The sequence below is a fragment of the Carcharhinus amblyrhynchos genome, chromosome 14 (genome assembly GCF_965287045.1).
Source record: "Carcharhinus amblyrhynchos chromosome 14, sCarAmb.v2.hapA, whole genome shotgun sequence".
NCBI classification, from domain to species: domain Eukaryota; kingdom Metazoa; phylum Chordata; class Chondrichthyes; order Carcharhiniformes; family Carcharhinidae; genus Carcharhinus; species Carcharhinus amblyrhynchos.
This window is the reverse complement of record NC_137337.1, coordinates 47049412-47121500: the sequence shown is the minus strand read 5'-3', so window position 1 is coordinate 47121500 and position 72089 is coordinate 47049412. Positions and strand designations below refer to the sequence as shown.

General features: G+C 40.8%; 2 protein-coding genes across 2 annotated transcripts; one reads left to right on the top strand and one right to left on the bottom strand.

The window, feature by feature from the left end:
* Positions 1–6309: 6309 nt before the first annotated feature.
* Positions 6310–33855, bottom strand: pnn (pinin, desmosome associated protein). Its single transcript, XM_080202805.1, has 9 exons — positions 33715–33855; positions 29433–29504; positions 29052–29120; positions 19192–19264; positions 18756–18850; positions 17069–17144; positions 15386–15541; positions 15167–15305; positions 6310–7941 (listed from the first exon to the last, which is right to left on the bottom strand). Exons 1-9 carry the CDS (start codon positions 33825–33827, stop codon positions 6812–6814), a joined length of 1923 nt encoding a protein of 640 aa, XP_080058931.1. The 5' UTR covers positions 33828–33855; the 3' UTR covers positions 6310–6811.
* Positions 33856–38238: 4383 nt separating this feature from the next.
* On the top strand, positions 38239–69743 carry trappc6b (trafficking protein particle complex subunit 6B). Its single transcript, XM_080202803.1, has 6 exons — positions 38239–38401; positions 49454–49521; positions 51644–51761; positions 54479–54562; positions 65415–65508; positions 67362–69743. Exons 1-6 carry the CDS (start codon positions 38306–38308, stop codon positions 67391–67393), a joined length of 492 nt encoding a protein of 163 aa, XP_080058929.1. The 5' UTR covers positions 38239–38305; the 3' UTR covers positions 67394–69743.
* Positions 69744–72089: the final 2346 nt, after the last annotated feature.

The following is a 72089-nucleotide window of genomic DNA, read 5'->3' as shown; positions in this document are numbered from 1 at the left end:
TCACTCTACGTGATATCAAGAAATGGCTGAGGTATTGAATACTGCAATGGGCCGACCATATTCCAGCGATAGTACTGTGCTCCAGAATTTGCTGCATCCCTAGCCAAGCTTTTACAGTACAGCTATAACTCTGGCATCTACGCATAAACATGATAATGGAGCTAAGCTTGCAGGAGAGACTGTTTTAAAACAGTCAGTTACTGTCTAGTATGCAGCCAGAGCTGTGTTTCTGGAGGCTGCTGACAAAAGACAGGTGTCTCTGCCTCTCTTTCTAGGGGTGTTCAAAAAGCTCCAGGATTGTTAAGTTTAAGCATGTAAACCTGGGTTTTTGCCAACTGATTTTGAAAAGGAGCTCAAGTCTATTATAGAAATATTGCTTGAATTGGAACTCAGGGATAGATAGGTTAGCAGTTAAGTATTGTATCATGTCATATGTAGTGTTGTTCAAATGCTAAAAATTAAGTTCACTCATTTGTACGTTATTTTTCCACTTTCCCTCTGAATGTTCTTTAGTAAGCCTGGATTTCACTTCTATTATCACCCCAGAGACAGCATGGTGGCATAGTGGTTAGCATTGCTGTCTCAAAGCAGTAGGAAACTGGGTTCGGTTCCTGGCTTGGGTAACTGTCTGTGCAGAGGCTGCATGTTCCCCCGTTATTGTGTAGGTTCCCTCCCACAGTCCAAAAGATATGATAGTTAGATGCATTGGCTACGCTAAATTCTCCCTCAATATACCCGAACAGGTGCAGAGTGTCTCGAAAAGGGGATTACATAGTAACTTTATTGCAGTATTAACGTAAGCCTACTTGTGACACATAAACTGGAACAAACCATTACTGTTTCAGCTTGCCCTCTATCTTCTTCAACATCTAAGGAGCGCTGGTTTTGTTCTACTTAGTCCCTTTATAGAAATGTAATCCTACTGTACCAGAACCACCTTCTCTTAGTCATTGTTGCTTTGATTCTAATTTACCTAATAGCTGTTGGTCCAAGATGTACAACTGATGTGCCCACAAGGGCCAGGAATGCATAAGCACTATTGGCCAGTGAGCTTATCAGTAGCACAACCGTTAGGGATGCTGGGTCTCAGATTTTTTTTTCACATGGAAGACTATACGTCAGTTCACAAAGAATTGTGGGCTTGCTTGTGGGTGTAGTTTAAAATTGGACAAGGGAAACTATTACATAGCGCGTGTTCAAATCGTACAATTTTGATTTCTATGGTTCTAGATCTGGAATTCTTAGAGAAGTTTTCATAATCCATAGAACCATACAATCCCTACAACGCAGAAAAACCAGTCAGCCCATCAAGTCTGCACCAACTTTGACAGGGCACCTTAGACATCTTTGACACCAAGGAACAATTTAGCATGGCCAATCCACCTATCCTGCACATCTTTGGACTGTGGAGGAAACTGGACTAACCAGAGCAAACCCACGCAGACATGGAAAGAATGTGCAAACTACCCATAGACGGTGATCCAAGGCTGCATTCTGGTGCTGTGAGGTAGTGCTAACTACTGTGCTACTGTAATCCCAGTCATTTATGTAAAAAGTTCAAGCCCTGACCTTGTGGAACTCTGTTCAACAAATACCTATTGGTATTGTGTCATCACCATTTAAAAAAATTGTATCCAATTCCACATTCTATCGTGAAGGCCAACAGCACCAAACTTAATTACAAGTCTTTCCTACAGGACCTCATCATAAGCATGCAGAAAGTCCAAATAAACTATATCAGAAGGGAACTCTATTGCCTATTTTATATGGAACATCCTTAGGAAGAAATAAAGGCTCATTTGACATGTGGGCTATAATATTATGTAGTGGGAAGCTAAACAGCCATTATTTACACTGTCCATGCAGTTTAATCACACTGATACTTTGTGCTAGAAATTGTGACAAGTGCAAGGTCATTAATTCACAGCAAATGAAGGAGGGCATTGGTGTTTGAGTGAACAGTGCAAGCAACTCCATATTCCCTTAACTAATCAGACTGGAGGATTGTGAAACAATGCAAGGAATGAGAGAAAAAAGCTAATTAGGGTAAGTGAATTCAAGTTCAAATCAGTTACAGAAAGAAATGAAGAGGAAAATAAGTATTGGACTGAGAGAAAAAGCAAAACAAAATTACACAATATCACCAACAATAATTAAAACCTTAAGGAATGAGACAATGCCAGAGGTTGTTTGGTAAGAATTAACATTCATATTATTAGGAGGTACAAAAATTGAACTGGACAACTTTTCGTGGCAAGTTTAGATTATATCTATTGCACAGTGCATTTCAATGACGGATCAGATAGGAAGATGGCATCTTCACAAAGCTAACGACAGAAGTGGTGCATCAAACAGCAACTTTTGGATTTTTGCTTTTAACTATGCATCTGGCCTTGCCTAAAGTTACTGTAGTACTTGTACATTAATTATAGCAAACACCAGTCAGCAGCTACACCATTATACTGACAGCAATTTATCCCTATCTGATATCATCTAGAGTTATTGCATAAACTATTTCTTCACAGGCAGTGCTCTAATTTTTTTTTTAAGAAGGGCTTCCATTATATTGAGCTACAGAAGTTGGCTACTAGGGAGTTGCCTGGATTGTTTTTTTGTTTCTTTCGTAGTGTTGTTATGCCTGCTAGAAATCTAAGTTTACAGCAATGCCCAGTAACTCTTTCACAGGTCAATATACCACACCTATCGCCTAGTCGGGCCTCTAAACGTTAATGCAATCAGTCCGAAAGGGTTTACTTTGCCCAGTATCGTTGCCACAGTCAAATCCACTAAATTTAGACACTCTCCCAATTTTAATCTTAACTAAATTATCCATCTTTGAAATTGCCTCATTTGTTTCATTTTCATAAACTTATAACAATTTTGAACATGTCCCAATGTTCTATAACCCAGGCATCTTTCATCAGTCCTTTCCAAATAAATTATTTTCATTCCTCTGAATTGCTTTTAAAAGCCATATTTTATCTGGTTTCATATTCATATCAATCAAGATCTTCTAAACCAAACCTAGTTTTCAAAGGTTCCATTGCCAAATATTAAATGTCAACAAATTAACTCATTTTATAATTTTTTTAGAATTAATCTAAATACACTGCCTCAAAATGATCCATGCACACTACCTTTGATAAAAGTAAAATACTGCAGATGCTAGACTCAGAAACAAACACAGAAAATGCTAGAAAATCTCAGCAGGTCTGGCAACATCTGAGGAGAAAGAACAGAGCCAATATTAGGTCTGGATAACCCTTCTTCAGAACTTTGATGTTGAAGCGATCGACGAAGGAACCTTCCATAAAAGCCACACTCATCATTGGCAAAGTTTACATAAATGCAGATGAATTCCTACTGCACAGGTATTTAGAATGCCTTCTCCATTTCCCTCCTTCTAACAAGGCTACACCATGGCTATGGGTTATATGGAAATATCAATTGGAAACAAACTACCATAATCACTTTTCACAGATGGAGAACAGGAAGTCAATTTAAAATTTAGGACCGTCAGTAGGAAGGGATGGAATCTACTGCCAGCTATGGCATATGTGCCCTGTTTGTGAACAGAACTCCCATTTCCTGATAAAAGGACAGCACTCCAAAAGCTAGTGGCTTGTGCTACCAAATAAACCTGTTGGACTTTTAACCTGGTGTAGCGAGACTGTGTTTACCCCAGTCCAACACAGGCATCTCCACATCATGGAATTGTTTCTCAGGCTACTGTAGTATTAGAAGTAGCACTAGTTACATTAGATCAAATATTGGACCAGTGCTGAATGTAATGCTCCAAATATTTGGCTAGAAGTAGAAACAGATAGGAAATTAAATAGTTGGATGAGTATATAGCATCCTATGAAGCAATGGAAAGTCGTAATCAGAGTACAGGTCACCTCAGAAAGAGGCACTAGTTGCTTTCAAAAAATATAGTGGTTGTGTACCGGGATGACGTTGGGTAGTCAGCTATCCTGAGGTCTGTCTTTTGATAAGACATTAAACTGAGGTCTCATCTTCAGGTGGATGTAAAAGATCCCATTGCATTATTTTGAAGAACAGCAGGGAAGTTCTCTCGTGTTCCAGTCAATATCCATCCCTCAATCAACATCACAATTATCTGGTCGTTATTAAATTGTTCATAAAGGTTGGTGGAATAAAAATATTTGTCTATGATGCCAACACAACCAAAGCAGGCAAAACTGCCCTGTACAGATAGAGTTGCTGCTACAACATGATGTAGCACTGAAATGTGAACAGCAAGATAAACATGGGCATCATACTGAACAAGAGCAACTGGGTACAACCACATTAAATCAGGCATATTACAGTTTTGAATTCTCCCATTAACGTACTGGGGATTTTAAAATCTGTTCAAGTACAAATTTCAATAGTAGAAAAACAGAACCACATTCCCAATTATTTGACTTATTGAATGCACCCTGGTCTGGTCTACTTTGACAAAACATTGTCTTAATGTATAGAAAATTGAAGAATCTATTCCCTATTCATTTCCAGCTTAGTTCTTCATGGAAGATTTTAAAATGTCCTACCTAATGCATAATAAAGACTGGTTGGATAATATCAGCAGAGTATTTCTGCTGCAGCTTTTCATCTTGCACTCATCCAGTCAGATGTAAGAATGACAAAATTCACAGGGAGCAACATAATTGCACAAAAAAGGGTACTGACATGTTGCCAAGGGAACGCTGATCAAGATGTTGCAACGCACCAAGGAACCATTATTTAATTCAGAACAAGGCACAACGCCTGGACATTGACTTGCTTGCAGGGGATATGTCCTGCAATGCATCAGAGTTGACTTACCAACCAATCAGCACCCTTTTCTTATGCAGTATAAATTGTTGCTCCCTTTCTTGCACCTGTCCTGATCAGTGCAACATGAAAAGTTTCAAAGACCCCCCTTGCTTTTCAGCAATACTCAATTTTGTATGACCAAGTGAATACAAGAGATGCACCATTTTAGCAAGTGTAGTGTAGTGTGAAAATTGCAGCTACTTTCAACATGTGGAATAGCACATTGAAAAGTAATCTGATTAAGCTCAATATTTTAGGTGAAGCTATACACAAAATTTCACAAGCTAACTATAGCTGTAGGCCACAGCTTAGGTACCATAACTTGAGGGTATTGGTGACCATGGACCTTTATGTGTTGACCCATGGTTACTTTTGGCAAGATGATTTGCAATTGCCTTCTGCAAATTCTGGCTGACATGGAGACTCAATTGCTCTTACTGCCTGCATAGATAAATTTGAAGGGTTTGCAGGTTGATAGCTGTTTTGCCATGTTGTGTTCTGTGGCTATCTAGTCCCAGAGCGCAACTATGACCCAGAGCTTTGGCTCGGAGGTGGGAATGCGAGCTAGCACTGTGCCTCAACACACCCTTTCACCGCCAACAAGTGTTTTAACTTTAAAGAAACTGGTGATTCCAATGTGAATGCTTAGCCTTTAACCATAGCTGCACCCTGAAACAATGAAGCCCTTTCCAGCATAATTGGTTTTCACTTCACTGTCCCATCTTCGTCCACTGCAGTTGACTGGTGAATCAATAGCTTTGCTGTCTTGCTGTTCATCAGTTGGAAATCAATCGTGGCTGTGCTTGCTCTTTTGTGCTCAAATATTCTCTTTCCATCTTTGAGCAGGTAAACGGTTTCTATTGCCCATCTCAGTTACCATAATATACAGTAAATACAACAAATCACTTAAAAGGGTTAGATAAATAATCATCGAGAAGTGATTAGATTTCCTCAGTACATTTTATTTTGGACAGTTCAGCATGAGCCTTGAACAAAAGTTTGTCTTCCAGTAAATTCCCCCTTGTAGGATTAATTACAGGACTAAAGCTGCACAGATATGAAAATAAATGGGATCCATAACTCTCTTTACAGAACACACACAGAGTTTTTCCATCAAGCTCCCCTCTCTGCTGCATTCACCAAGTTATGTTGGGTAGTTTCCCCTCTGTCTGATAGAGAATGTCAACAAAACAAAGCTGTATCCTCAAGATATGTAAGTATAAAAACTGTTATGGAGGGATGTTTAGGAGAGCAACACCAACTGATTTTTCCCATCTCCAACCCTAGAACACAGGCTATTATACTCCAACCAGGATTAGCCAAAGCAGAGACCAGATGAAACCTGGGATTTTCTTGGCCTGTGTGGAATTACCCATTCAACCACTGAAGCTGATCTACTGAAATCTTATTAAAATTGCAAGTTTGCTGCTTTAGAAGTGAGCTTTTGTTTCATGAATCAAGGATTGTATATATCAAATTCTGTAGAAAACATTTAAAAGACAAACATTTTTTAATCTTTTTAAAATGTACATTTAATTCTACATAAAGGAACTGTATAGTACATATTCAAAGACAACCACCTTTACGCTAAGAATTAACAATGTTCAGATGACATTTCTTCCCCTTAGAATTGCAACTGTACAGAAGAGGCATCATCATTGGTCGAATACAACAGACTTAAAAACACTGAAAAGGGAGGAAGGCTAATCCTTCTGATAAGCTTAGTACAATATTTTCCATACAACGCCATTTTGAGAAATACACTTTAATTGTAATTGGGAGAAACATGTGCATACAAAACATTGTAAAAGTACAGGGACTAATAGGGAATTTTAAGTCTCATGGTTTTCAAATGAAAGTACTATACAGCAAGCAAGACTTAAGGCGGCTTTATCCTCCAGCTGAAAGAAAACATCCCTCCATCTATCAGGTACATGGTACAAATCAAGCTGTACATAGCCTTCCTAAAAGTCAATTTTCAGTCTTCTGTGAATTAGTGTTTTTTATCTTTTCTGTCCAATTTATGATCTCTTTCAGTCCGTGAAGACCTTTTGCCTGAATGACTGTCTGCTATAGACCTCTTCCTGTCTAACCGAGACCCTTTTTCCCTTGATCCTTTTAAATCTTTGCTACTGGGTTTTGATGACTTACGGTCTTTATCTGTATTTGAAATAACTCTACGTTTTCGATCCGAGCTCCTCCTACGCTTTCTGTCCCTGCTGTGACCCCGACTCCGGCTTCTACTTCGACTCTCACTACTACTGCTGGTGCTAGTACTGCTGTCTCTGCTACTACTGCCACTGCTACTGCTAGAACTGGAGCTGCTTCTACTACTGCTACCACTGCTTGAGCTACTACCACTGCTGCTGGTGCTTGAACTACTACTAGAGCTCGTGCTACTACTGCTCCGGCTCCTACTTTTACTCTTTGTTTTCTCACGACCTCTACTTTTACTCCTGCTACTACTCTTACTTCTGCTTGTACTTTTCCTTGGTGACACCCTAAGTGGTTCCACTTGTAAATCCACAGGCTGAACGTTCACAGGACTCTCTTGTTCTGGCTCATGCCCAACCGAACATTCAAGCTCGGGTTCAGGCTTGGGCTCAGATTCTAGTTTGTGCTTAGACTCGGGTACTGGCTTGGGTTCAGGTTCTGGTTCCAGCTCGGGTTCAGGCCCAGGCTCTGGCTCCTTACAAACCTCTTCTACTCTCTCCTCCTCCTCCTTCCCTTCATCTACCTCATCCACCATATCCTGATCATTTTCCTGATTTTGGCTAGTTTCCTTATCATCAACAGGCATGCTCTCTGGCTGGCTGTTGCTTTCCCCTTCCTCTATCTCCTCCTCCTCCTCCTCTTCCTGCTGTTTCTCTTGCTGTTTCCCTGCATCACTCTTAACTGCACCCACTTCCACTTCTTCTGCTGCCTCCATTTCTACATCATTGTTCTGGTTACCCAATTCCTCCACCTGCTGATGGTGAGCCACCTTACCCTCCTGTTCCTCGTTCTGTTGCTCTTCATTCTGCACCTCTCGCTGTTCTTTTTCCTTCAGTGACTGACGTCTAGGTCTAACTTCCATTCTGTTAATTTGATCTGCAAACTCCAGGCGCCTGTGTTCAAAAATACCTAAAAAAATTCAAAAATAAACACACTTGCATATTCTTGCATAATAACAAAAACAAATCGCAATGGTGACACAGGGAGGTATAGAAAGACAAAGTAATCATTTTTCAGTAAATTACTTTTCATATATCTCTAGCTTTATAACAAGGTGCGCTCTCTGCAGAGATCAGCCATTGAGTTTTTTTCTCACTCTTTCACAATAAGATATTACAAGAGTTACTTAGTTGAAAACAGAATTACAGCATGAGGTCTTGGTAAGTTGGGGGTTTTGGGGGGGTGGTGGGAAAGAGAGGCAAGACTTATTACTTGCCTCTGAGGAAAGAAACCAAAGCCTTTTATGTAAATATATTTTGAAGTGCACTCAGTTATTAGTCAGACATGTGCAGAGAATATTCAAGGAACCAAATTTCCAGCATTTCAGTTATAGTTTATCAATCCAAGATCAATGTTTTCTCATAATATCAGAATATCAAGTAGATTAAATTAATTTAAATAAAACAGAAAAGTGATAATATTTTCAATTCAAATGAATAATCTGAATGAAGTAATTCAGAATTAGGAGTAGGTACACATCTTAACCATCTCATTCAAAGTACAACATGCCCCTAACACCGGAAGAACTTAAAATCCAGAAGGTTATATTTCAAAAATAATATGCTAAAGATGGATATTGTATCTTATATATCCATTGTATCTTAAGTATTTCATTTACATAAACACCTCAAGTAACCCAGCCACTGCAGTAGAGTGAGAGTTATTATGAATCATATTAGTTAACAGCTAGCTATTTAACACTCTCAAAACCTGTAATAATGCATAAAACCAGTTAAAATTTAGTTCAGTTTCAAAACGGCCAAACTGCTGTCTTACAAAGATTATCCTCCCACTTTGGTAGGAATAATGGTAGGAAGGACTATTACTTAAGTGGCGAAAAACTGCAGCAGGCGGCGATGCAGAGGGACCTCGGGGTCCTTGTGCATGAGTCGCAAAAACCCAGCCTGCAGGTGCAGCAGGTGGTCAGGAAGGCGAATGGGATGCTGGCCTTCATAGCGAGGGGGACTGAATATAAAAGTAGGGAGGTCTTGCTGCGGCTGTATAGGGCATTGGTGAGGCCGCAGCTGGAGTACTGTGTGCAGTTTTGGGCGCCGTACTTACGCAAGGATATTTTGGCCTTGGGAGTGCAGAGGAGGTTTACTAGGCTGATGCCGGAGTTGAGGGGGTTGAGCTATGAGGAGAGGCTGAATAAATTAGGCTTGTACTCGTTAGAGTTTAGAAGAATGAGGGGAGATCTCATTGAGACGTATATGATGATGAATGGGATGGATAGGATAGAGGTGGAGAGACTCTTCCCGCTCAGAAAGGATAGTAGGACTAGGGGGCACAGCCTCAAGATAAAGGGGGGCGCGGTTTAGAACGGAGTTGAGGAGGAACTTCTTCACTCAAAGGGTGGTGAATCTCTGGAATTCTCTGCCCGTTGAAGTGGTGGAGGCTACCTCGCTAAATATTTTTAAGACGCGGGTTGATGGGTTTTTGATAAGAGAGGGGATTAAGGGTTATGGGGAGAGGGCGGGAATGTGGAACTGAGCCACGACAGATCAGCCATGATCTTATTGAATGGCGGGGCAGGCTTGAAGGGCTAGATGGCCTACTCCTGCTCCTTTTTCTTATGTTCTTATACTTTAGCAAAATGTATACATTTGCTTGATGGATTAAGAATAAGATGCTTAAAAAGATTACATTAGGATTTCAGTCTTCAACAGAAGCTCTAAATTTTATTTTCAATATTCACTACCTCCTTCTAATAGTTCCTGTAGATTAGTTTGTTTTGTAATGAGATGGGTATGGTTAAGATATGTCCCAAACAGCATGGAACGAAATCTTTACAATCACTGCGGGCTCAGAAAATTTGTTCAGCAACTATTGCAAATATTTGCCACAAGGGTCATAGAAATAAATTCTATCATCCTGGGTGTTAAATACACAGCCTTCAAATTAATAGCTTTGTTGTGGTGCATTTGTTTAATAAAGTGTGCAGTAACAATTTTAGTTGAACAACACATGATATATTTTACCCAGTTACTGTAATTATATGCAAGGATATGTTAACCTTGTAAATACGTATTGTATTTTTACCACCTTAAGTTTGAGTTTAAATTCCAGGGCAATTTGTGAAATTGAATTCAATAAAATAATTTTGTGGATTCTGACATCAAAAAAAAGTTCTCTGTTGTTGTTGTTCAGGGAATATATATTGACCTATAGGAAAGGACAACATCTACACGGTTAAATGCAACATCAGTCATGACATACATCTAAGCCCAGTCTGATGCTTGTGGGTTTCGTATAAAAGCTATTAGGGGGTAAGTAATACTTCTGCCATGCATGTCCCACCCATATCCCATGAACAAAAACATCACAACTATTGAATTAGCACCATATTTGTAGAGAAAGTAAGTTTTGTGACAGTGGCAGTGGGGACTTAGTGCTGTGATTCAGTGCTTATATCTTGGAATGAGGTAAATAAAGGAATAGGTAGTGAAGGAATGTGGAGCTGCGAGAATAGTGCTGTTCTGGCAAGTGGTCCAAAGTGGCGGGACAAGTTGAAACCTGGAGGCATTAGGTAATTGGTGAGTTTTTGTTCCCTCTGAAGTGGAGCAGTAGGTATTGGAACCAAAGATAGCAGTAGAAGAGCCTCAAATTTTGCAAGTATTTAATAGGTTTGATTCTATTGCAGCACGTATAGATGAAAGCAGGGACTGCAAGGAAGACTAGTAAACTAACCACAGAACTGATGCAGGGGCCATTCAAGAAGGGCTGGGAAAAATGAATGTAGTTGTAGTAGGGGACAGCACAAGTAATAGTCAGCTCTCTGCAGCAGACAGATTCCCAAAGGCTGTGTTGTCTATCCAGTGCCAGAGTTGAGGACATCTTCTTAAGGCTTTTGAGCACTTAGGAATGGGAGAGGACAGCTCCAGTTGTTGTGGTCCATGTGGGTACAAATGACAAAATTAGGACCAAGAAAAAGGCTCTTCTGAAGGAATTTGAGCAGCTCCAGTGGGGACAAAATTAAAAAGTAGTACTACAAAAGTAATATCTCTGGATTATTCCTGAAGCCATGAGCAAACTGGCGCAGGGTAAATAAGACCAGATAATTGTCAAAGATTAGTGTGGGAGAAACGGATTTTGCTTCATGGGCGCAGGCATCAGTAGTGGGCAAAAAAGAGCTATACCAATGCAATAGCCTTCACTTGAACTGTGCTGGGACCAGTGTCCTGACAAATCTAAAAACAGGACTATAGAGGGGGCTCTAAATAGTCAGGGCTCGGTTTATGCAAGGGGAGATTTGGAAAGTTAATGAGAAAGGACAAGGCAATAGTATGAGAGCGCGACGTGGGTAGTAACAACCAGAACATGGCAGGAGAGGATACAGCATACAATTATGAGTGCACCAGCAAATAATGTCAGAATAGGGGAAATAGTAAAAGGAAAATTAAAAGCTCTTTGTCTAAATGCAAACAGCATTAACACCAAGATGGATAAATAGATAGCACAAATAGAACAAAAGTGAGTACATGACAGCAAGTAGATATGGTTGCAAAATGATCATGGCTAGGATCTGAATATTCAAGTTTGTACGACATTTCGGATGAAAGGAAAAGGTGACGTAGTGTTGTAAATAAAGGGACGGTCAGTACAGTAGTGAAAAATGATCTCGGTTTAAATGATCAAAATGTAAAACAGTTTGGGTGGATATAAGAATTGGCAATGGAAAAACCTGTGAGAACAGTTTATAGGCTTCTTGACAGTAATTGCACTGTAGGAACAGAGTACAAATCAAGAAATAATGGGGGCTTGCAAGAAATACAGAAATAATCGCAGGAGATTTTAATTCTCACAGATTGGACAAATTGAATTGGCAAAGGTTGTCTGGCAGATGAATTCATGAGTGTATTCAGGACAGTTTCTCGAACCAATCACAGAACAAGCTATTTTAGATCTGGTAATGTGTAATGAAACGGGATTAAATATTGACTTCATAAGAAAGGATGCTCTAGGTAAAAGTGATTGTAACATAATAGAATTTTACATTTGAGATAGTAAGACAGTAGAGGAGAATGCAAGATGGTGCAGAATAAAATAGTTCATAAATTGCAACAATATCCATTGAAAAAGAAAGACTATATGGAGGATGCATCATCATTGGCTAAAGAAGTTAAGGATATCAAATTGTAAGAAAAGATGTACAATGCTGCAAAAGCAAGTGGAGGCACAGATGATTGTAGAAATTAGCATAGGATGACTAAAAAAAATGAGAAATTAGAACATGAAAGAAAACAGACAATAAAAGCTTCTACAGCTATATAGAAAAAAGGAAAAGAGTAACGAAAGTGAGCATTGGTCCTGTAGAGAGCAGGACAAAAGGGAATTAATTATAGGAAACAAGGAATGGCAGAGACTTTGAACAAGTATGTTGTATCTGCACAGCAGAAGACACCAAGAGCAGCAAAGCACGGAACTCAAAACTACTACGATCACTAGGAACGTACTAGGGAAACAAATGGGACCAAGTGGCCCCGAGACCTAATGGCCTGCACCCAAGGATACTAGCTGCAATCCTCCAATTCCCTAGACACTGGAAAGGTTCCAGTGGATTGGAAAATTTCAAATGTAACACCACTATTCCAGAAAGAAAAGATACAACAGGAATCTGTAGGTATAACCCACTATCAAGGGGGGGGGAATAGCTGGACATTTAAAAAAGTCATAATTTCAGGCAGAGTCAACATTTTTCACAGAAATGAAATTGTGTTTGACAAATTTATGAGTGCTTTGAGGATGTAACAAGCAGGGTGGATAAAGGAGATCTAGTAGATGTAAGACTTCCAAGAGTATTCAATACAGTGCTCATGGTATTGGGGTGATATTAACAGGAACAGAAGATTGACTAACAAAAAAAAAGTATGGATAATGGATCATTTTCAGGTCAAAGTATAATTAATTGACTGCCAGAGATCAATGTTAATGACTTGGTTGAATTCACCATTGTACTGAAACCAAATTTGCTGATGATACTAGAATACATCGAGAAGCAAGTTGGGCAAGGGATTTCACTAGGTTAAGTTGGTGGGCAAAAAAAAATGGCAGATGGAAAATGTGGAAAACTATAAGGTTGTCCACTTTGGAAGGAAGAATAGAAAAGAGAAATATTACTTAAATGGAGAGAAGCTACAGAATGCTGAAGTAGAGGGATCTGTGTGTTCATGTGCATGAATCACAAAATGTTAGCACACAGGTACAGCAATTAATTAAGGTGGCAATTGGAATGGTGATGTTTATTACAATGGAGATGAAGTATACAAATAGGAAAGTGTTGCTATAATTGTATAAGGCAGGAATCCTGCAAAGAGTAACACACCTCCTGACTCCCCATCGCGCCTCCACCATTCTACAAGATACAAGTCAGGAATGCCTTGGAATACGCTCCACTTGCCTGGATGAATACAGCTCCAACGAAACTCAAGTTCAGCACCATCCAGGCCAATACAGCCTGCTTAATTGGTACCCTATTCAAAAACATTCATTGCTGTCACTGTGTTGATGGTGAAAGGAGTGTGCATCATCAAGATGCACTGCAGCAACTCACTATGGCTCCTTCGACAGCACCTTCCAAACACATGACATCTATCACCTTGGTGGTCAAAGGCAGCAGAAGCCTGGGAACACCATGCAGGTTCTCAATCTATTTCTGCACTCTGTACTGAGTATATTAACAATTCATTGCTAAAACTATTCAAAGAGATCAGAACAAAAAGTTAATCATATTTCTTTATTAAAAAAACTCAACTGCCAGCTGTTGAGGTTTCTAAACCCACTACTTAAAATTGAATTCACTTTTAAAAGTAGTGCATTCAAATAGGAGCACAGGCCAATCAGTCCCTCAAGCCTGTTCCATCAACAGATTTTCAAGTCTGAAATAGTTAGATTTTTCATCTTGGAATGGAGAGATATGGGAAGTGGGCATGAAAGTATAGTTCCATCTACAAGATGCACTGCAGCAACGTTTTAGTGTTTCAATCAGATCAGCTCTTATTATTCCAAACTCCAGCATGCATGCCCAATCTACTCAAACTATCATAGGTTAGTCCTCTCGTTCCACCCTCACGGTACTGCCTAAAGGGCAAATATACCCTTCTTTAGATATGCCTTGCATTTGTCTTCCTAAAAGCTTGCAGTTCCTGCATGCCAGCTTGGTTCCTTGTACTAGGTCAAGTTTCCAAATTTTTCAGACCATCAAGATTTTACAAAGTTTCATGCCTTTAAAAAAATATTCTAATTTTGTACTCTAATAATCAGTGTTCCACGTTGTACTTCACCTGCCATCTTGTTGCCCAGTCATTTAGCCTATTTCCCTTGCACCTTATCCCATTCTTGTTTGAATAAGCTACATCACTTTAGCAAGTTGTTTTCCATTAACAACACCTAGTTCAAACTGCAAATCAACCATACAACTACAAAAAAAAATCAATTTCACTAGCACTTAATACAAAACAACTGTTGAATTACCAAAAGTTCAAGTTCAGGCTTCCTGAAGGACAAGATAAGTATCTTCAAATTGAGGTTTTGCACAGTCCATTAGCCCCTCCCCTCCACACTGAGTAATATAATCCTACAAAGCCCATGTCTGCCTAGACTTAAAATATCTGGGAAGTTCTACCTGCACAGGCTCTTGGATAGTATAAAAGATATTTCATCTCAATACACAATTCCTTTCACCTCTAACCACCAAAACAAAAATTCTCCCTGCAACACACAATTCTCCAATTATTAATGAACCAGTCATCCTCTTATTTATTCTACACTCCAAATGCATTACCCTACATTTTTCATTCCTCTCCTCTACCCACCCCCCCAACATTAGCAGTGTTGAAATCATACACCATCTCCCACATTAAAACACTTTAAAAAGATGCTTGTCCTTTGGTCACACTTGACCTTGATAACTCGATTTTTAAAAACACCCAATAATCTATAACTAGACAGTGGTGCACTCTGCAAATGCTGTTCTTATAAAGGAACCAGAGATCATTTCGGCGACTTACTGAATATAAGACCGCCACTGCTCAATTTAACTCTATTCAGCAAGCTACATTTCTTAAATTGCATAATTTGATCAGAGGTCTGAAACATGACAGCCATTATCCTGTAATTCGACTAGTAAAATACTTACCATTCATCTTCCTTTGGGATTCATCCAAAAGCTTTTGAGTAGCTGGACAATGTTTGCCAGGTATATAGAATAGGTGAGGTTTTGTCTTGGTTCTGATGTATTTGATTATTTTTAAATTATGTTCATTCCATACATCTTGCTGTTTGAGAAAGGAAGAAATATTAAAGAAGATCAAGCTACCAGAAAATTAAATTTCTTATTCAGACAACAATTTCCTACCAACTGAGCCAGTTCCACTTTTTGTTCTAGAAGTCTCAGTTCAGTTTGTTTAGCACGACGTTCCTCAAATAATTCTCTCCTCTCATTTTCTACCTGCTTACGTTCTTCTTCAGCTTGTACTTCAAGCTTCTGTTCTATTTCCTGACGTCTTTTTTGCTGTTGGAACAGAAATTGCATCAAAACTTAGAAAAGATAAAATTCTCAAGCTGACTCTTCAATAATACCAAATGTTTAAAAAAGTTCCATCCACAACATATCTTATGCCAACAGCACTTTGTCATCAGGACATCATCACAAACCTTTTCTCTCAATGTTCTCTTTTTGATGTTACCACGGAAACAACTTTGCAGCATTTAACAGATATCTAACATCTATCAACTTAATAACATTATAAATTTTACTGCACTGTACAAACTACTTTACGGGTAATTATCATAGCAATAACTAAGTCATGCTCGACTAAGAAAGACACTAAATTGAAAGAGCATAACTACAGGCAGCCATACACCTTTTAGTTGCATCAGTCCATATGTGCGCTGATAACTTGCTCAACACATCGTTATATGTATACATATTTCACAGCTAGACATGTCTGAAAAAGTCTTTAGGCTCAGCACTATGATGGTGCACAACATGAACTGAATTTAAAATATAGTGAAGTCCTACACTGTATAATGATACAAAAGGTTGGAATCAATATGACTCAAGGAATCAACCAGAATCTGCGGAGATAACCAATAGAATGAAGTTATGGATTATACAGCTATACAGAATAATTAAGTAAACTTACATGTCGTCTTGGACAATGAGCTGAAAACTAAGAAACAATACACTAATTGAGGTGCTTAAAGTGAACCCATGGGTTACCAGTGGACAAAGGAACAACGTTGGCATGACAGTTATTCAGCACAGTATTAAATATTTAGTTTTATTTGAATCGTTGAGAAACACCCGTCAAAGTATTAGCACAGTTCATACACAAATCAAATATCTTTTACTGATGATGGGTCTGAGAGACTGGGCAACACTCTTTCACCTATGGGATGTGCGCTGAAATTCATCATTAGCTGTATAGGCAAGGGAGAACATTTTACATGAGTATTTAGGCTCCGAATCGTTATTTGTTTCCCTGTAAGGGAGCACTTACTGACTGAATAGCAAAAACCAAGTAACTACTCAAATGGCATAATTTTAAAGCCTCTTTGAGGCACAGTTAAACATCATTGATTACTCCACATTTTGTACTTCTATAAAATTGCTGGCCTGCACTCCAGTTGTTAAAATGGCAGCAAAGGTTACTATAGAAATAAATGCTTTGCATTAATTTTGCATTTAAACAAATATAATATGCAACCATGAACAGGCCAGATGTACATTTCATGGCAAGTAAACAACTCACGGCAAACAAAATATTCGTTTGGAGTTCTAAAGCTTTCTTTTCTGTTTCCCTGGGGAATGGTACATGGCATTGAAACAAGATGCAGGTGGCACTTTCAAGTCAACTAGTATTTAGGAGTTTGAAACAACGTGTGCATACTGTTTGGTAGAACAGGATTTCATTACGACATCTGTTCCACAAATGTAAAATTTTTAATAGCACCATTGTCACATTGCAATAATCATGACTCAAACTCTTGTTCTAAGATCCAGACATTGAAGAGCAAAAATAAAGGGAAAAAATACCCTCTCAGTTGCAACATTAGATTCCTGTTTGAATTTCTGCAGAGTACCCATCAACAGGCCAAACATCCGCCGATTCCTATTAAGCAAAAGACAGCAATTAGTTGTTGTAATTCACTGGCTTGGGACTTGGCCAGAGCATACTGCAAGATAAACCCATCTTAAACATGCTAAGATTACCACTTACTGCTAGGGATACATAGACTTTACAATTAAACTGTTTCAAGGACAATAGTACATCTGATTAATAACACTGATGATTAACAGTAAATAGCCATTCTTCTGAAACATAATGTGTTGCAATTCAATAGTACAAATTGAATTTCACTTATGAATTCAGTTCCTCAAAATAAAATTGCGTTGATTATACACCAATTAGTTTTTGTTGCACATCAGTCCTGATCTGTAAATAAAAGCAACCCCATCTTCTAAAAATTACTTTGGCCTAAGCCTGTAGTGTAATGAAACATGCTCGCATCAATTATAAACAGAAGTCAAATCCAAGCATCATCTAGTAAATTTTCCAAAGTCTCTTTGATAACACAGGCAGCAGTCCTTGGACATGGCACAATCAGTTCCTGAAAACCTTGTCATAAGTTAAAACGTTACAAGTGGGAATGGATTTTCTCACAGGGACAATGTTATAAATTGTTCCTGACCAAAGGGGTGATACCCTATTTTAGTGCACTTGCCCATGATAGAACTGGCGTTGTTCAGACGATTGTCTCCTCTCCATCACCTGTGACTGTGACACTGAACTGAGGTATAAAATCATCACTTTTGTTGTTTTGTAAATTTGCTTCACTCCCAAAGGTTTCTCAGATGCACTGTATTTATTAACAGTTGAGGAAAAACTACTTCTCCCAAAGGGTTATGAATCTGTGGAATTTGCTACCCAAAAGTGCAGTGGATGGTGGAACAGTGAGTAAATTTGAGGAGTAAGGCGGATTTTTAATTTGTGATGGTTGAAAGGTTACAGGGAGAAGGCAGGAAAATGGGGATGAGGAGCATATCAGTCGTGATCAAATGGCAGAAGGGAGTTGATGGGCCGATTGGCCTAATTCTGCTCCTATATCTTAGGAACTTGAGGACTTGAGTAGTAAGTAAGCATGAACTTTTCAAAAACATGCATCCAACCCACCAGTTTCCGCTGAGTCAATTAATTTTGAACTGGGACTTATCACTAAAGTTTGAGAGATCTTGCTTGAACAGAAATAACATTTTCCATGATTTAATAGTGATTGCACTTTCAAAGACACGCTTATATCTGAGAAGCAATAGGCCCCAAGATGGAACATAAGAGAACAACACAGTTGATAAAGAACAACTGTTCACTGGTGCGGTGTTGTAGTCAAAATTGGCACTGTAAAGTCGAAACAGGGCAGAACTTTCTGGCTACTCGTGCCAGTGGGATCTTCCGGTCCCACTGACGGCATGGGTTTCATGGCTATGAGAGGTGCAGTCAACAGGAAATTCTGCCGACAACAGAACCAGGAGATCCCACTGCTGATCAAGGGAAGACTGCTTCCTGCTGCTGTGAAACACTTGGTGGGTTGTGCAGTAAATCCCACCCACGGTGTCAATTCATAAATGTTGGACATGCCGCTCGTTGTAACTCGAGCATTGTGAAGTTGAGGACTATCTGCAAGTTTCAAGAGTTAAATGTTTAGGTACCACAAGCAGAAGATACCTTTCTTTGCCCTTTTCGTCCATTGTTTGATCCTGAATAAGGTCTCGGCGTGTCCTTTCTTTGGAGGTAGCAACAACAGAAGACTGCAACGCTGGCTGTAAAAAATAGTGAAAGTATTAATTTCACTTCAGCACAAATTTGTGGCTACCTTCCACTGATAGATGCCAATATACATTGGAGACAGCACCACCTCAGTGATTGCCCTTGGGTTATTCAATAATGGAGGCATTCAGTAGAATCTAATCCCGTTCTTACCCAACGTCTAAAATATATATCCTATTAGGAAAAACTGTAGTGTCTAGATTTCCATCACTGCAGTGAACAGTTAATTCAGTAAAAGTCTGGGAACATTTTGGGCTGTGATGTTGCAGTTTCATATATGGCAGTGCATTTAGCAACTAAAATCAGAAGAGAACATAACGTTTTATAACAATACCTTTTTTGTATCTTCATCATCCTCTGCGTCGCTGTCTTGACGTGACTCTCTCCTAGACCGACGATCTCCCAGCCTATTAAAAATTAGACCAATCAGACTTTCACATCAGTAAATCCTGACAGTCAAATCCCAGAGGGTCTGCCCACAAATTTGTTAGAAGCAGAGCTTCATGATAGCTGAGGCAGCTGCATTTTCACATGAATGAATCTCAGTGCAACCCAATATGCCCACAAGTGTGATTTCCTTCAAAAACAAATGTTTTCATACGGCATTTGACTCCCAGTAAATGTGAAAACTTGTTTATTCAATTTATTCCCACCTTAGTGGCCTGACCTTGTTAATGGCTCAGGCTTAGTATTCAAAAGTATTAAGAGACATAGAAAATAGGAGTAGACCATTTGACCCTTCAAGCCTGTGACCCAGTGAACTGTTCTTGCTTTCCCTTATATCATAACTAGGAGCAGAAATAGGCCATTTGGCCCCTCAAACCTGCTCCGCCATTCAATAAGATCACGGTTGATCTTTTCATGGACTCAGCTCCACTTACCTGCCCATTCACCATAACTCCTTTACTGTTTAAAAAATTATCTGTCCTTGCCTTAAAAACATGCAATAAGGTAGCCTCAAAGGCTTCACTGGGCAGGGAATTCCAGATTCACAATCCCTTCTGTGAAGAAGTTCCTTCTCAACTTAGTCCTAAATCTGCTCCCCCTTATTTTGAGGCTATGCCCCCTAGTTCTAGTTTCACCCACCAGTAGAAACAAATTCCCTGCTTTTATCTTATCTATTCCCCTCATAATCTTATGTTTCTATAAGATCTCCCCTCATTCTTCTGAATTCCAATGAGTATAGCCCCAATCTACTCAATCTCTCCTCATAAGCCGAGCCTCTCAACTCTGGAATCAACCTAATGAATTTCCTCTGCACCCCCTCCAGTGCCAGTATATCCTCTCTCAAGTAAGGAGACCAAAACTGTACACCTTATACAAAACTGCACCTTATACAGCAGAAAATATAATCTTGCTTTTTTAAACTCCATCTTTCTAGCAATGAAGGACAAAATTCCATTTGCCTTAATTATCTGCTGCATCTGCAAACCAACTCCTTGTGATTCTTGCAAAGACACCCAGGTCCCACTGTGCTGCAGCATGCTGCAATATTTTACCATTTAAATAACAGTTAATTTTGCTGTTATTCCTAACAAAATTTATGACCTCACATTTACCAACACTACTACATCTGCCAGACACTTGCCTGCTCACTTAAACGATCTATATCTCAGACTTTCAACGTCCTCTGCACTTTGCTCTGCCACTTACCTTAGTGTCATCTGTGAATTTTGATACACTATACTTGGTGTTCAACTCCAAATCGTCTATGTAAATCGTAAACAATTGCGGTCCGAACACTGATCCCCGAGACACACCATTAGTCATTGATCGCCAACCAGAAAAACCATTCACCCCCACTCTTTGCTTTCTGTTAATCAATGCTCTATCCATGCTATTACCCGTAACACCGTGCATCTTTATTTTATGTAGCAGTCTTTGGTGCAGCACTTTGTCAAATGCCTTCTGAAAATCCAGGTACGCCACATCCACAGTTTCCCCACTGTCCACTGCATATGTAATGTTCTCAAAGAATTTCACCAAATTAATCAAACATGACCTGGTCTTCATGAACCCATGCTGCATCTTACCAATGGGACTATTTATATCCAGATGTCTCGCTATTTCTTCCTCGATGATAGATTCAAGCATTTTCCCTATTATAAAAGTTAAGCTATTCGGTCTATAGTTAATGAGATATTAAAGAATTAATGCCCACTGTAGAGGGCAAGGTGAACTATTAGGATTGCAAGAATGGCAGAGGAACAGCTCCCAGGAGCAAACTGAAAACAAGATATCCACAGGCTCCAGCTTGCTGGGCACAGCTGGGGTGCAAATTTAGCTAAGTACATGACAATGCTCTCTTTTGCACTAACAGATATCGTGTCTTAAAGACCTTATGTTTATGTTCTGACGCATAGAGGTTGTTACTAGTAAATGCATATTTGAATAGATTGTTTTTCTTATGCAGCAATTCCTGTAATTACTCATTTTTGATTGAATCGGGTGATGTATGCTAAGCTCTGGATGCTTTTAATTGAATCAGGTGATGTGTGCTTAAATCTCATTTGAAATCACATCTACCTGATGCAATAGTAAAACTGCATAAAAGGGGTCAGCTTTGTTACTCCACATGCTTTTTGCTAACTGACTTCCAGCACTGAGTGGAAGTTAAGTAGCAAAGGTTAGCCAGCCTACATACGTACGACAAATAAAGAATTTTGATTCTGACAACAGTTGGTGTTTGTCTTTGTGTCAAGGACAGAAGAGTCTCGTAAAAAATGAACGTAACATTATTTGCCTTTTGTCTATGTCCTTTTTAAAACAGTGGTGTCACATTTGCTGTTTTCCAATCTGTGGGAACCACCCCAGAGTCTAGCGAATTTTGGTAAACTACTATTAGTGCATTTACTTTTTTCCCACCATCTCTTTTAGTACCCTGACATGCACTCCATCAGGGCCAGGAGACTTATCTACCTTTAGCCCCCATTGGCTTGCCCAATACTACCTCTTTCATGATAGTGATAGTTTCTAGGTCTTCATCTGCCATAGACTTCCTGTCATCAATTTTTGGCATGTTATTTGTGTCTTCCACCATGAAGATCAACAAAATTTCTATTCAATACCTCAGCCATTTTCTCATTTCCAGTTATTACATCCCCCTTGTCATTCTCTAAAGGACCAATGTTTGCTTTAGCCACTCTTTTTCGTTTTATATATTTGTAGAAACTTTTGCCATCTGTTTTTATATTCTGAGCTAGTTTACTCTCATAATTCATCTTACTTTTCTTTATTGCTTTTCTCATGGCTTTCCTTTCATCCCTTTAGCCCCAAAGGAGCTATATGCAACTCCTTGAAAACATGGAATGTTTGGCCTCAGCTGCTTGCTGTGGTAGCAAATTCCACTGGTTCACTTGAAATTTGTCCTTTAGTTTCGTGATCTAAATCATCAACATATATTGTGAATAGCTGGCATCCTAGCACTGATTCCTGCAGTACCAACTGCTGGCCATTTAGAAAAAAAACTTGTTTATTCCTTTAGTTTCTTGACAACCAGTTTGCTATCCACCTGAATACATTACTCCCAATCCCATGCTCTATTTTACACACTACTCCCTGATGTGGAACTTTGTCAAAAGCCTTTTGAAAGTCCAATAACCACATCCACTGGCATCCCCTTGTCAACTTGAAGAATTTCAGTAAATTTGTCAAGCACATTTCTCTTTCATAAATCCATGTTGACTCTGTCCAATCCTGCCACTGTTTTCCAAGTGTTCGGCTGTTGAATCTTTTATAATGAACACTAGCATTTTTCCTACCACCAATGTCATTCCGTTTTCTCTCTACCTCCCTTTTTAAGTAGTGGGGCTACATTAGCTACCCTCCAATTTGTAGGATCTTCATCCAGTCCATCTTGACCAACCTCATACCATTGTAGCTTTCTTTATTTAGATTCAGGACTATAATGCAACCTCACCGGTCTTTTCTTTGTCTGTCCTTCCGAAATACCGAATACTCCTGAATGTTCAGCTCCCACCCCTGGTCACCCTGCAGCCATGTAGCCGTAATCCAACTATATCATACCTGTTTACATCCATTTGTGCAATTAATTAATCCACTTTATTGCAAATGCTCCATTCACTAATGCATATAGCTTGAAGGTTTGTCTTTTTAACATTCCTTGTCCCATTCCCATTGTTTTTATTGCGGCCCTTGATTTCTCTGCCTATCACTCTACTTATTCCCCTTTGTCTTTTGTTCATATCTTTTTGTTTATTGTTCTTATCCTTGTTTCTTTCTATTCTGACGCCTTTTATAGCTTCCATTCAGCAGCCATTTTTGTTTAATCCCTCCCCAAACACTCTAGCAAATAGTCCTCCTATGACATCAGTCCTGGTCCTGCCCAGGTGTTACCAATCCAGTTTGTACTGGTCTCACCTCCCCCACAAACACTTGCAGCGTCCCACGAATCTGAAACCCTCTCCCATCTCTTCAGCCACATATTCATCTGATATATCCTGCTACATCTGCTCTGACTAGCACGTAATAATCCTGAGATCTCTCCAGCTTTTGAGGTCCCACTTTTCAACTTATTTCCTAACTCTCTAGATTCTGCTTTTAGGACCTCATCCTTTTTTTAAAACTTATGTCACATGGACCAACTTTTGTTACATGACCACAGTTCATCCTCCCCTGCCAGAATGCGCTGTAACATCCTTGACCCTATCACCAGGGAGGCAACATACCATCCTAGAGTCTCGTTTGTAGATGCAGAAATGCCCATTTATTCCTTTATAACTATTACATTCCACACTTTTCGCTCCTCCCCTGTGCAATAAAGCCAACCATGATGTAACAAATTTGGCTGTTGCTACTTTCTCAAGGCCATTCCTCTCAACAGTATCCAAAATGGTATAACTGTTTTGCAGGTGAGTGGCCATAGGAGACTCCTGCACTGCTAGCCTAGTTCTTACTTTGCCTGGTGGTCACCCACTCCGCTCCCGTCTGTGGAATCCTAGCCTATGATGTGGCCACCACTATGTATGTGCTAGCCACAATTTCTGCCTCACGGATGCTCCAGTATCCAGAACCACTACTCCAGCTCCAAAATCCAGGCTTCCAGGAGCTGCAGTTGGAGATGCTTCCTGCGCACATGCTGGCCCTGAGTACTGAAAATGCTCCCAGCTTCTTACACAGAGCAGGAGGCTCTCCAGTTAGAGAAGAGTTAGCTCTGGAAAAGCAGTGTGCTGTTTTTGGATGTGGACATACAATCCATCAGGTCATCAACGCAGTCAAACATATTTACTTTGCTGCAGTTTCAAATCCCAGAACATTTTACTCTCTTTGCAGCATTGGCCAGGGAAACAAGCCATGTTTCACTTTAAACATGAAAGAGTGGTCTGACAAAATATGATGAAACAATCTGGTTTCATCTGCACTAAAAATGTCTTGTAGTGCATACTCATTCAAAAATAGACCAAACTATTTTAGAGCCAATCATTTGTTATTGCTGTCACAACCATTGCACTCAAGAAAAGGGCCCATCTCCTGTCAACACGCTTCCAAATTTCTAGTGAACATTTAGTGGAACCTAGGCACAAACTACTTGAATTTGGTCTGATCAGAAGTGTGATGTCAACATGGTGGGCCTGAATTTGCAAGATCAGATGCAGGACTGTGTATGCCTATTGCACAGTGAGAAATTTAGTAGACTATACAAGTTAGAAACCAGCTGAGTTAAAAATACAGAATTTAGTATTAATGTCTTCAACTGTCTTCAGTTATGCCTTCAACTGTCTTCAGCATGCTAATTATGATGGCAGTGTGGAACAGATACGTCATGCAGGACTCTTGTACAAACATTCTGGAGACTATGAATGTAGGGCAACTTAAGCAGTCTCCAGATATACTTGTTCAAAAGGGGAAGTTATTCCATTTAAGGAAGTATTGAACATATTGCTGGAGTACAGATTTGGGCATCAAGAAATGTTGGAATTAATACTGAAAACTCTGATCAATACACAATACAGAATTACAAGAACTCCAGGGTACTGCGGAACAACTGTTCACCTGGGACAAGCTGGACAAAGAGAAACCATCAAGTGTAATAATATTGAATTTGGAGGTGCAAAATTGAGGAATATGCAGACACTTCAGAAATCGTAAATTGGGTGCTACTTTCCAGGTGCCACACAGCAAGAGCCAAAAGAGATCAGGAATAGAAGCTCAAGGAGAAATATAAGCTGTACGTCTTGGTTCATTTGGGTACTACAGTGGTTAGCGCTGCTGCTTCACCTGTGCAGTGCAGATTGTGATCTGCCACCAACTTTGATTTTTCGTAGAAATCATAGAAATGAGGCGGCACGGTAGCACAGTGATTAGCACTGCTGCTTCACAGCTCCAGGGACCTGGGTTCGATTCCCAGCTTGGGTCACGGTCTGTGTGGAGTTTGCACATTCTCCTCGCGCCTGTGTGGATTTCCACCAGGTGCTCCGGTTTCCCCCCCGTAGTCCAAAGATACGTGGGTTAGGTTGATTGGCCATGCTAAAAATTGTCCTTAGTGCCCTGAGATGCGTAGGTTAGAGGGATTAATATGTAGGGATATGGGTGGAATTGTGGTCGGTGTAGACTCATTGGGCCGAATGGTCTCTTTCTGTACTGTGGGGTTTCTATCATTTCCATAGCAACAAAAATAGTTTCAACTGAATCAGAATTGACAAGAGGAGGTTAACATGTTCCAAGTGCAGACATTCAATAGCAATCAGACTGCAGGAAATGCCTTCTAGCAATTGGCATCCAAGCCCAATAGATTCCTCATCAAGTTACATAACGGACATCCATATTCAGCACATACCCACATGTAGGATGAGGCCCTGTGCAGTGCAGATTGTGATATGCCACCAACTTTGATTTTTATTCAAATCAGATGTTGTGTATCACAAGCCACTTAGAATCATAGAATCCTACAGTGCAGAAAGAGGCCATTCGACCCATCGAGTCTGTACCAACCACAATCCCACGCAGGCCCCACCCCCATATCCTTACATATTTACCCGCTAATCCCTCTAACCTATGCATCCAGGGACACTAAGGGGCAATTTTGAATGGCTAAGCAACCAAGTCTGCACATCTTTGGACTGTGGGAGGAAACCAGAGCACCCAGAGGAAACCCATACAGACACAGGGAGAATGTGCAAACTCCATACAGATAATGACCCGAGCCAGGATCTGAACCCAGGTCCCTGGAACTCTGAGCAGCAGTGCTAATCGCTGTGCTACCATGCTGCCTGTTGATCTGGATAGTTATAAAAGGGGGGTTTGAAAAACGGTATGTTTATTATGATTCCCTTATTCTAGAAGCGCAAGTGCAGCTGCAACACCTTTCTCGTTTGCTACAAATTAAACTCTGTCAAGTTTGCAAGTGGACTTACAAGAATCTTGTTCCATGCCTCAAAGTGCCAACTACTAAATGGATTTTTGGGATGTGTTTCGTAACAAAATTAGAAACTTGATTTTATAAGGGAATTAGTTGAGGTAGTCCTACAAGAGGGGTTTATAAAGTTGATGTAGGTCACATGGAAATATAATTTAGTATATCTGAAGGAACATCATTTCTTCATTGTCATCTAGACAATGACTTTAATAGCCATTATATTAAGGAATGATTTGCAAGGGCAAACTAAATAAGGGAATACATAATAAATGAAAAGGTAGTACATAGAATAACAGAGGAGCCTTGGAGTGCATGTCTGAAATCAGCAGTACAGGTATGTAATATAATTAAGGTGAATATAAGAGTAAGGAGATTACAATGGAATTTGGTTAGCCCACAGCTCTGTTCATCTCATTATAGGAAAAATTTAAACAAGTTGCGGTGGGAAATTTATGGAGGATGTTGCCAGGACTGGAGAACTTTAGCAATGATGAAAGATTGGATAGACTAGAATTGCTTTCTTCAATTGATATCAAGTATAGATTGGATGGAAGGACACCGGTTTCTGTCGTGAATCAATTGGTAGCATTCTCACCCGAGTCAAAAGGTCACTAGTCCCAATTGGGCACAAAACTAGAGCCTGAAAATGCAGTGCAGTAATAAGGGAGTGTTGCACTGTTTGAGGCATCTTACAGGTAGAGACAATTCACCAAGGACCTGCCTGCCCATGGAACCATCCAAAGAGCATTCAAGAGAGTAGGAATGGTATTCCTACTGTCCTGACACACACTTGGAATACTGTGTACAGTTCTGGGCACCTTATTATAGAAAGGATATAATTAAACTAAAAACAATGCAAAAGAGATTTACTAGGATGCTACCAAGACTTGATAGTTTGAGTTATAAGGACAGGCTGGATAGGCTGGGACTTTTTTTCCCTCGAGTGTGGGATACTTACAAATGATCTTATAAAGATCTATAAAATAACAAGGGGCATAGATCAGCTAGATAGTCAACATCTTTTCCCAAAGATAGGTGAGTCTAAAACTAGAGGGCATAGATTTAAGGTGAGGGGGGATACAAAAGGGTCCAGAGAGGCAATTTTCTTTCACACAGAGGGTACAGTGTATCTGGAACAAGCTGTCAGAGGTAGTAGAAGAGGCGGGTACAATTTTGTCTTTTAAAAAGCATTCAGACAGTTAAATGGATAAGATGGATATAGAGGTAAATGGGCCAAACGCGGGTAATTTAGACTAACTTAGTGGTTAAAACAAAAAGGGTGGCACGGGCACGTTGGGCCGAAGGGCTCATTTCCATGCCGTAAACCTCTGACTCTATGACTAACATTTATCCATCAAACAACATCACAAAAACTGATTATCTGGTCATTATCACATTGTGGCTTGTGAAAGTTCGCTGGGTGCAATTTAACTGCCATGTTTCCTATATTATGCCAGTGACTGCAATTCAGTAAATACTTAATTAGCTGTAAAAACTTTGGAAAGTTGATGGTCATAAAAAGGTACTATATGTATATTGTGAGCAGCACAGTGGTTAGCACTGCTGCCTCGATGACAGGGACCCTAATTTGATTCCACCTTGGATGACTGTGTGAAGTTTGCATTTCTCCCCATATCTGTATGGGTTTGCGCCAGGTGTTCTGGTTTCCTCGCAGTCCAAAGATGTGCAGGTTAGGTGGACTGGTCTTGCCAAATTGCCCGTTTCCCAAAATGCGAACATGGGGGGGGTTAGCCATGGTAAATACGCAGGGTTACAGGGAGAGAGTGGGGTAAGATGCCCTGGAGAGTTGGTGCAAACTCATTTGGTTGAATGGTCTCCTTCTGCACTTACCCCCCCGCCTCCCATTTCCCTCAATAGAGAGGTCAATGACGAGAGGCCAATAACGAGGGGCCATAGTTTTCAAGTGACTAGTGGAAGGATGAGGGGGGAGTTCATAGAAATCATAGCAACCCTACAGTACAGAGAGGCCATTCGGCCCATTGAGTCGGCACCAACCACAATCCCACCCAGGCCCTACCTCCATATCCCTACATATTTTACCCACTAATTCCTCTAACCGACACATCTCAGGACACTAAGGGGCAATTTTAGCATGACCAATCGACCTAACCCGCACATCTTTGGATTATGGGAGGAAACAGAAGCACCTGGAGGAAACCCACGCAGACATGAGGAGAATGTGCAAACTCCACACAGACAGTGATGCAAGCCAGGAATCAAACCCAGGTCCCTGGAGTTGTGAAGCAGCAGTGCTAACCATTCTGCTACCATACCAGAATTGAGAAATCTTTTCATGTAGGATGGTGGGGCTCTGGAACTTGCTGCCTGAAATGGTGATATTATCTTTGAAAGTCACTTGAATATGCATTACAGGTGCTGTAATCTACAGCTATGGACCAAGAGTGGGATTAGGCTGGATTGCGTGATGTCTTCCTTCTGTGCTGTAAATTACTACAATGGTGTGAATATTACAATGCAAACTGGAAAGCAAACTGCTAAAATGTCATAAAAATGACATACATTTCTCAGGAATAACTGAAAATTGTGCTAATAACATCTGATTGATTTAGTCAGTTTTTGCATATGTTTTAGTTTGGTAAAGTTTGCTGTATTTTGCAAAGATGCCACCAGATTTGTTTCTGTGGGAAATTCAATCGAAGTTTAGGTTACTTTTCTTTTAAAGCTAAGATATTGTACAAACAAAAACATTCTTTGCCTGAATTTATGTTATAGCTTATCTGAACATTTCTACTACAATTCGTCCAAATACATTACACTTTAACCTAAAGGTAACATACCTGCTGAGTGCCCCGTCCAAATCCCTTTGTTTAGCTGGGGGACCTCCTCCACCATCAGAGAGTCCACGTCTAAAAAAAGTCAAAGTTAGCTGAAGCAACTCATTTTTCAAATCTTGTTTGAGAAAATTCATCACAAACAAAAATTGTCAGGCCTCTCAGCATGCATTAAATGACATCTAACATTATAAAATGCATCACAAAATCTAACAGCATCATAATCCAAAGTTAGAATTTTTCGCTTTCATTTTTACACAGAAATTAAAAACACATGTTTTAAATGCGGGGATGCAAAATATAGCAAAAAATTGCAACCTATTGGTAACCCAACTTTGATAAGCCTGAAAGATAGATATGGAAATGTGTAAAGAATTTCAATCTTACCGAAGTAATCCAATCCCACGCCCCCTACCTCCACCTGGACCTGCGATGGATAACCGCCTAGCCTGGCCAGGCCTGTATTTAAAAATAAAATTCAGTTAACACATAAACAAATCAATTTGTCCAAAAATAACATGGTGCAGCATTAAGGACAATAAACAAATATTCCAGAAACGTGAATGTCCTTTGAAACTTGTTAATATCTATAATCAGTGATCTATGGAGGGGGATCTGATAGCCAGAGAATCACCACTCTGCTTTTCACTAGGAAACAAAAATTTAATGAGATGCACATTATATCTAACCCTCACCCCCAAAGAGTTCAATTCTACCAGCATTCCACTGCAAAACAGTTCAGAGTTCAAGAGGCTGGTACTATATACAAGGCAATGCCATATAACTGCCCCTTCGTTCATAGTTGCATCCTTGCTTGTCATATACCACACAGCATGAGGCATGTGCAAAGCACAGGTTCACTGGAGGCTACTGCTGTGAGGATGTGGATGTGCCGGCATTGGACTGGGGTAAACACAGTAAAAAGTCTGACAACACCAGGTTTTAGTCCAGCCGATTTATTTGATAGTATACGCACAACCTCGAAAGCTTATGCGTTTACTATCAAATAAATCGGTTGGACTAAAACCTGGTGTTGTCAGACTTTTTACTATTGCTGTGAGGCCAGACTTGATTGAACAAGATGTGGAGATGCCGGCATTGGACTGTGGTAAACACAGGAAGAAGTCTCACAACACCAGGTTAAAGTCTTTAACCTGATGTTGAGAGACTTCTTTCTTGATTAAACAAGCCAGAGTCTGGAGCTGTTACATTCATGATGTGGAGATTCCGACGTTGGATTGGGGTAAACACAGTAAGAAGTCTCTCCCCACTCACCTGACAAAGGGGCAGAGCCCTGAAAGCTAGTGGTGTTTGCTACCAAATAGACCAATTGGATTTTAACCTAGTGTTGTGAGTCTTCTTACTGTTGTTACATTCTACAGCAATTAAGCTATCAGTTTGTACTCATTATTTAAGACTCATAGGCCTATTGTGTAAAGACAGAAGGTGAGGTTTCATGCCTTCAGGACCCTAAATTAGTTTAGGATTTTAACAGTCATTTTTCTCCAAGTTATGTAACAAGCCTTTGTATTGCTTTGGTTTCATAAGCTTAAGAAATAAGTTAATCAATTTTGTAGTTCTTTTGCTCTTATTACTTCTAAGCATGTTATCAATTGAATGTATCCTGCTGTATTTTGTAAGTGTATCTTACTACCTCATCTGTGCACACTGACTGCATTTATGTGCCAATTTAAACATGCTTTGTGTAGGAGTAAATTTGTAATTTCTGTATTAGTTTCAAGGTTGTGTCTCTTGTTGTACTCTTTTGCTATTTTTAATTAACTTGCACCAAATGTTAATTCACTATTGAAATCCACAACAGAAAACAGTTCTTTCAGCCAAATATTGATTAAGTGCCTGTCTCAATAAGAGTTCTACAAACGTCAATGAGGCATTCGGGACACAGCCCAGAAATTAGTTCGTTAACACCATACACTCATTTCAGAGAAACAGACATAGAGGCTGTTGAAGATACCCTGTTTTCTTCGTAAGAAGTCATGAAATTTAATGAAATAACAAAAAAAAAGTAATAAAGTAAACGGCCATCCAGAAGTGACATCAGTAGATGGCAGCCACCCTTAAGAAAATCAGAGACCAATCTTTTCTATTCTTTCATAGGATATGGGCTGGCATTTATTGCCAGTCTCTAATTGCCCATGAATCGAGTAGCTTTCTAGGTCAAAGGGCATTTTTAAAGAGTCAACCACATTGCTGTGGATCTGGAGTCACATGTAGGCTGTTCCAGATAAGGATGGCACATTTCCTTCCCTAATAGATGTTAATTAAGTAAACCAGATAGGTTTTTATGACAATCAAGGATGATTGTGGTTAATATGATCACTTTTTAGAAATTTAGATCAAATTTCACCATCTGCTGTGATGGGATTCAAACTCAGGTCTCCAGAGCATGATCCTGAGTTTCTGGTTTATTTGTGCAGTGACAATACTACCACCTACACAAGAGACTGATCATATGCCCAGTTAACACCACTGATAGTGAGGACAGGCTATGTCTCTCAAAAGTACCAGTCTTCAGCAATAATGTACAGAGTTCAGAAACTAAGAGTGTTTTCCAGCTAGGAACAAGAGAACCACACGTCACTTTGCACCCTGTGCTGAATTGAGAAGCAAGAATCATGTTGAGCCAGTAAAGTCATTTCTTAATTTTGCCAAATATTACCATTACTTAATAAATTGCTTCTGACATTACATCACCAGATTGCATCTTATTGCCTGTATGGTTAAAGTCTCAAAAGGATAAATTAAAATTGAGGGATTCAGATTTCAAGTATAATGCCAAAGATTTATCAGTCTTTTTCTTTTGCCTGAGACCTTTTATACACTTGACCATTTCATCTTTCGCCATCAGTATTTCACAATTCACCTCCATTACATCCCCTCTTTTTGCTCTGATTTCTAATAGAAGAAATGCAATGGGATCTGCTCTCTCTCATCTCTGGTCAGTTCCAAAATGGATCTTTGCCTGATTCAGTCCCATTATGTTGCTCAACATAATCCCAAAGGATGATGTTTGCTTTCATATAAATGCCAAATAATATCTTTACCTGTCCACCAAACTTCATTATCCTTGCAGTTCTTCATCATTTGCATATTAAAATTATGAACAAGCCAAAAGGCTTCTGAACTTAATACAAATAAGCCATCTGTTATTTGATTTATCATAGAGACTATCTATTCCCATGCAGCTCATTTCCATTATCTGCTTGTTCAGGCTGAACCTGGTAGATGACTATGTAGCCCATATGACATCCATTGATTATCATTCCTAAGTCTATTTATCTTGGGTTATTCAAAATGAAAATGAACTCAAAGTGATGTTTGAGTGGAAATCTCATTCAGCAATGGGATTTTACCTCAACATCACTGTCTGTTCTTATATAGCCTTCTGTTATTGAAATACTCATGCACGCTTTTGTTGTTGATCAGCTCAACTTTGCCAACTCTTCCCAGTCACCATATTCCACATTATGTAAACTTTAATTAAGCAATGATTCCATTATATAGCTCCATCTATGATTTACAGACTGTGCAGCCATCATCCCAGTCCTCACTCAGTTACATTAATCTCCACCCCCAGCAAATTCATTCAAAAAACAAATTAATCCCTTGAATACAGTTAACAGATAAAAACATAACATTTACAAAATGTAAGCATATTTCAAGTAATAGAGCTGCTATCATAGGAGCATCAAGATTGATTCAACACAAAGCCATTTTTGAAACTACTGCAGTTTTGGAGTGGGGAGTAGGAAAGGTATTTCATATTCAACAAGCTTCCCCTCCTTCCAAGTTTTCAGACTGACTACTGATCAAAGGACAGGTTGATTTTGTATCATTTTAGAATTATCTTAAACATGCAGCTACAAAAATCCAATTTACAGCCATGTATTTTCTGAAACCAAGGGTATTAACTTGATGCACTCTGCAAACATCGTTGGACATTTTCTGAAAGAAAAATAAATTAATGATCAAATTTCTCGGTGCCCTCATTTATTAAAGTGAACAAACTTTTTCGTGCTGAAAGATTATGGCCTATAGCACTGTCCCGAAATTTGACAAGTAATTCCGAAACCACCTCAATTATTGAAATTATGTTTTTCTGTAATCCTGCTAATTGATTCTATGGCGGGGTATGTGAGAGGGAAGTACAATGACGCGGGAATCTGTTGTTACTGCGAAAAAAGGTGGAAGGGATTATCTCTCAGACAAGTGAAAAGAGAGCTCTTTCATACGCTTCAGTCCTCCCAATTTTATTTCGAGAATTGATGCATATCACTGAGAAAGAGGGCTTCACGCCGTTAAACAGAGAAGCTGATCGGCTCCCAGTAATTGAGATAATCGTCCAACGGCCAGTCCCGCGGGCGGCCTGACCGGGTGTGGGGCAGGAGAAGTGGCCGGGCCCCAAATTGCCTGAGGTGGGCTGGAGGAGATGCATGGGGCGAGTGAGTGGGATCCAGTGGGGATTACTTGTGGGTGGCCGGGGGCTCGCTCTCTCTCACCCCCTCCATTTCCAGTGAGGGGCCACGGGGGGCGGGGAAGCCGGGGCCCGGCCACCTGGCGGGACTGTGTTGTGTGTTGTACGCGTGTGGAGAATCCCGCGGGCCGCCACTGGCCAAACCCAGGGTACCGAGGCCTGAAAGACGATCACCTGAGGTCGTTCGGATCGCGGCCCGTCAATTTCCGAATGCTCTCATCCACATTCTTCAAACTTTCCTTGGCTTTCTCCAGTTGATCCTGCAAACTTCTCACCGCCACCGCCATCTTGCCCCTCGCCGCCGTGCGCACTGGACGCTGGGAAGAGGCCAGGCCCCGCCCCTTCTCGGTGTCACCTGATCAAACCCCACGTGACGTTACAGTGATAGACAAGGGGCCTCAGCCCTGCCATGTACTCAGACACCTAGCTCCTTGAGCAAGGGTCAATGGTCATAGAGGTTTACAGCATGGAAACAGGTCCTTTGGCCCAACTTGTCCACGACGCCCTGATTTTTAAACCCCTGAACTAGTCCCAATTGCCCACATTTGGCCCACATCCCTCTATTTCCATCTTACCCATGTAACTGTCTAAATGCTTTTTAAAAGACAGGATTGTACCCGCCTCTACTACTACCTCTGGCAGCTTGTTCCAGACACTTAGCACTCTCTGTGTGAAAAAAATTGCCCCTCTGGGCACTTCTGTATCTCTCCCCTCTTACCTTAAACCGATGCCCTCTAGTTTTAGACTTCCCTACCTTTGGGAAAAGACATTGAGTATCTAGCTGATCAATGCCCCTCATTATTTTACAGGCCTCTATAAGAACGCCCCTCAGCCTCCTACATTCCAGAGAAAAAAGTAGGCGGTGCAACCAGGAGAATTTGTTCAAGATGCATTCTGCTAGTGGCTCTGAGTGATGTGGAGATGCTAGCGTTGGATTGGGGTAAACACAGCAAGAAGTCTAACAACACCAGGTTAAAGTCCAACAGGTTTATTTGGTAGCAAATGCCACGAGATCTCCCACTCACCTGATGAAGGAGCAGCAAGTGCTCCGAAAGCTAGTGGCGTTTGCTACTAAATAAACATGTTGGACTTTAACCTGGTGTTGTCAGACTTCTTACAGTGGCTCTGAGTAACGGAATGATAGCGCAGAGTCACTGAGCAGAGACTGATAGCAAGTTCCGCACACATGAGGACGGCCTCAACCAGGATCTTGGGTCCATGTCATACTATCTGTTATCCCCCCACGATTTGCCTGGGCTTGCAAAATCTCACTAACTGTCCTGACTGGAGACAATACACATCTCTTTAACCTGTGCTTAACCCCACTCTCACATTGTCTGTACCTTTAAGACAATTACCTGTAAAGATTCGCATTCCAACCATTATTCAGTAAATTGAGCTTGTGTCTTTATATGCCCTGTTTGTGAACAGATCTCCCACTCACCTGACGAAGGAGCAGCGCTCCGAAAGCTAGTGGCATTTGCTACCAAATAAACCTGTTAGACTTCAACCTGGTGTTGTGAGACTTCTTACAGTGGCTCTGAGTAACAGGGAGTCAGTGCAGTACACACATGTGTCAGTTTCACATGGGAACTTGGAAGTCCTGCACTAATTCTGGAATGGAATAATATTAACATTATGCATTTTTGGAATTATTGCTGTGGGTGAATATGCTTTGGAAAATTTGACAAAGCTAATACAGAGGAGGAGAGTTTGTGGGACTATTTAATAGTGATGCATGGGTAGAATGGTGGCACAGCGGTTAGCACTGCTGCCTTGTAGCACTAGGGACCTAGGTTCGATTCCCAGTTTAGGTCACTGTCTGTGTGGAGTCTGCACGTTCTTCTTATGTCTTGCGGGTGCTCCACTTTCCTCCCACAGTCCAAAAATGTGTGGGTTTAAGTGCATTTGCTATGCTAAATTCATTTACAGTGTAACTGAAGAGGTTAAAAATAAGGGATTTTCACAGTAACTTTATTGCAGTATTAATGAAAGTCGACTTGTGACACTAATAAATAAACTTCAAAATGATCAGTCCTAAAAGATTTACTTAGTGTCCTTAGATTATGACCAAAAGAGAAAATGCTGGAAAATCTCAGCAGGTCTGGCAGCATCTGTAAGGAGAGAAAAGAGCTGACATTTTGAGTCCAGATGAACGTTTATCAAAGCTTTGATCATAGAACCCCTATACTGCAGAAGGAGGCCATTCAGCCCATCAGGTTTGCACCTACTCTTTGACAGCATATCTTACCCAGGTCCTCTCCTCTGCCCTATCACAGGAGAGGTGATGGCTTAGTAGTATTATCTTTGGACTATTAATCCAGAAACTCAGCTAATGTTTTGGGGATGCAGGTTCGAATCCCACCATGGCAGATTGTGGAATTTGAAATCAATAAAAGACTACCTGCACTTAAGAATCTACTGATGACTGTGAAGCCATCTTTGATTGTCAGAAAAGCCCATCTGGTTCACTAATGTCGCTTTAGGAAAGGAAATCTGCTGTCCTTACATGGCCTGGTCTACATGTGACGCTAGAACCACAGCAATGCGGTTGACTCACAACTGTCCCTCCAAGGACAACTAAGGAGGGGCAATAAATGTTGGCTAGCCAGTGACACCCATATTCCTTGAATGAATAAAAAAATAACCTGAAACATTAACCATGGCCAATTCACCTAACCTCCACATCTTGGGACAATAAGGGCAGCCCAGCATGTCCAGTCAACCTAACCTAATGATGTTGGGGCTAGATAGCAAGGGGGATAGAATATAAAAGCAGGGAGGTCTTGCTGCAACTGTACAGGGCACTGGTGAGGCCGCAGCTGGAGTTCTGTGTGCAGTTTTGATCGCCGCACTTGCGCAAGGATATATTGGTCTTGGAGGGAGTTCAGAGAAGGTTCACTAGGCTGATACTGGAGATGAGGGGGTTAGCCTATGAAGAGAGATTGAATAGACTGGGTCTGTACTCATTAGAATTTAGAAGGCTGAGGGGGGATCTTATAGAGACATATAAGATAATGAAGGGGATTGGTAGGGCAGAGGTAGAGAGATTCTTCCCGCTTAGAAAGGATAGCAGGACTAGAGGGCACAACCTCAAGATAAGTTGGGGGGGGGGCAGTTTAGATCAGAGTTGAGGAGGAACTTCTTCGCTCAAAGGGTGGTGAATCTCTGGAATTCTCTGCCCGTTGAAGTGGTGGAGGCTACCTCGCTGAATATATTTAAGTCACGGGTAGATAGGTTTCTGATAGACAGGGGAATTAAGGGAAAGTGGAACTGATCCACTTCTGATCAGCCATGATCTTATTGAATGGCGGGGCAGGCTCGAAGGGCTACTCCTGCTGCTATTTCTTATGTTCTTAGATAGAATGGTTAGGGAGAATCTGTTTCCTTCAGCAGATAGATCAATGGGCAAGAAATGCTGGCCAGGCAGCAATGCCCATGTTCCATGAACGAATAAAAAAAACACAGGGAGAGAGGGTAGATTTAAAGTCATTACTTGAAGGATTAAAGGTCAATTAAGAATCTTACACCCAATGTTGCAGTCTGGAAGTCGCTACCTGAAAGGGGATAGAGGCCAAAACCCTCGATGCATTAAAAAATACATTGAAAATGCGCTTGCAGTGCTGTAATCTTTTAAAGATTTTTTAGGTTTTAGGTTTAGGGAAGCAGGAGTTGGAAAGTGGGGTCATGTTGCATAGCCCGTTTTGATTAGTACGGAAAAACAAACTGACGCCCAATCAAAAAGATAAAATGCTGTTAAATCTCAGCAGGTCTGGCAGCATCTGTAAGGAGAGAAAAGAGCTGATATTTAGAGCACAGATGACCCTTTGTCAAAGCTAAAAGGCACAGAAAGTGGAAGGTATTTATACTGTAGGGTGAGGGAAAGAAAGATGAATCATAGCTACAAAAACAAGGCTAATGGAAGTCCATAGAGAGAATAGGAGGTGAAATTGAGAAAAGGGGGAAAAGGGGAGCAAAAGGGGGAGAAAAGGTAAGGAAATGGGGATAAAAAGGGGGAAGAAAAATGAAGACAATAAAGAAATAAAAGGTAGAGAACAGTTAAAAGCTAAATAAAATAAAAACAAAGGGGTCGCCTCCAACAAAGGGGAATGACTCCCTTTGCAGTAAAATTTCAATATTTCTAAACGACACGGGGGTGTCGGGGAGAGCAGGGAAGATTTATAGTGATGTTAACTCGCAATTTGACTTTAGTGTTATGTGCCAAACGTCGCCACCAAGTGGTACCTTTCAGTATTCCTGGATTCATTTTCAAGCATCGCCTGAAATTTGAAAAGGAGGTAAAACGTTCAGGACTTTCAAACAATTTTGTGGTAGCGTTCTCATTAATTTAATATTTTGAACAGCTAACTGAAAATACTGTATTGAATGTTTGTAAAAAGTAAATAAAACATACTATGGATGTTGGGAATCTGAAATGGGGAGAAACTTGTATGAAAAGACAGTTAATGTTTTTGGTCACTAACTTTTCATAAGAATTTCTTTTCCAACTTAATTGCAGAATTTACTAAGTGTACGGATTGAATTATCATTTAGTTGTTGTGAAATTTGACTACGTTAAGCAGTTCAGTGAAGGAGAAGACATTGTACTGGATTGAACAGGATTGCAGCAGACTGTGCGCCTGAGCCTCGGAGGGCGGCAGGAAGTGACGCGTGGCTGCGCTGGCTCGGTTGGGATGGTAACAGAGCGGGGCGGGCCCGAGCTGTCAGTGAAGCTGCTGCAGCCGAGGCTGGGCCAGGGAGGAGAATGAACAAACAGGAGATGGCGGACGAGGCTCTGTTCCAACTTCTCCACACGGAGATCGTATCTTACATTTATAAATCGGCTGAGCAAGGCGAAATGGTGAGGGGAGGAGGGAACGGGGATGGGGGCGGCTGAAGAGTTAGATATTGGAGGATGCAGGGGGCGAGAGAAGAGGGAGGGAGGACGGGAAGGGGGAGGGGCGAGGGGGCGGGGCGAGGGGAGGGGAGGAAGGGGGAGGGGGCGGGGAGAGAGGGGCGGGGAGGGGGCGGGGAGGGGGCGGGGAGAGAGGGGCGGGGAGGGGGCGGGGAGAGAGGGGGAGAGAGAGGGGGAGGGGGCGGGGAGAGAGAGGGGGAGGGGGCGGGGGGAGAGAGGGGGAGGGGGCGGGGGGAGAGAGGGGGGGGAGGGGGGGGGCGGGGGGAGAGAGGGGGGGGAGGGGGGGGGCGGGGGGAGAGAGGGGGGGGAGGGGGGGGGCGGGGGGAGAGAGGGGGGGGAGGGGGGGGGCGGGGAGAGAGGGGGGGGAGGGGGGGGCGGGGAGGGGGGGGGCGGGGAGAGAGGGGGGGGAGGGGGGGGGCGGGGAGAGAGGGGGGGGAGGGGGGGGCGGGGGGAGGGGGGAAGGGGGTGGGGGGAGAGGGCAGGGAGAGGGGGGAAGGGGGTGGGGAGAGAGGGCGGGGAGAGAGGGCGGGGAGGGGGGGGCAGGGGGAGAGGGGGGGCAGGGAGAGAGGGCGGGGAGAGGGAGGGCGGGGAGAGGGGGGGCAGGGAGAGGGGGGAAGGGGGTGGGGAGAGAGGGCGGGGAGAGGGGGGAAGGGGGTGGGGAGAGAGGGCGGGGAGAGGGGGGGCAGGGAGAGGGGGGAAGGGGGTGGGGAGAGAGGGCGGGGAGAGGGGGGGGCAGGGAGAGGGGGGAAGGGGGTGGGGAGAGAGGGCGGGGAGAGGGGGGGCAGGGAGAGGGTGGAAGGGGGTGGGGAGAGGGGACGGGGAGGGGGGCGGGGAGAGGGGGCGAGGAGGGGGGCGGGGAGAGGGGGCGAGGAGGGGGCAGGCGGGGAGAGGGGGGAGGGGGCGGGGGGAGGGAGGGCGAGAGAGGGGAGTGGGCGGGGGTGGGGAGGGCGTCTTTTCGGCTGTCAGGTTGCCTTTGAGTGCTTTACAACTAATTAAATGCTTTTGAAGTGTGAATCAGTAATCTTGTACAGCGTGAGCAAGTGCTTTAAAACTCCTATAGAAATAAAAGTGAATTACCCCTGCGTCTTTGAATTTGAAGTCGCCACTCAAATTGGCACCATCAGCAATCTTTTAGGGATTTCTTTACTTACCGTCTGTATGTAGGATATATTTCAGTTACTCACTATTTGAGTTATTTGTGGCATTATCTCATGCAGATGGCTTGATTTAGAGTATGATTTGCACTTTGGGAATTTTGTATCTTCAAATCCGAGTCCTTTCATATTGAAACGTAGTACAATTTGCAGAGTGCTCAGAAATATGTCATTGTTCCTTCATTGTCACTGGATCAAAATGTTGAAAGTCCTTTTCTAACAGCACTGTGCGAATATTAGATGAATTGCTGTGGTTTGGGAAGGTTGCTCACCATTGCCTTCTGAAGGGTAGAGGTAGATAACAAATGTTTGTCTTGCCAGTGATGCCCTGGTTGTATGTTGGTTAGGCTAGCTTCAGAATGATTACTAAGACTTGGTATGTTCGAGTAACGACTTGTTTATTTTACACAACTGAACTATTTACAGCTGCCTTTGATGAGAGATCACCACTGAAGAATCGTAGAAACCCTGCAGTGCAAAAAGAGGCCCTTCGGCCCATCAAGTCTGCACTGAACACCATCCCACCCAGGCTCTACCCCCATATACTATACCCACTAATCCCTCTAACCTACTCATCCCTGGACACTAAGGGGCAATTTCTTAGCATGGCCAATCCACCTAACCTGCACATCTTTGGATGTGAAGCTATGAATATTTGCTCTCTCCTCTTAGCCATGTGTTCTCTTACATTGTCATTATGCAAGGTGCTTTTTATGTAGGCCTATACGTTAACCCTTACAAACCCTAATACTACATCGACCCCAAAATCTTCATTCATATTTTTACATGTATGTTTAAATGCACCATCCACTCTATTACTACCTTTGCTAGAGATTTCCCAGTGCTTTCTTCCAGTCCACTGTTAAAATGATGTTTTATCCTTTTTGAGAGTTTTTCACCAGTTCCATGATATTCACTTGGTTCTCTGACTTGAAGCCTACAATTGCTAGACCATGATTTTCTTCACGTGCAGATTTTCTGACCCTGCCTCCACTTTATCAGCGAGTGAGCTTTGGAATTCTTCAATTGTGTCTTGGAGTTCTACAGTTTTGATGCCACTTTCATAGATCTGACTTAAGTTGAATTTTCAGTGCTTTGAGGTCCTTCACTGCTGTCACCATGTTACGTGTTGGTTAGCCTATTTTGGGAACAGCTATCAAGATGTTGGTATATTTAAACAACTTTATTCTATATAATGGAACTATATGTAATTATCCATGCTGAAGCATTGAACATTTTCCCCTGCTGTTTTGTGGTTCCTTGCATCATCTTTATGGGAAATGTTCTTTACACAGTCACACACAAACTTGGAAACCCTAACTTTACAGACCCCATCCATGAAAGTAAAAAAGACACAAAAACAAATTAAGATTCTTTTGATGCAGTGCATTTTTTCTTCTTGACCCTGATTAAATGTATCTTTTGATATCTGAATTGCAATTTGAATCTGAAATCAACAGGCGCTGAATTAATCTGCGAGATAGCCTGTTTGTGTCATTGTGAAGTGGGAACCACTTTGTGTGGAGCGAAGGATGATGTGTGAATTATTCCTATGTAATTCATTCATGGAATTGTTACAGCACAGAAGGCCATTAAGCTTGCTGTGTCCATTCTGTTTCATTGCAACAGCAACTCCACTAATTCTACTCCCATCCCTTGTAGCCCTGCAAATTTTATCTCTTCGATGATGCAATTCGCTTTTGAAAATCATGATTGAATCTTCTTCCACCTTCCTCTCTGCTGCTACATTCCAGTTACTTTTTAACTTGCTGTTGGTTCTTTTGCCATTCACCTTGTATCAGTGTTCTCTATTTCTTCAGTTTTCCACCAAAGGAAACATTTTCTCCGTCTACTCTTTGAATACTGTCATGATTTTGAAGATCTGTAAAATCTGGAGAACAATGCTAGCTTCTCCAATCTAGTTACATAACTAAAGTCTCTTCATCTTTTTGAACTGTTCTCATAAATTCTATCTACACCTTCTTTAAACTCTCTCATGTTTCTTAAAATGTGGTGCCCTAAATTGTATGTTATTCTCCAGTTAAGGCTGAATCTAGAATTTTGCAAAGGTTCATTATCGATTCTGTGCTTCAATCCATAAAGTCCAGTATCATGTATGCCTATTTATGCACTTTCTCAATTTTCCCTGATACCTTGAATAATTTGTGCATGTATACCCCCAATTCTTGCATGCATTCTCTTTTTTTGCCTCTCTTCATTCTAAGCTTTAAGGTTAAAGTTTATTCATCAGTGTCACAAGCAGGCTTTCACTGACACTGCAATGAAGTTACTGTGAAAATCCCCTAGTTGCCACCCTCCGGCGCCTGTTCCAGTACACTGAGGGAGAATTTAGCATGGCCGGTGCACCTAACCAGCACATCTTTCGGACTGAGGGAGAAACCAGAGCACCCGGAAGAAACTCACTCGGACACGGGGAGAATGTGCGAACTCCGCACACCCAGTGACCCAAGCCAGGAATCCTACGGTTACGGTATAACATTATAAGCCAAAAGACAGTGTTACATTGTAATTGCAGGGTCTAACTGTTGGAAATGAGGTGGGTATGTGGCTGGATTACTGGTATTTCCTGTTCGAGAAGGTTTAGTTTGGTCAAGTTACTACTATGCAACTAATAGATGATGCAAGAACAGATTAGGCAGGAAGGAAGTTCCCTAGGCATGTCAGGCTGGAAGTTGTATGCAATACAGCAAGAATGAAAGAAAGCAAACGAGAAAAAAGGTAAAAATAGCATTAAATAAATTTGTTAATGTTTACATAGTGCAAGAACTGAAGTTGCAAATCATTGTGGTGAAAGATGAATTGTAGGAAGTTTGACCATGTTCTTGGCTTGAAACTATGGTCTACCCATTAACTAACGTGTTCTATAAGATTAGAGCAAAACCAAACTAGCGAACTGAAAATTTATAAAGTATAAAATGAAGACTGTATTGACTATGCAGAGCTTTTGCAACTTAATATGGAAAACATCCTGGAAAAATGGAAGGTAACTGCAGTGTTTTGTATTGCACATTCTTGATATGATTTTCTGCTATGATTAATTTTCCCCATGGTAAATCAACATCTTTGTAAATGTACTTATTTGCTTCTCATTTCTTCTGTAACTGAACCACCAACCATAGCTCATTTTTGTAAGAGGTCAAAGTCCAGATCCACTACAGAGGAGGAAAGTACCAAGCAAAAATTGTGATTAGTTTAGAATGGCACTGATAAAAGACAGAGCAAGTGGCAAGCTGTTAGTTGGCATGTCATTTGAAGGGATGAAAAGAAATATTTTTGTGTAGTCAATAAACAAAATGGGCAGAACTTACCCATTGAATCAACTTGAATACAGTGAAAACTGTTTTTTTTGTATTCAGGTCTTAGTGACTTAACCAGGTAACTGAATTAATATTCCTAGCATGAAGAAATTATTACCTCTGGAATTGTAAATACGAGCACTATCTTTATTTCAGTAAGGCGTTTGACAAGGTCCCTCATGGTAGGCTGATAGAAAAGGTGAAGGCTCATGGGATACAAGGCCAGGTATGTAGATGGGTGGAGAACTGGCTTGGGAGGAGGAGACAGCGGGTAGTAGTAGAAGGCTCCTTTTCCAATTGGAGGTCTGTCACCAGTGGTGTGCCGCAGGGCTCGGTACTAGGACCTCTTCTATTTGTGGTATATATTAATGACTTGGAAGAGGGGGTAGGCGGTGTGATCAGCAAATTTGCTGATGACACTAAGATGGTTGGATTGGCGGGTACTGAGGAGCAGTGCCTGGCAATGCAACAGGACATAGACAGGCTGGTAGATTGGGCAGATAGATGGCAAATGGAATTTAATCCGGAGAAATGCGAGGTGATGCACTTAGGCCGGAATAATGTGGAGGGGAGTTATACGATAAAAGGTAGAATTATCCGGAGTATAGATACGCAGAGAGACCTGGGGGTGCAAGTGCACAAGTCCCTGAAGGTGTCGGTGCAGGTGCAGAATGTGATGAGGAAAGCGTATGGTATGTTAGCCTTCATAGGAAGGGGTATAGAATATAAGAGTAGGAGTCTGATGTTGCAGTTGTATAGAACGTTGGTTAGGCCTCACTTGGAGTACTGCGTCCAGTTCTGGTCGCCGTACTACCGGAAGGATGTAGAGATCCTGGAGAGAGTGCAGAGGAGATTTACCAGGATGCTGCCTGGTATGGAAGGGCTGTCTTACGAGGAAAGATTGAACGAACTTGGGCTGTTTTCCCTTGAGAGACGTCGGCTGAGGGGGGATCTAATAGAGGTTTATAAGATTATGAAGGGGATAGATAGAGTAAATGGTGGTAAGCTTTTTCCGCTATTAGAAATGGATAGAACGAGGGGTCACGGGCTTAGAGTGAGGGGGGCTAGGTGTAAGACAAATATTAGAGGGCAGTTTTTCACGCAAAGGGTAGTGGGGGTGTGGAATGCACTGCCGAGTAAGGTGGTGGAAGCAGGCACGCTAGGGTTGTTTAAGAGTCACTTAGACAGCCACATGAGCGGTCTACATATAAGGGGATATAGCAGGCCTTACTAAACATTGTAGGCTTGGGATTACGTTTTTGCCTCAGGGATGTTACAGTCTTTGCCTGTTTAATAATGAATTTTTTGTCTCCACAGGCATTTAAGTCCACCTTGTTGACCAGCAAGGGGCATGCATGCGGCAGGTTGTAGTGGGCTGCTCTTGGACGTTGCTTCGCGAGTTTCCTATTGCTTCATGTCATTAGTGTGCTTAAACTGGACCATCTCGAGGGCAACGTGACAGCTCAGAGACTATCTCTGTTGCTGTGCGGACACATGGATTTGGGCCTGTGTCTGTGGGAGTTTGCACGTTCTCCCCGTGGTTGCGTGGGTTTCCTCCGGGTGCTCCGGTTTCCTCCCACATCCCAAAGATGTGCTTTTAGGCTGATTGATTGGGTAACAAATTGTCCCTATATTGGACCTCCCTGATCCTCGCACATTAGGCGTAGACTAAAATCATGAATAGGTCACTGAGACAATGGGACGGCGGCGTGGGCTCGTTGGGCCGAAGGGCCTGTTTCCCGTGCTGTGTTGTTCTTTGTTGTTCTTTCCTTAATTTAACTTATCAGTAAAATGTAATATATGGGTAATTGAAAACTGGTCACTCCAGCTGGAAGATGCCTGACTGACTTTTGTAACCATATGGTTTCAAAAAGGCAATCATGTTCAGATGTTAAAAATGTTGCAGTTTAAAGATCAGTTAAGATCCTATTCTTAAGAAATGGAGCATGTTCTTCACAGTAGACTCTTCCTGAATTGATGTAATGTTAAGTTGAGCTGGCAGGTGTACTAATTTTCACTAATTTGTTAGTTAATATTTGATGGTGGTGATGCATAGCCATCAAGTTGCGCTGTAAAAGAATGCCATAGCTCTTTATCGACACTGCAATTTACTTATTTTAAATTGAGGTAAATTCTCCATTTTATTGTGCTTTCAGTTGATTAGAAATCCAATAAGATGATCTTTATTCACTTCAATGTGAACAATTCTTTTTCTGCATCTCTCATAACACATTTGGTTTTGCACATTTGGCAAAGAAATCAAAATCAGTAATTCAGAATTCAACATTTTTATATGTTGATGAGTTGATTTTGGAGAACAGGAGAATGGTGATGACAGGCAAAGTCTTGTACAAGATTTTGTCTGTAAGAATTTTGATTGAAAATTCGCAAGGTAAAAATTGAGCATGAATAATTAAGGTTTCACTATAGAACAGTACAGCACGGCACAGGCCCTTTGGCCCTCAATGTTGTGCCGAGCTATGTCCGAACCCAAGAGCAAGCTATCCTACTCCCTATCATTCTGGTGTGCTCCATGTGCCTATCCAATAACCGCTTGGAAGTTCCTAAAGTGTCTGACTCCACTATCACAGCAGGCAGTGCATTCCACACCCCAACCATTCTCTGAATAAAGAATCTACCTCGGACATCCCTCCTATATCTCCCACCATGAACCTTATAGATGAGCTATTTTAATGCAGAGTAAAACCACTCTATTTCTTTGATGTAATCCAAAGATATCTCTACTTCTGATATCTTATATGCTTGATTGTTTTTAAAAAAGAGCCACATCTATCATGCTAGCATGTTTTTAGTGTTAATTCTGCTATAGATACGGCTGTTATATTAATTTTATAACATTTTCATTAAATTTAGACTCTTGAAGTACATTGTACATATCATACTTGTCCAGCAAATAAGTTGAGCATACAGTTTTTGTTGTGTGCCCAACAGCAACAACTTAGCGTCACAAGGACAGTATAAAACACAGTATGACAGCAGACCACGTAATGTGACATTAAGTCAGATGACTAAAAGCTTGATCAAAAAGTTTGATTTTAAAATGTGCCTCAAAGGAGGAAAGCAAGGTAGAGAGGCATTGGGAGGGAATTCCAGAACTTCAGGCCTGGGCAACTGAAGATATGGTCACTGATGGTAAATGATTAAAATCAGTGACGCACAAAAAGCCAGATTTAGAGGAGCATAGATATCTTGGAGGGTTATAAGGTTGAAGGAGATTACAGAGATGGGGGTGGGTAAGGTCATGACTTCAAAATAATGAGAATTTAAAAATCAAGATGTTGCTTGAGCAAAAGCCAATATTTGATAGCAATCAGAAGATGAGGGCAGAATGAGGACATGGTGTGACTTAAGACATGGACAGCAAAGTTTCATGGCAGAATATGGGAGACCAACCAGTTGTGTGTTGAAATGGTCAAATCTAGAAGTAACAAATTCATGTAGAACGGTTTCAGCAGCAAACGTGGGTGCAATTGAATGATGTTATAGAGGTGAAAAATGGTGGTCATAGCAATGACACAAATATGAGGAGGTTGGAAGTTCATCTTGGGGATCAAGTGTGATATTAGCATTGTGAACAGACTGGCTTAATCTCAGACTGTTGTTGGGCGGATGGTAGCTGGGAAATGGAATTTGGACTTCCAACAATGGCTTCTGTCTCCCCAGTATTTAATTGGAGGAATTTGTTCCTCATCCAGAAAAGGGTAAGTAATCTGATAAGTTAGCAACAGTGGAGGAGCCAAGAGCATTGGTGAGGTTTAGTTGGGTGCCATCAGTGTATGTTTGAATGCTTTTGGCAGCTGTTGTGAGGGGCAGCATGTAGATGAGAAATAAGAGTGGGCCAAGAATGATCCTTGGGGGATGGCAGAGAACAGTGAGAAATGTCGTTGTAAGCGATTCTCTGGCAGTGATTAGGTTGATAGGATGGAGCCATGTGACAGCAGTCCCATCCATTTGGACAACAGTAGGGAGGCATTGAAGAAGGATGGTATGGTCAACCATGTCAAAGACTGCATAGAAGGATAAAGAAATGAAATCTTTTTGTCACAGTCACATAAACATCATTTGTGACTTTGATAAGAGGTATTTTGTCAGGGGTAGAAACCAGATTGGAAGGATTCAAACATGGAGCTTCAGGAATGATGGGAGTGGATTTGAAATGTATAGACTGCTCAAAGACTTGGGAGGAAAGGGGAGTTAGGAATAGTTTGCAAGGATTGGGAGGGCTCAAACGTTTTGTTTTGAACAGTGGGAGATGACATCAGATTTAAAAGAGAGGAGAACAACAGTTGAAGAGAACAGTTTGCAACATCAGCTAATAAAATATTGGAAGATATTTAACCACAACAAAGTAATGTACTTGTGCATTCCCTTTGACATTAAATACTTGGGGATTTTACGGCCCTTCCAGCTGGTGGGATCTTCAGGTCCTCTCGGTGAGACTTTCTAGTCCTGCCGAAGGCAACCCTCTCTGCTGCGGGTTCTCCAGCAGCAGAGCGAATGAGCCATACAAATCACCATAGACCTGGGTAGGACCCCATCAGTGGCAAGCTGCCTCCACTGTTGGAAAACTTGCAGCACGGGAGTGGAAAATCCCAGCCTTAATCTTCTGTAGGTTTCGTGAATCAGTTGGTCAGATGCTTGAACTTGTTTTTTTCATGTATTGGATAGCTGGCTCATTAATTGTAAATCTTTGGGGGCAGTGATGGGTTCGAGCTTGATACTGTATGCTTCTTGGATATCTTTTTGAAGTGCCTGAATTGGGTGAATTTTTTTTTTGCTGCTGTCAAATTATACTGTACTAGGTATTTCATAATTTGGGAACAGAACAGAATATTTTAGAAAAAACTTTCAAATCACTAGCCATAGTCCAATGCAGAAAGGGAGACGAAAATGGAAATGGTGGCAAATGAAACTGCCTCCTCGAAATCATGTTGCATTTGCAAATTTTATGGTGAACCTGAAAGATGGATATGTTTTTGAGTCCTATCTGCAAAATGGTAGAAAGGTACAATCCTATACTTCAAAAGACCATCAACAGTTTGGTGGATAGAGCAGATATCTGACAAGTGAGACAATGTAGAAAATATGAAGTGATTCATTTTCCATGTAGAAGGAACGTGGAGAGGCAACATAAAATAAAGGGTACAATACAAAAGGGGGGTGCATGAGCAGAGATCATGAGGTAAATGGCACAAATAATTAAGGTGGCAGGGCAGGTTGATAGCATGATTAAAACAGGATCTGGGATCCTGGATTAAAATTGTGGAATGAAGTTCAAAAAGTAAGAATGTTATGTTAAATCTGTATACAACACAGTTTCAACCTCAGCTGGAGTATTGCAAGGGGTTAGAGAAGTTGCAGAAAATGGTTCTAGGGCTGAGGAATTTTGGCTATGTAGAGAATTTGGGGTTGTCATCGCTAAGAGATGAGAAGGTTAAGAGGAGATTTCAAAATCAAAAGGGCTCTGAACAGAGTAGATAGGGAGAAACTGTTTTCATTAGCGGAAGGATTAAGAACCAGAGGCACAGATTTAAGGTAATTGTCAAAGGAAATAACCAGTACACAACAAAAAGCCTTTTTTACAGTGAGTGATTAGGGCTTGGAAAGCATTGCCTGATAATGTGGTGGAGGCAGTTCCAATTGTGACTTTCAAAAGAGAATTGGAAAGTTATCTGAAGAGGAAAACCTAACAGGGATATTGGCAAATAGCAGGAGAGTGGCAATTGCTCTTGCAGAGAGTGGAAATGATGGCCTCCTTCTGGGATATAATCATTCTATAAATCCATGACTTTCACTTGGCATGTCCCCCACGACAGTCAATTTGAAAGTATTTGAGGAGTAATATGAGCATTCTGCTTTGGAGAGAAATGTTTTTGAAATATCTATTATGTTGTATCAAAACTGGCTTAAGAAATGCTTGGAGATACTTGAACACCACAATTACTTTTAAACTTCCTCTAGGCTAATTTGGATGTTGTGGGTGAAAATAATCCCTTTCCTATTCAAAGCATTTCAAATCTTAAAAGGTGAATGTATCTATTAGCAAGTATAAGACTCGGAGCACAAGATTAGACCCTGACAGTTAAATGAGTTAGTGCTTGACTGGACCTCAAACTTCAGGTACATACAGATCTCAGGTCTACTTATTCTGTTGCTACCAGTCTTTTTAAGGCAAGAAACTTGAAATATGAGGATTTAACTTTAATTTAAAATTAACTAATTGAAGAAGTCATTATTTCAGCATGGTTGTAGCAATACATGTTGGTCCTTAGGACATTGTATTGCTTTGGTGAAAATGAAAGTAGTTTTCATATGGGGGAAAATGTTTCTCTTTCAAGGGAAGAAGTAGGGTCAACCAGTAAGTTACTTTAATGTGCGAAATTTTTCACAAAACAAGATTAAACTGGTAACAAGTGCAAAATCTAATCTACCAGTAAGTAAATTCTTTCATGTCATTTGATAATGTGTAACAGGTACATAACAAAATATTTTTCTTTTTTTCTTAGGAAAGTGGAAGATGTGTCACTAAGCTGGAAAACATGGGATTCAGAGTGGGACAAGGACTAATAGAAAGGTAGTAAGCAGTGGCAGTTTTTTGAAGAGATGGAAACAGTAAATGACAAAGCATTATGATATATATTCTAATTATTTAATTTGACAGCATGCTAACACATCTATTTGAAAAAAACTAGAATTAAAAATAAACACTTCTTACATTTGTGATGCATGTTTCAATCTCCAGCTCATTTGTTTCATATTTGGATGTTTATTCCACTGCCCAAAAACATGATGCTTTGCAGCCAATGAAAAGGAATTTTTACCTCCATAGATTTAGGTATCTTAAACATATACAAGAAATATGAGACTAATTACAACAGAGACACAGCATTCAGAGAATATGGGTTAAAGAGAGGAGCGCTGCAGTGCAAGCTCCAAACTGGTGTGGGCTTGGCTTTCTAATTGATCATGGAATTAGTGAAAAGTTGTCCAGAAAAACAAGCAATATATCACAGATTACTGCCAGACTTAGTGAGTATTTCCAGCATTTTCTGTTCATATTTCAGATTTTCAGTATCCGCAGTAATTTGCTTTAGTGATAGATTGTTCCATATTAGCAAGTAATGCTTTTCTCAATGCTTACCGTATCTACCTTGTTGGTCAATCCAAAAACATCTCCATTTCAGCTGTGATTGCCTTTATGAACTCATCCAGTGAAGGGGTAATTTGTTCTACGCCTTCTCACCAATAGGGTTTCCTAATACTCTCCCTACGTCAGTGTCTATATTTTAATAATATCCTCATTGCTAATGGTTGCTTGTGTAAGGCTGGTTTTCTTCAAATTTGTTATCCTGCAGCTTTGTTTCAAAAATTCCAAGTGTATTACATTCCTCTGTAATCGATGTAATCTCCTTTTGATATTCGTTTTCTTCATACCATCCAGCATTTTTAAAACAGTTCACAAAACATATCTCCCGACACCTTCTCCTTCTCTATGTTTACTGCTTTAGGTGCGTTCGACTATCTCCCCTTCTGTATCAGAATTTGAAGCATTTATATACATCCTAGTACACAAGCTGTGGAACATGTATTTGTGGGGAGGTGTGGAGTTGAATTGCGATGTGGTTGAAAGTATCAGTAATTGCTGTCAGATCATTGATTTTCAGATGCACAGAAGCATTGTCACTGTCAAACAGCACTTTACAATATTGAAATTGTATCATTTGTTTCATTCATTTAAGTCTGTAGTTATCCAGATTTCTTTTAGTATTCCTGTGCACTACTAGCAGGATATTTATAACTTTAAAACACCTGGAAAACACTAGTTCATTGGCAAAAATAAAGAGCAGATGATTGGTCCATCCATATTTCTTCTTGAGTAGAAGATTAACTAATTGTACTTTGTTTAGTGTCGATAAAGGTCTCATCAGCATTTGTCAGAGTTTTGAAAATAGAAAATGCTGGATAAACTCAGCAACTCTGGCAGCATCTGAGGAGAGAGAGAAACGGAGTTAACATTTTGAGTTCATATCACTCTTCTACAGAATACTCTTCTACTTGTTATGAGAGTTTCTGACTCAATTACCCTTTCAGGCAGTGTCCCAGACTGCCCCCACCCTCTGGTTGAAAAGGTTTCTCCTCAACTCCCTCTTAGCCTTCTATGTCATCTTTAATCTATCCCTCCTGGTTATTGACCCTTGTATTAATGGAAAAAGTGCCTTCCTATCCATCCTATCTATGCCCCTCATAATTTTATAAACCTCTTATCCAGTCCCTTCGCTGCTCTAAGGAAAACAGCCCCAACCTTTCCAATTTCTTTTCATAGCTCAGACCCTCCAGCCTTGGCCACCTCCTGATAAATCTGCTCTGCACCCTCCCCAGCACATCTTTCCTATAGTGTGATGACATAAATGTATAAGAAATGGCAAAAACATGGGTCAGCAATGCTCCAGTAACTTCTGTGTCAACTTCACTCATTTTATTGGTGCCTGCCTTAAATTCTGCCTAAAACAAGCCAGCAATCCATTTAAAGACACATTTCTCAATGTAACTGTTCATTCAGTGAAATTAATATTTGCAGAATGCTACTCTTACATCAACGCAGCATACCTATTTAAAACCACTTATGTTTTAAAGCCAGGCCATTATGTTCAATTAAAGTGGTTGGATGTTAATATTTTGTTTGATTTTTATTACAGATTTACTAAAGATACTGCACGGTTCAAGGATGAATTGGATGTCATGAAGTTCATCTGTAAAGACTTCTGGACCAGTGTATTTAAAAAACAAATTGACAATCTTCGAACTAATCATCAGGTAAGTGGTTCAAATGTATTTAAAGTTTGCTAGTTAAGCAGCTGTGTTTTAAAAATGAGTTTTGCTGACATAAAAACAAGTAATGGTCCAGATCCGGTTAGCATCAATTCTGCATGTATTGACGCTGCCTGTGATGATTCCTGCGACCTGACCCTTGTACGATTTTTACAAAATGTTGAAGGGTCAGTGCAGATTTCCACGGAGAAGACAGTTGGGTGCAAGAAAAGACGGACAAGGAAATGAGATACCTACTTTTTATCACGGTAGCTGCCGCATTCAGGTAAGTTTTTAAAGGTTCATGTCAATGAGAGGGTGGGTGAAGTTGGTGGTTGGGTGCCAGGCATGAGTTGGGTTGAGGGGTAGTTGGATCAGGGAAGATGATGGGAGGGTTCAGTTGTAATGCTCAATTCAATTGTGCTGGCTGATCACTGAGTTACACCAGCTTAACAATTCCAGGGTATGTAGCAAGAAGTCCTGCATATCTGCCGCTAGACTCTGATACTGAGCTCAGTAAGTGGAGACCTTCTGGAGGGTCATGGGTAGTAGAAATGAGCCCATTGGAAGTTTAAATTTGCCAGGCGATTACTGCACAATTGTGTATGTCCGTGGGGTCCTGAAGCACATATCCCATATACATCCAATCTCTAATCTGGATACTAGAAGATTTGGGTCAGTGTAAGAAGTAGAATATGTTTGAGTCTGGGGCATTGTACCCCAGAGATGTGCCTGGAGGATGCCCCCTAGAAATCTCCATGTAATGATTGCATGGCAATGGCCTGGGAAGGTGAAACTTCCATTGGCCAATTACTGTGCGCTGGGAGCCATCCGATACTCCGATTTAAATTGCAATCTTTGGATAGTTCCAACTGTTTTACTGGAATAGTTACCCAAAGTCATAGAAATTAAAACCACAAAACTCCTGAGTAACTCTGGTACTGACCCCCTGTGCACTCCCTTCACCTACTCTGCATGCCCCATCCCTGCACCTCAGCCCTCCACCTGCCTTGGCCCCCATTAGTCCACCCTAAGCCCCCGCCCCCACCGCTGCCCAAAGGTCTTGACCCATGTGACCCTCTTGCCTCAGCCCCCTTCAGTGTGCCCAACCCACCCTGTCTCTACCCCAACTTAGCTTCCTCCACACCCCTTCAGCCCCTCTGCTCGCCACGTTACTGGACTTCATGCCGATTATCTTATTTCGATGCCCTCTAGTTGAGCTCTTCACCACAGGTTCAATTAATCTCTTTGTATCCATTCTTATCAAAAACCTTTCGTAATGTTAAAGGTTAATTATTATTGGCTCATCTACTAATGAGACCCAGCCTGTTCATCCTTTCCTAACATAAATACCAGCAACTTTGTAAATCTCCTCTGAAGCCTCTCTAATAGTTACATACCTTTGTGAGAAACCATAATTGAATTACTATTTAAAAAGCCTTGTGGTTTAAATGCAGAGACTATTGTTAGATTGCTGTGGAAATTCTTCTATTAGCATAAAATTAATGTGCTATATTTGGAAGGAATTGGCAACAGCACTTTAGTCTGGAGCGGTGACAAATGTGTGAATGGGGAATTTCAGCCTTGAGTAATGATGGGGCGGAGGCAGGCTTGGGGACTGTGTTGTAGAAAAATAAAATATTGCTGGAGATAATCAGTTAGATAAGTTGCATTGGGATTTGACGATTTATGTAAATTTGTATGAATTTGTCATGTTGTATTTATGTTACCTTACTAGTGATGCAATACTGTAATTTCATTGGTAAATTGGTGTAATTATAACAAAATGAATTTGTATCAGCAGTTTCTGTTTGGATTTCAGAATTTGAAATAGGGAAAGATGGCAAGATTTGCACTCAGATGGGAAAGTTTTAATATCTTTGATTCCCACCTACCCCCAGCCTGCTATGCCACATGTTAAAAGCTCAAGTATCCTTGTACTACTTTTTAATTGCAGTGTTCTCTCTAATTTGAGTCACAATGGTCAACCTGAGGAATAAATTGTTGCTATTTGAAGTTACCTTGCACCAAGAAACCATAGTGAGAAATTGTTGCACTTCTAAAATAATTGAATATATGTTCAAGATGTAACTGGCAACCATTCAACTAGAATGCACATTGTCTTTTCAAAGATAGTTATTATCTAAAATGTGTGACCTTTGTTATCAATTTATTTGTGTTGGAAAGAAAGGCTTGCATTTATATGGTATATATTTTCTCAAATGCCTTGGCTTTAATGAAATTTCTTTAAATACAGTAAGCAGTGTGACAGTACAATGAGGTGAATTCATTTTGTTTTTGGTGGTTGAAGGAAGAAATACTGGCTCGGACACAGAACTCCTGCTTTTCTTTGAATAATACCATGGACCTTATAGTATCTCCCTAGATGATATAAAGACAACTGTCTGTACAATTTGATTCTTAATCAAAGAATGGCACTTTCTGGTGACAGCACTTTCTAGTGCTGTCAAATAAACCTACTGGACTTTAAACTGGTGTTGTGAGACTTCTTACTGTGCTTACCCCAGTCCAACGCCAGTATCTCCACATCATGACTTTCTGGAGATGCAGTACTTTCGGTACTATATTGGAGAGTCAGCCTAGTTTAATGTTGTGTTAGAGTTTTGTGAAAAAGTTTAGATTGAAATATGCATATCAGTTAGCATACTATTATCCTTTTAATGTGTTGTTACTTTATTAATGACTTCACATTAACTTTGCAGGGTATTTATGTGCTCCAAGACAATAAATTCCGCCTCTTGACTCAGATGTCTGCAGGGAAGCAATACTTGGAACACGCACCTAAGGTATAACTTCTGGTTATCTTGAATGAGTAAGTGGGTTGATAGAGGCACATGTTAAAGATCTGGAAAAAGTAATGCCATATGATGTATCTAATGGAGCGTAATAAAGCTTTGAATCTGGGTTCATCTGTTGGAAATTAATCATGGTTTCTAAAATTATGAACAGGTCTTCCCTATCCATCATATCACAACCATGTTTGCCTTCAGGAGTTGGTGATATAGGTTGGTCAGTTTAAAATTCAGTCGAGAGTGAAGGGAGCATTTAGCAGAAGTTTCTTTTATGCAAAGTTGTTGGAGCATGGAATGATTTGGCATATGGCAGAGACTATTGTTTCTTTTAAGCAAGAGTGCATAAATATTAGAAGTAGAGGGACAGACTAGACAAATGGGTCTAGTTTTGTTGTTTTCTAAAAAAGCCAGCACAGACATGACAGGTGAAAGGGCTCCTTCTGTGCCAAGGTTTCAAGGACTATTTTGATAATATTAGAAATACAAAACATCCCAAAAGAAAAATTTTAGGCATGTTGATCATTGTAAGATTTTTCACAGTTCAAAACATGCATAATATTTAAATCTCATAATAGGTTTGATTGTAATTCCAGAATAGGAAGTGACAGAGCAAAGAATGCATTAGTTTGGGACTGGCAGCAGGCAGGGATGACTGACTTCCTTTTTTTCCATTCATACGTGAGACAGGGGTGTCACTGGCTGGCCAGCATTTATTGCTCATTCCTAGTTGCCCTTGAAGATGGTGATGATCTGCCTTCTTGAATTGCTGCAGTCCATGTGCTGTGGGTTGACCCACAATGCTGTTAGGGATGGAATTCCAGGATTTTGACCTAGTGACTGTGAAAGAACGGTGATATATTTCCACGTCAGGATGATGAGTGGCTTGGAGGGGAACTTGCATGTGGTGCTGTTCCCACGGAGAGGTGGGAGAAACTTGGTTTGTTCTCACTGGGACGACAGAGTTTGAGGGACAACCTGATAGAAGCCTACAAGATTGAAGGGCATGGACAGAGTGGATACTCAAAAACTTTTTCCCAGGGTGGAATAGTCAATTACTAGGGGGCATAGGCTTAAAGTGTGAGGGATAAAGTTTAAAGGAGATGGACAAAGGCAAGTTTTTTACATAGAGGCTGGTGGGTGCCTGGAACTCACTGCCGGAGGAGGTAGTGGAAGCAGATATGAAAGTGACATTTAAGGGGCATCTTGACAAATACATGAATAGAGGAATACGGTCCCTGGAAGGGTAGGGTGTTTTAGTTCTTTGACAGCATGGTCAGTGCAGGCTTGGAGAGCTAAAGGGCTTGTTCCTGTGCTGTAATTTTCTTTGTTCTTTCCTTTGTTCTTTATCTGCTGCTCTTGTCCTTCTAGATGGAAGTGGTTGTGGGTTTGGAAGGTGCTGTCTAACGAACTTTTGTGAATTGCATACCCCTACTCTTAATCAACTACCCTTGCAACAAATAACATTCTTTTAGCCTTGCTAATTACTTGCTGCACCTGTGTACTAGCTTTTTGTAATTCATGCATTTGGGTAGCCAGACCTCATTACATCTCAGAGCTCTGTAAACTCCTGTGCTTTTTATTGACAATTTCACATTTTCCCACATTCCAGATATGGCTGACCTTTGCCCACTCACCTAATCTATCTATATTATTTTGTAACTTCTTTGTGTGCTCTTCAGAACTTGCTTTTCTACCTACCTTTGTGTCATCAGCAAATTTACCAACTGTATCTTCAGTCCCTTCATCCAAATTATTATGTAAATTGTAAAGAATTGAGGCCCTAGCACTGTTCCCTGTGGCACACTACTTGTCATATCCTACCAACCAGAAAATGACCCATTTATGTCTGTTCTGTTCTTGTCAGATAGCCAATCTTCTATCCATGCCACTATTTCATACCTGTCTGTTAAAGATCAATTCAGAAACTCCACACTATTTTAAGGAGTTAGCCTAGTCCCTAACTTTTATGTTTGATTTTTGGCACTAGGGTGAACATAAGGTGTTTCACTCCAGGTATGATTCGAGTGACTCACTGGGAAGCTTTTATCAAAACAAATTTTATTTAAGAACTCAGTTATAATATAAAAAGAATGAGCATAACTAATTAAAATACTTAATCATGACAAAGTATAATCTTCAACAGCTAACTGTATGTGCTGTTCCAATTTAAAGTAATAGCCCATAGACATAAATCCTTTTTGTAGAACCAGTTAGCACAGAAAGCAAAGATGCTTATGTGATGCTAGATTTCCAGCTTTTTAATACTTCTGGACAGAGATCCAGACAATAATTTCCAAAGAAGGATCTTTCCTCGAAAGAGGTAAACTCGTCTCTGGCAGCTCCCAGTCTCCAGACTTTAGAGGCAGAAAAGAGAGGCAACACTTCTTCTCCCAAAAAAACAGAGCTTGAGTTCTCTGTGTGAGCCTAGCTGGACTCAGTCATATGACCATACCTGTGTAAAGTCCCACTCTACAAAATCCCAGGGGAACACTAAGAACAGCATTAGTTCAGATTAGAACCAACATTCTAGTATTAGAAGCAATTATGCTACTGCAGCAACAGTGCTGGTTGTAGACAGTGGCTCTGATAAAATGGAAGGGACTGCTAGAAACATCCTACACAGAAACATGACTAAAGTATATTTCTTAAAGGTGCGTATACCTATTTCTTATGTTCTTATTATGTTCTTATGTATTGTCTTAGTACACCATCAGCTTTTCTTCTGCATAATAACCTTTGAGGCCTCCTGGAAATCCAAATACAGTACATTCACCAATTCCCCTTTATCCACAGCAGCTTTTACTATTTTGGAACTTTAATAAATTAGTTAAACATGAATTCTCTCCCTAAAGCCATGTTGACGCTCCCTGATTACCTTGAATTACCCTGTTATAATATCTTTTAATAACTTCTAAAATTTTCATGATTAATGGTGTCCATCTTTTATTCCACATTGATGTTGTTCCAACAATCAGTTATTGAATGATATAGCTTAGAAAACCCAAGAGCATTTATTATTATGCTGGATCATCTAGATACTTGAACCTAATTTGTCTTTAAAGTAAATATATTGTGTGTAGTAGGAGCTATTTTTGGACCATTTCTAAGCCTGAACATCATGCTTAAAATGTAAATAAAACTTCCTATTTGCCCTTCCAACAAGTTATCTAATTTTATAATATCTATTAGTAATTAAATAGTTGAGTTTTCATCTTTGATCAGTGTATTGGAAATGCAGTGGGCGGGATCTTTCCACTGCGCAATGCAGGTTGATCGCAGTAAGCTGGGAAATAGCATGCGAAGCTTTTGCGCTGGGCATGAAGCAGTCTCAAGCGCAAAGCCATTTTCCCAGCTGTGTTTCTGATTTAAATATTAATAACATGGCATTAACACACCTGTCATGTCTGTTTCTGGCCTCCTGGATGCTCACCCTTGTCAGGAGCAATTGATGGGGGTGGGGACGGGTGTTGGCAGGAGACCTCCCACTGCACTGGGAGATTGGGGTACCTGTGCAATGGTGCCTCAAGTTTTCTGCAGCTGGCTTCACTGGCAAGCTTAGGCTCTGTCTACCTTCACTGGTGAGAATCGTATTCTGTCCAAAAAAGTGACTGTGTCATAAGATTGCATTTTCAAACTTACCCAAAAAGTGGGTCTGAAACTCTTCTGTTTACTTGCTTGTATGGCATTCAAAATTTTTTTGGCAACATCTTGCCTAGTATTTCCAGTTCATTATATTTGAAATGTTAAATGAATATTTTGTCAACTGTATCAGGATAGAGTTTCTGCTAGATTGCACTGTTTCCAGTGTTATTTTGTCCAAAATGGGTTGCACCAGTACAAATGAATGAAGAATTTCAAACTGATATTGCCCAAGGCAAATTAAGCTTTTGTGATCTTTTGCACTAGTTTAAAATATATCCCAGTGAAGTTGGAATTGTTGTAGGTAAAATAATACCTCTGAGACAGTGAGTCAAAAATACAGTGGTTTTTATTTTTATTGGGGAGAAACTGGCTCTGATTAAGGCTTACCAGAATTCTCATAGAACACAAACACAAGTGGACATTTATACATTATGAGCTCCAGCAGGAATCATGATCCAAAGTTCCAACAGCCCCAGAGTTAATCAGGAATTACAGTCCTGCAGGCAGGACATGGGAAACCCCTTCTGCAGAGTACCAGCATCCCTTCTTTGAAGTTACTTGTGTGATCGTGGCTGTCCCAGCAGGACTCTTCCTGTTAAAAGCCAGTATGATCTGCCATCAGCAGCTGTTAAAAGCCGGTATCGTAAACCACCATCTGTGTAACAGTGACTACTAATACAAACAGGTAAGATTTGCAAAGTCTACAAAATAACAGTCACATTTAACTATCAGCTGTTATAAAAGTTTCACATACTTTAACATGAACTTATATTACTGCCAGGAACAATATAAGCTAGAGAAGATCAGTCATGATGAAGGGTTATGTTTGTGACATATTCTAGGTACAAAATCCATTAACCCTTTCCCTTCAGGTACAAAATGCATTCAGCTTTTTCCCTACTTCAGAATCACCACAAAACTGGCTATACCCTAGATTGAATTAATCACCATGGCAAATGTTTGTTAATGTGCCATTGGGGGTTCAGGCAGTTAAAATTAAGCTATTTTAGACGCAGAGGCATTAATAGGCACTTAAAACTTTTTTAATGTCTATGAAACTAACTATTGTACACCGATGAAACTAAGGTCTGCCACCTAAGTGGTGGACTAAGAACTGATTAATGAAGACATTTTTTGTGATTTAAAAAGTATTTTCAGTTGCATTAATGCTGGAATTTGGAGTTGTAATGATGAAAAGCCTGTCAGCGTTTGTCGTCATTACGGGGTAAAACACAGAAATTCAGAAGTTAAGGTCACCAGTGCCCTGCTGTCTAATCTTCACAGCTACAATCTAATGCAGGAGTGTTACTGCTTTGATTTTTGAAATAAATATTTTAAAGTGTGATGTTTCTCTTATAACTTGATCCTATATGTACATTCTAATTTTTATTTTGCTCTCTAAAATGGTGTGTGTTGATCAATATTTCTTGCTTCTAATTTGCAGTTGGAGAATCTTTGTCAGATTAAATGTTCACTCTGTTAAGTTCAATCTTGTTTTGTGTCAAAAATTCCCAATAGATGGTGCCAGAATGATAGGGAAAATTGGCACCACAGTGTCCGCTAAACCTTTGTAGATAGCTTTTTTGAGGTTAATGGCGAATGCTGTCCATTCACTACTTACTGAAAAATGTGGTCCAATAAAGCTGTATCAATTTACCACTTAATTATATCGAAGAATATTTTAACTAAATTATTTTGCATTTATGGTCTAAAGCATTGCCTGATTGCACTGATTCATGAAAGAGTGTTTGATATGCAAATGAATTTGAACTGAAAATTCAATTTCAAAAACAATTGCAGATTTGAGCACGATTTAGGCTGGATTGCCAAATGTGACTCCCCAAAGCACAAACTCTACCTGAGATTTTGAAGTACCTTGGAATGCAAACAAGCTTCCTCGTTATGTGCAGTTATGATTTGCAGTTGCTTTTTGGAGGTTTCTGTTTATTAGCAAAATAAATTTGTTTTGTTTAGTCCCAAAATCTGAGTAATAGCTTTTGTCAGTCTGACAGTTCATTATGCACATAGAAAACACTTTGCAACCGAAGGTGACACTTCAGTAATTCAAGGTACCAATGATGAGCCTTAAGCAAATTTGCATGCATTTTTTTGCTTGCAGATAGCTGATAATTCTCTTTCCCTTAGCTCTGTGGTAGCACTCTTCTGACCAGAGAATCATGGCCTAAAGTTCTGCTCCAGACACAAGAGTACATTCTGTATTCTAAATTGACAGTGGGAGAATGTAGACCTTTCTGAGGACAGCACAGTGGTTTGCATTGCTGCGTCACAACTCCAGAGTCCTGTCTTCAACTCTGGCCTTGGGTGACTGCCTGTGTGGAGCTTGCACATTTTCCTTGTGTCTGCGTGGGTTTCTTCCAGATGCTCCGGTTTCCTCCCATCGTCCAAAAATATGAAGGTTAGGTAGACTGACCATGCTAAATTGCCCTTTAGTGTCCAAAGGTGTGTAGCTTAGATGGATTAGCCATGGTACATGTGTTGGGTTACAAGGATAGAGTGGGGGAGAAAGCCTGGGCAATGTACTCTAAGAAAACCAGTGGGCTGAATGGCGTGTTCTGCATTGTAGGGATTCTGTTATTCTATGTGGCATCTTTCTGATGAAATGGTAAACTGATGCCCTCAGTGTTCCCTTGGGTGGACACAATCAATATTGTGACAGTATTCAAAGAGGAGCTGGGGAGCTGTTCTGATATCCGGAATTTTGAGTTGTAATCTCAGCATTGCCCACCACTGTGAGTAAATAGTTTATTTTAGACACCCTAACAATCAGCCGGTGGTTCATTAAATGCACCCAAGCCAGAGGGCTTAACTAAATAAACTGGTGTCTTTCCAGCAAAACAACCTCGTCTCCCCACCCCCCCCTTAACCATCAAACCACTCAGGTTTTCTGTCAGCAGAATTCAGAATAGATCATGTGACCCACATACACTTCTCTATTTTATGCTAAATTAAAGATGCACTTCCAGAACAACAATCTTAAAAACATCATATCTGTAACGGTTTGCAGTTCTGTTCCATTCCATTAGTGTGCTTTCCAATCTGCCTTTCACAACTAAAGAAGACCACTGTGTTGACACGTATGTGATTACTTTGGTAGGAAGGATTATTACTTACGTGGAGAAAGACTGCAGTAGGTGACAGTGCAGAGGGACCTCGGGGTCCTTGTGCATGAGTCGCAAAAACCCAGCTTGCAGGTGCAGCAGGTGGTCAGGAAGGCGAATGGGATGCTGGCCTTCATAGCGAGGGGGATTGAATATAAAAGTAGGGAGGTCTTGCTGAGGCTATATAGGGCATTGGTGAGGCCGCAGCTGGAGTATTGTGTGCAGTTTTGGTCGCCGTACTTACGCAAGGATATTTTGGCCTTGGAGGGAGTGCAGAGGAGGTTTACCAGGCTGATGCCGGAGTTGAGGGGGTTGAGCTATGAGGAGAGGCTGAATAAACTAGGCTTGTACTCGTTAGAGTTTAGAAGAATGAGGGGAGATTTCATTGAGACGTATAAGCTGATGAATGGGATGGATAGGATAGAGGTGGAGAGACTCTTCCCGCTCAGAAAGGACAGTAGGACTAGGGGGCACAGCCTCAAAATAAAGGGGGGGCGGTTTAGAACGGAGTTGAGGAGGAACTTCTTCACTCAAAGGGTGGTGAATCTCTGGAATTCTCTGCCCGTTGAAGTGGTGGAGGTTACCTCGCTAAGTATTTTTAAGAAGCGGGTTGATGGGTTTTTGATAAGAGAGGGGATTAGGGATTATGGGGAGAGGGCGGGAATGTGGAACTGAGACACGACAGATCAGCCATGATCTTATTGAATGGCGGGGCAGGCTCGAAGGGCCAGATGGCCTTCTCTTGCTCCTATTTCTTATGTTCTTATGATTACAGTAGCTGGAATATGCAACAAGATTGCACTTTATATAGGTGCATTTTGGATTGTAAGGGATGTGAATTGCAGTTATGGGAGTGATTGCTGAACTGGCAGACTTTGGGTTTTGTTCTTAACAATCACATTTGAAATATTATACAGTTTGTTTTTGAAAAGGCCTGATGCTATCATGGGAAGATAGGAATTGGAGTGGACATTTGGACTCACAAGCTTGTTCTGCCATTCAATTAGATCATGGATGAACTGTAACGAACTCCACACACCTGCTTTAGCCAAATCCCTTTGCTTAGGTTAAGAAAAGTCCCAACGATTTCTGTTTTAAAATTAGCAGTTGATCTAGTATTAATTGTCGGTTGCAGATGAGTCCTGAATATATGATTAGGGATCAGGCTACTGAGTTGGGTGATCAGCCATGATCACAATGAATGGTGGAGCAGGCTCAAAGGGCCAAATGGCCTACTCTGCTCCTAATTTCTATGTTTCAGTGTCTCCCACCCCTTGTATGAAGTGTTTTTCTCTTAAAGTCTGTACTTGTTCATGATGTTTTAATGATTTAGGTACTTGCACCCGCAAGTGTCTTTGGGCCGCCACAGTTTCTAGTCTTCCCCCATTTAGAAAATACTATGTCCTTGCTGCCTTGGGTCTAAGGATGATCATGCATTTGCCTACATTGAAATTTATTTTCCACCTTTTTGCCCGTTTACTTAATTGATTAATATCTTTGTAATTTTATGCTTCCATTTACATTGCTTACTATTTTATGCTGGAGCCTTTGGACATTATAATCCTGGCCCCAGGTTCAGTCTGTCAACAAGCAGAGTGAGGAGACCTACTGGTGTAATCAAAGAGAAGCCATGCTCCGTTTGTTGTCGTGTACTGAAGACACGTCCCTTAAGATTTGTTTTCAGTTTGTTCACTTGACATTGATTTTTAAATGGATCAGTCAACCTCTGAAACTGCACAACCTCAACCCCCGACAATATTTTACTGCCTCCCTCACTCCCAGACATTGTCCACCCCCTGAACAGTGCTAACCCTTCTCTGCTCTCCCTGACAATGCTGACTCTTCCGACATCGGCCAGAATGTAGCCAGGGATTCCCGAGGTGAGATGGGAGTTTACAGATAGTCGAATATAGGAGTCACATCAACAGTGCATTAGAATAGTCATATCTAGAAATAACAAAAGTATAAATGAGGTTTCAGCAGCAAAGAGCTAAGGCAGGAATGGGGTCAGGTGATGTTTGATTTAGGAATAGATAGTCTTAGTGATGATGCAAACCTGCAGTTGAAACTTACCTTGCAGTTAAATATGATACTACAGTTGCAAATAGTCTGTTTCTGGTTCAGAAAGCTGCAGGGAAATGGATAGTTTTGGTATGTTGTAACTTGTAGGAGTTTGTAACTGTAATGTCTTAACTATGTTAGGGGTTGTGGGTCTTAACAGAAAGAAAGATGTGGTTTACACGCATTCAAACTAACATGCAATAGGTTTTATTGAAGACCTGTGCTCTGCACAGAGTACAAAACTGAAAATATAACAGCAGCCTCTGAAAACACCTTAATCACCAAATCATGTGATCAGCTCTTAAAGTAACCTGTAGTCCTTCATAAATATAAAACAATTCTTCCCCTTTACTTCTGTGGTCATGACAACAAATTACTACAAAGTCATTTTTGGGATCAATAAAATTTTAGACACTGCTATGCATCATTAACTATTATACTCAGTCAATAAAAAAGTCGATCAGGAGGTTGTCTATTCCTGTTTGGTTGTATATGATGTCCTGGAATTTGGCTGTCCTTGACCCCAGAAGTATGATTTGGAACGTCAATAGACACTCTCTCGTAAATAATTATGTATCATTTTCACTCAGTAAAGCTGCAGAGACACTTGGATTGAACTAATTCTTTTTGCTTTGGTATTCACAACATGAGGGACGAAAGAAGTCGGTACTTCTAGATCTGATTCTGAGAAATCATTTTGAGATAATAGTTGATCAGCATGGCATCGCCAAACTAGTTCATCAGTTTGAACTGTGTAAAAAATTGGACCTATTTTTGTTAAAACTATGGTTGGTAACCATTTTTCATTCATGGAATACTTATGCACTAACACTCAATCTCCTTGTTGAAATGAGCGTTGTTTTGCCCTCACGTCTCATCTAGCAACTTGAGATTGTTGTTGACACTTTGCTATTTGAAGGGAATAACAAATCAAACATAGTTCTCAACTTTCTCTTTAAGAGTAGTAATGCAGGTGAACTTTGGGTAGTTGCTTGAGTAGCGTTTCTGTAAGATGCCAAAAAGCTATTCACAACGTGATAATGAACCTTGCTCTTTTGAAGCTTTTAAAGAATGTTTCGAGAATTGTACAAACCTTTTAGATTGATTGAATGATAAAGTACAGCTTTTGTTTACAGAATACCATTTATTTTGAGATAATTCTGAAATTCTTGTGATGAAAACTGTGATGGTGTATTTCATATTTGAAATATGGTTGACACTGACCCAGTTTTTCTTCAACCTGAGTATCTACACCTGACTGCCAAAAATAACTACGTGCTAATTCCTTCATCTGGATTATAGTAGGATATCCTTCATGTAGTTGTTCAAGAACTCCTGCGTACAGACTAGGAGGAATGATGACTCAAATTCCCCACAATAGACATTCATGTTGGACAGTCAACTCCGCTTTCCTGACACATGGTTTTAAATCAGGATGTGGATGATGTGTTTCAGCTATCATTTCTTTCAATATCATATTCCCCACCTTCCCCATCATGGGATTACGTCTGGTACGTCTCTGATCTTGAGAAGTTGTCATAGGCAAATGATGTAAGATTGTTAGCAAAACTAGTTAGTAGTATCTGCTCAGTAGGTAAAGGTAAGCGTGATAATGCAACCATAGAGTTCTTGCAACAAGCAAGTGTAGTATAAATTTATTGTCTAGGCCAACATTGAGTTCAAGTTCTGAAATGGGAGTTCCATCTGCACCCTCCTGACTTGGGTGAGAATGGTAACTTGTAACAGAATAGAGAAGAAATGCCAGCTGAATCAAGTAAAAGTTAGAAGATAACTGCTAGACATTTGAAAATGCTGTCAAATACAACTATGTAGCTGACTTTATTTTTCACTTACAGCTTGTTGACTTCATAATTGTCCTTAATTTGAATTCTCTTGCAGAACTTGATTATGAATTTAGTGCAAAGTGGGGACACTCTTGTTTAACAAATGTCTAGTATGGGTTTAAGTTATAATACTCTTTAAATATGGCATGAAGTTAACAGCATCCTTATCTTTTATTTCAGTATTTGGCGTTTACCTGTGGACTAGTTAGAGGTGCCTTATCAAACTTGGGAATTAAAAGTATTGTGACAGTAGAAGTTACTGCAATGCCTGCATGTAAGTTGTATGATATCTTTGTGTTTCTGTGGAATTAATTGCTGGATTTAAGTCTTATTATGGTTTCTATGTTACAGGTTGCTTGGAACATACAAGCAAGAGTAGACCATTCAGATCTTTGCAACTGCTCTGCCATTCAATTAGATCATGGCTGATCATCTACCTCAATGGCACTTTCCTGCACTATCACCATATTCCTTGATATTGTAGTTTCCAGAAATCTATCCATTGCTGTCTTGAACTTAGTCAATGATAGAGCTTTCACAGCCCTCTGGGCTAGTGTGTTCCAAAGATTCAGCACCTCCCCTGAGTGAAGAAATTCCTTCTCATCTTGGTCTTAAATGGCCTGCCCCTTTCTTAAAGACCGTGTCCCCTGGTTCTAGACTCAGCAGCCAGGGGAACATTCTATCCACATCTATCCTATTTTGCTCTGTAAGAATTTTGTTAGTTTCAAAGGGATCATTGCTCATTCTTCAAAACTCTAAATATTAAGACAATCACAGGGATTAGCCTGGTGAACCTCCATTGTGCACCCTCTGTGGCAAATGTATCCTCCCTTAGATAAGAAGATCAAAGGTGTACACAATTGCAGTAAGACATCTTTACTCCTGTACTCAAATCCCTTTGTGATGAATGGAAACATACCATTTGCCTTTTTAATTGCTTGCTGCAGCTGCATGTTAGCTGTTAGTGATACCCAGGTCCCTTTCGATATGAACACTTTTCAACCTTTCACCATTTACGAAATACTCTGCCTTTCTGGTTTTTCAAAGTACATTATTTCATGCTTACTCTCATTCCATCTAGTATGTCCTTGTCCACTCAGCTGTTCAGGTCCCCTTGCATCCACCTCACAACTTACATTTCCACCTTGTTCCACGTCATCAGCAAGTTCAGAAATATTACATTTTGTCCCCACATCTAAATCATCTATAGATATTGTGACTAGCTGTGGTCCCAGCAGTGATTGTTATGGTATCCCACTAGTAACAGCCTGCACCCTGTTTATTCCCATTCTGTTTTGTATGTCAATCAATCTCAGTCCATACAAGTATATTATCCCTGGTCCCAGGTGTTCTAATTTTAGTCACTAACAATCAAAACCCTTCTGAACATCCAAGTACATCACATCCACTGATCCTGTTTAGCTACAGGTTACATCAGTTTGCCAAACATTTCTCCTTCTTAAGTCTGTGTTGACTGCTGAATCATATTAATTTCCAAATACTTAATTATCACATCCTATATAACAGATTTTAACATTTTCCCTACTACTGACGTCAAACTTACAGGTATTTAGTTCTCAGTTTTCTCTCTCCCATCTTAAAAATTGGGGTTACATCTGGTACTGTACAGTCTGCAGGAACTTTTGAAAGATCTGTAGAATTTTGAAACATAATCCATTACACCAATAACAACCACCTTCAATACTCTGAAGTATAGCTTATTAGGTACAGGGATTTATGAAGCTAAGGGGCTCCTTCACATCAATTGTCAATATTCTTTGATTAGCTGACCACCTTCTATGCAGTTATTGCTCATTATCGGAGTTTTTGTTCTTGGTGATCGAGCAGAATTCTGGTAAAATGGATATGAAGAGGGCTTGTTAGCTACTTACAGTGGTCAGGGCTGAAAGTTTGCAGTGACTAAGCTACCTTGTATTTATTTCCTTTTGAAAGTTGAAGAATGATCTGTTTAAGAAAACTGCAGTTTGACTCAAAATGTGTTCAAATTAACGCATCATTGCATGATTGTTAAAATACAGGGAAAAACATTTTTATTCAGATGAATAATTGGAGTTCTTTTATATCCCAAAATGAGTAGTTATCTTACTGTTTTTATTCTTTCTGCAGGTAAATTCCAAGTAATGATACAAAAGGTGTAGAAGATATCTTCAAGTATTATCTTTTGAAAATCTCATTATTTAAAATTATGGAAATGTTATTTCATATGTAAAATGGCATAATAATTTTGTTTACATAAATGTTTATTGCCTTTTTAGCTATGAGGTTAAATTTTGCTATTTTTAAAGGTGACTTTCATGATACACTTGCACCATTGTATTGATCATCATGCCATCAGGCAGAATAAAACTTCACTTTGCACTAGGTTAACCAATAGAATTTTGGATTTGTGTATTCTAAATGTTTTTATGGATGTAATTGAGCTGATCCCTTGTTCCAATTTATTTTACACCACTTTACCTATTTGAGGTTTAAAAAAAATCTACAAGTGTTGAAATTAAGAATTAGAATAAAATACTTGAAATATTCAACACATCTGGTAGCTTGCCAAAGGGCTGGAGATTGTTTCAGGTGAAGGTCTTCAGTTAGTTTACTGTGACTTTAGCTCGGTGGTGGTGTTGTCTTTTGAGTCAGGTTCTAGGTTCAAGTCACACTCCAGAGATTTGAGCACAAAAGTTGAAACTGGCATTCCAGTGCAACATGGATAAAATGCTGCACTGTCAGAGGTGCTGCCTTTTAAATATTAAGCCAGCTGCTGAATTGGATGTAAATGATTCCTTTTTTTGAAGAAGAGGAGGCGAGTCAATTTGGATCCTTTAATCAAAATTTCAAAAACAGATCCATATCACGTTGCAGCTTGTGGGAGTTTACCGTTTGCAAATTGGCTGCCACGCTTCCCACATTACTAGTAGGAAAAACTAGAACCAGAGGGCACAACCTCAGACTAAAGGAACGATCCTTTAAAACAGATGAGGAGGAATTTCTTCAGCCAGAGAGCGAAGCTGTGGAACTCTTTGCTGCAGAAGGTTGTAGAGGTCAGGTTATTGAGTGTTTTTAAGATGGAGATAGATAGGTTCTTGATTAATACGGGGTTATGGGAAAAAGGCAGGAGAATGGGGATGAGAAAAATATCAGCCATGATTGAATGGTAGAACAGACTTGATGGGCCGAGTGACCTAATTCTGCTCCTCTGTCTTACGGTCTTATTACAACAGTGACTGCACTTCAAAGGCATTCCATTGGCTTGTAAAGTGATTTTGGATGTCTGATAGTCAAGGATGGTGCTTAACAAATGGAAGCCTGTTTTTAATGTTGACAGTATTTTTAGTTTTGTGACAAGCTATGGATAGCATAGACTAACAGCAAAAACAGAAAATCCTGAAAAAACTCAGGTCTGGCAACATCTATAAAGAGAAAAAAATAGAGTTAATGTCTGTATGACTACTTCAGAGCTAAAGGGGAAGAAATGTTTTGGTTTGTATACTGTGCAACAGCGGGTGGAACAGAGTAGAAGGTCAATGATTGGTGGGAGTAGGAGAGATTGCACTAAAACGTGTAGTTCATGAGATAACAGGTGTTAATGGCAGGAGATGGTGCTAGTAAATGTATGATAGCAGAATGTGTGTACCTTCGTTTCATGACTTGCACATCTTTTCAGCTCCCACCTATCACTGACCTACTCTGTCCCCACTTATACAGTATATTATCCAACACATTTCTTCCCTTCTTTAGTTATGGATGTATTTTCTCTGCACAAATGCTGAGTTTTTACAGCATTTTCTGTTTTTCAGATTCCAGCATCTGCAGTATTTTGCTTTTATTGATCTAACTGCTCCCTTGTAACAGTGGAGATAAAATAAGAGAGCTGTGTACTTCAGGTGGAATATCAGCTTCTTTTATGTACACCCTTTAAGGGCTGTGTGTGGAAAGATGATGTAGGTGAGAGGAACAATTACCAGTATTATTTCTGATTATACACAAGTAAACAGTTTTGGGCTTGATTTGTTTCTATATACAGCTCTGCTGATTTAACCCACAGGTTTATCTCAATATAGAATTCTGCAAATATTTTTGCTAGAATGGAAAGATGAAATTGCATTTTCATACTAACAGGTTTAAATGTCAGCTGTGCACTCTGGTTGTGCTGGAAGATGTAAGAAAGCTTCACATGAGCCAAATCCAAGATGTAACCATTTGAAACGAGTTTTGGACTAATAATTTATCTAAAATTTGACCGTAGTCAACATGGATTCTATGACTTAAATCATGTTTGAAAACTAAATTAGATGGTAGCCTTCACTGCATGGCTGAGAATGCTAAGCATTGTTGTTCAGCCACACCAACCATTTGTATGAGCAAATTGATTTCATTTTGTGTCATATGTAGTGGGGTACAGTGAAAAGTACTGTCATGTGCTATATAGACAAGATGTGGGTATGCCGGCGTTGGACTGGCGTAAACACAGTAAAAAGTCTGACAACACCAGGTTTTAGTCCAACCTATTTATTTGATAATATACTCACAAGCTTTCGGGGTTAGCCCCTTCGTCAGGTGAATGGAGAGTTCTGGCCTCAGACAGAGCATATAAAGCACAGACAGTTTAGAGATTACTGATTAGAATGCGAATCCTTACACCTAACCTGCTGTTGAAGACCTGAAATGGCTGATAATGTGAGTGGAAGGAGCACTGATCACAGGTTAAAGAGATGTGTATTGTCTCCAGATAGTACAGTAAGTGAGGTTTTGCAAACCCAGGCAAGTCACGGGGGTTACAGATAGTGCGACATGAACCCAAGATCCCTGTTGAGACCGTCCTCATGTGTGCAGAACTTGGCTATCAGTCTCTGTTCAGCGACTCTGCGCTGTCGTGTGTCGTGAAGGCCGCCTTGGAGAATGCTTACCTGAAGGTCAGAGGCTGAATGCCCGTGACCACTGAAGTGTTCGCCAACAGGAAGGGAACAGTCTTGCCTGGTGACTGTCGAGCGATGTTCATTCATCCGTTGTCGTAGCGTCTGCATGGTCTCCCCAGTGTACCATGCTTCGGGCCATCCTTTCTTGCAACGTATCAGGTAGACAATGTTGGCCGAGTTGCAAGAGTATTTACCATGTACCTGGTGGATGGTATTCTCACGTGTGATGATGGTATCCATGTCGATGATCCGGCATGTCTTGCAGAGGTTGCTGTGGCAGGGTTGTGTGGTATTGTGGTCACTGTTCTCCTGAAGGCTGGGTAGTTTGCTGCGAACAATGGTCTGTTTGAGGTTGTGTGGTTGTCTGAAAGCAAGAAGTGGGGGTGTGGGGATAGCCCTGGCGAGATGTTCGTCTTCATCAATGATATGTTGAAGACTCCGGAGAAGATGTCGTAGCTTCTCCGCTCCGGGGAAGTACTGGACGACGAAGGGTACTCTGTCCACTGTGTCCCGTGTTTGCCTTCTGAGGAGATCGGTGCGGTTTTTCGCTGTGGCGCATCGGAACTGCCGATCTATGAGTCGAGCACCATATCCTGTTCTTATGAGGGCATCTTTCAGGGTCTGGAGGTGTCTGTCACGATCCTCCTCATCTGAGCAAATCCTGTGTATACGGAGGGCTTGTCCATAGGGAATGGCTTCTTTAACATGTTTAGGGTGGAAACTGGAGCATTGTGAGATTGTCTGTGGGCTTGCGGTACAGTGAGGTGCTGAGGTGACCGTCGTTAATGGAGATGCGTGTGTCCAAGAATGCAACTGATTTTGGGGAATAGTCCATGGTGAGTCTGATGGTGGGGTGGAATTTGTTGATATCATCATATAGTTGTTTCAGTGATTGTTCACCATGAGGCCAAAGGAAGAAAATGTCATCGATGTATCTAGTGTACAGCATCGGTTGAAGATTCTGTGCAGTGAAGAAGTCTTGTTCGAACCTGTGCATGAAGATGTTGGCATATTGAGGTGCAAATTTGGTCCCCATGGCTGTTCCATGTGTCTGGATGAAAAACTGGTTGTTGAAGGTGAAGACATTGTGGTCCAGGATAAAGCGGATGAGTTGTAAAATTGCATCTGGAAACTGGCAGTTGTCAGCATTGAGTACTGAGGCAGTCGCAGCAATGCCATCGTTGTGGGGGATGTTGGTGTAGAGCGTTGAGACATCCATTGTGACGAGGAGTGTCCCTGGTTCAACTGCTCCATGTGTGCTGAGTTTCAGTAGGAAGTCCGTAGTGTCGCGACAAAAGCTGGGGGTTCTTTGTACAATGGGTTTCAGGATGCCCTCGACGTAGCCGGAGAGCCTTCAGGAGAACAGTGACCACAATACCACACAACCCTGCCACAGCAACCTCTGCAAGACATGCCGGATCATCGACATGGATACCATCATCACACGTGAGAATACCATCCACCAGGTACATGGTAAATACTCTTGCAACTCGGCCAACATTGTCTACCTGATACGTTGCAAGAAAGGAAGCATGGTACATTGGGGAGACCATGCAGACGCTACGACAACGGATGAATGAACATTGCTCGACAGTCACCAGGCAAGACTGTTCCCTTCCTGTTGGCGAACACTTCAGTGGTCACGGGCATTCAGCCTCTGACCTTCGGGTAAGCATTCTCCAAGGCGGCCTTCACGACACACGACAGCGCAGAGTCGCTGAACAGAGACTGATAGCCAAGTTCTGCACACATGAGGACGGTCTCAACAGGGATCTTGGGTTCATGTCGCACTATCTGTAACCCCCGTGACTTGCCTGGGTTTGCAAAACCTCACTTACTGTACTGTCTGGAGACAATACACATCTCTTTAACCTGTGATCAGTGCTCCTTCCACTCACATTATCAGCCATTTCAGGTCTTCAACAGC

Excerpts from the sequence above, each read along its gene's own strand:
- trappc6b (XM_080202803.1), top strand. The coding sequence starts at position 38,306 with ATGAACAAACAGGAGATGGCGGACGAGGCTCTGTTCCAACTTCTCCAC. Across the intron at positions 38,402-49,453 it reads CGGCTGAGCAAGGCGAAATG|GAAAGTGGAAGATGTGTCAC; the intron begins GTGAGGGGAGGA and ends TTTTTTTCTTAG. Across the intron at positions 54,563-65,414 it reads ACTTGGAACACGCACCTAAG|TATTTGGCGTTTACCTGTGG; the intron begins GTATAACTTCTG and ends CTTTTATTTCAG.
- pnn (XM_080202805.1), bottom strand. The coding sequence starts at position 33,827 with ATGGCGGTGGCGGTGAGAAGTTTGCAGGATCAACTGGAGAAAGCCAAG. Across the intron at positions 29,505-33,714 it reads CGCGATCCGAACGACCTCAG|GCCTGGCCAGGCTAGGCGGT; the intron begins GTGATCGTCTTT and ends TTTTAAATACAG. Across the intron at positions 15,542-17,068 it reads CTAATGTTGCAACTGAGAGG|CAAAAAAGACGTCAGGAAAT; the intron begins GTATTTTTTCCC and ends CTGTTCCAACAG.